Source organism: Lepus europaeus, chromosome 12, assembly GCF_033115175.1.
Source record: "Lepus europaeus isolate LE1 chromosome 12, mLepTim1.pri, whole genome shotgun sequence".
Classification (NCBI taxonomy): Eukaryota; Metazoa; Chordata; class Mammalia; order Lagomorpha; family Leporidae; genus Lepus; species Lepus europaeus.
In genome coordinates, this window is record NC_084838.1 from 47,150,775 (window position 1) to 47,215,220 (window position 64,446).

Consider the following 64,446-nt stretch of genomic DNA (forward strand, 5'->3'; position numbering starts at 1 on the left):
AATCCACCCAGTTTGTGGTATTCATTACAGCAGCCTAAGAAACTGAGAGAACTCCAATATATACCTTTAGCAACACTGGTTAACAAGAAGCGGGAAATTCCCTCCTGCTTGAAAAAATACTTGTACTTTGAACAATTCTAGACATTTATTTTTATTATGATTTATTATTTTCTCTGAGTTACTTGGTTATGCTGCTCACTGGGTGCCCCCCGTCCAGTTGGGCCTGGCTAAGACCTCAGCTTCCCCCAATTACAGTGTCACATTCTGACCCGGGTAACAATCTCTCATAGCTTATCGTATAATTTATACCCAGTTGCAGGATCCTCCAGCCTTTGGGCTCACTGCCTCTGGTGCCCCAACTGCTGTGCTGATGTAGCCTTAACAGGTGAGCTTCAGAGATTTGGGGAACTAACAGATGATTTTGAAAATATACAGTTTTTATTTTAGCCTTGCATAAAAACACCTTTATGCATAAGGAAATACATGAGCAATTCAATAATCAAAGAAAGAATCAAATAAAACAGTGAAACTGATACATAAAGCTGAGGATTTGGGTCCTTTTCATGTCAAGAAACTTGACAAGAAAATTCCAATAAATGACATTCTTTGAAGTTAGATTCTGAAAACCTGGCTTATGTGTAAGGAGAATTTTACATATAATTTCTTTTGTACTCCTTTCTACTTCCAGTGTAATAGAGGAAGCTATCTGGTCAATATTAACATTATTCTTCTTTCTATATTCACTCTCAGGTCAGTCAATGTGTGACTTAGATCACTCACTGCTGCTGATGGGGAAATTATTTTACTTTTGGATAGATTAGATCTTCAATTTTAAATAAGGTTCCACAGCCAAGTAATCTGAAACTAAAAATTGAATAAAAAGCCCACAAGAAATGTGACAAGCTTAAATGCTTTTGCTCTTACCTTTCTGTATAAAGGGAAATCATTTTGTGAGAGGCCGCATTGCCCTGTGAATGTGGGTATTTCTGGATTTACAATCTAATGGCATGAGTGCAGGAATGCAGTAGTACTGATAAGCCAAAGCAAGACCAATTGTGGTTTTGCATGTGTAATGGTTAATTTAGTCATTCAGCTTGACTGGCCCTGGGCGCCCAGATTAAACATTAGCTTTGGGTGTGTCTGTCAAGAGAATTCCCATGATCTTTGCATTGGAATTGCTGGTCTCAGTAGAACAGTGCTCTCCCAGTGTGGACAAATATTATCCAATATGTCAGGCACCTGAATAAAACAGAGAAAGGAGGAATTCACCCTCTTTTGCTGCCTGCCTGCCAGCTTGAGCTGGGACATCTCAGCAAAACTTCTCTGGCTCTTGGACTGGGTTTTACAAGATCATCTTCCCTGGTTGGAAGGCCCTTAATCTCAGACTGAATTGTATCACTGCTCTCCTGGGCCTCCAGTGTGCAGATGGCAGACTGGGGACATGGCAGGCCCCATAATCCTGTGGGCAAGTTCTCTACCTACCTACCTACCTACCAATTATTTTTCTCTGGAAAACCTTGATCAATACAGCTTGTGTCTAACAAATAATCATTTTTTCCATCAACCTTTATACTTTTCTAATGTAACTCATTGTCTTCTGGAAGTATAAAGGCTTGACTTAGTAATCCTCACACCTGGAATCAAACTTCTGCTCCAACTACTAATGAGCCCTATGCCAATCACTTCAATTTTCTGAGGCTCAGTTTGCTCATGGGTCTGATGAGGTTAGTAAAACCCACTTGTTGGGTAATTTGGTGGACCACTGTAACCCATGTGAAGCACCCAGCAGCGTCAGGCATATTAAAGATAGGACTGGGATTTAATTGAACTCTTTAAATCATTTCATGAAGATCAGAAAAATGTTAAGGATAAATTTGAAGGATCTGTTGGTTTGGGTTTTATGGGTGTTGTATTTATCTGTTGGACTGTTTTTGCTTTTTGCTGATTTTATCAGTCATTGCTCTGCACTAACCAATTTGATCTACTTCTGACTTGGGTATTGATGTGGTTACAGCAATTGACACTCAATCAATGTTTATATGTTAACATCGCGTGAGAAGAAAATAATGAAATTTGATCCCCACGTCATATCATGCATCAAGATTAAGTCCGAGTACATCAAAGATTTTAAATGAAACCTAAGATAACTACAAAATACATAGAATTTTTTATAACCTTAGAGTAAAGAAGGAATTTCCAATTATGACTAATAATTCAGATGTTATAAAACATAATCAAGGGGCTAGCACTATGGTGTAGTGGCTAAAGCTGCCATCTGCAGTGCTGGCATTCCATATGGGTGCCAGTCCGAGTCCCGGCTGCTCTACTTCTGGTCCAGCTCTCTGATGTAGCCTGGGAAAGCAGTGGAAGATGGCTCAAGTCCTTGGGCCCCTGCACCCACATGGAAGACTACAAGGAAGCTCCTGGCTCCTGGCTTTGGATCGACTCAGCTCCTGCCATTGTGGCCAATTGGGCAGTGAGCCAGCAGATGGAAGACCTCTCTCTCTCTCGCTCTCTCTCTCTCAGCCTCTACCTCTCTGTAACTCTGCCGTTAAATAAATCTTAAAAAATCAAGCAGTCCAACTACATAGAAATAATACTTTAAAAAAAAAAAACCCTATGCAATGAATAAAATCAAAACACAAAATACTGTGAAAATATTGACAATTCATTCTACCAAGGGCTAATCTAGGGGCCGGTGCTGTGGCATAGCAGATAAAGCCGCTGCCTGCAGTGCCAGCATCCCATATGGGTGCTGGTTCAAGTCCCGGCTGCTCCACTTCCTATCCAACTCTCTGCTATGGCCTTGGAAAATAGTAGAAGATGGCCCAGACACTTGGGCCCCTGTACCCACTTGAGAGACCCAGAAGAAGCTCCTGGTTCCTGGCTTCAGATCAGCATAGCTCCAGCCATTCATTGCGGCCATCTGGGAAGTGAACCAGCAGATGGAAAACCTCTCTTTCTCTCTCTCTGCCTCTCTGTAACTCTTTCAAATAAATAATATAAATTTTTTTAAGGAAAAAAAAAAAAGGGCTAGTGAGTTGCTGAACCATAGCACTGGAAAGATGGCAATGGAAGAGCAAAGAAAAAAGGTCCCACTATTTCAAGAAAATCTCCTGGAACAGAGCAAAGCTAATCAAGCCCTCAAAGCCAGACAAGGCAGGCAGTTTTGGCACAGAAGGAGCAATCCTGTATGAATCCTGTATGATTCCTGACAGTAGTGACAGGAGGGGCAGCTCAGATGACTAGGAGTAAAACCTCCAGCCTTCAAAGCACCGGATAAACACCTCTCGACTTTTTTTGTACACAAAAAAATTAATGGAGTGAATTTGCTAGTGCAGAGAACCACGGAAAGACTTAAGCTGAAGAAAATATTCACTTGTGTCTTTGTCAAAGTATCCCCAAAACCTAAAGGTGCTGCATAATGATAGAACCTCAAGTCACCTGGGTATTTCCAAACCGGAAGTCTGTGCGGGAACTCATCTTGAAAGGCGGACAGAGGTCAACAACATAACTTTCCCCCTGGCTGACACCACAGTGATTGAAGAGCACCTGGAGAGACTGGCATCATTTGCCTGGAAGACCTCATTCATGCAGTTTGCCTCCCTGGGGGAGTATTTCCAGACCTCATGACCTTTGTGCCTGTTCCATCTATCAGTGGCCTGTCATGCTACCAAGCATGAACTGGACTTGCTGAAGGAGATGGGATCCTCTGGCTATTAGGGGGAATGCATCAATCAGATCACCCACCAGCTACCCCAGACCCGGAATACCTGAAAGCACAGTGCATTAGAAGCATGTGATTTGTTTTTTAGAATTGTTATCAAATCTCTTCAGGGAAGATCGTTCATACTATGTCTTACCTTCAGAAACTGGGAGGCGAGGATCAGGGAAAAGTTAGTGATGCGGGCCAGCCGCACCTGTCGAACGGAACCTGAAGGAGGGAGTGGGAATGAAAAGAGGGACAAGGACGCAGAGAATGGAGCCAAGACAAAAGTCTGATCAAGGCTCGTTTATTCCAGCGTCTCAGTGATATTTTATACATAACCAGCTGCAGCTCAAGGCAACACAGAAGTGAACAACACAGGCAAGCAAGTTATCAGGCTTTCTACAACACAATCATAACATAGTTAATTTTGGCGGAGTGTTCTTGTTTGATCATTCTCCTGGAGCATGGGAATAGGTGACTTCTTTTCCTCCCAGGAATTCCACAAGCCAAGACTGACCTTGACTTGTCTATGACTTGTTTATGGGCTGCCTACATCTCCCCCTTTTTTATTTAATTGAGAATGGCCTCTGTCTTAGGTTGCCCTCAGTCATCTCTGTCCTTACCCGTCATCGGTAACTCTGGCAGCTTGGCCTAGAGCCCTGTCTTAGGTTGGTACAGGATGCTGAGTGTCTTACCCGTCTCTGAGTACCATTCCAGCCCAACATTAGGTGAGAGATGAAACATACAGCCAAATATCAATTATTTTTGATTACAAAGGAGGTTTAGTACGAAGTTTTAAATGATGAATGTCAGTCCATACAGACTATAGCGAAGTCAGCATAAAATGCAGAACACACAGAAAACATCCCATACAAAGTAGGAAAAGCAGTAATGGTCCAGTCAGCATTAATAACCAATGAATCCATTGAAACCCTCCAAATGTTAGGGGGTTAGTAATAAACATATGTTGCATTTCAGTCTTAAGTTTATCAATGACAGACTCTATATGGCACATTGTTAGTAATGTTAAAACAACATCCCTCAGGTACAGATTTACAACTTATATGATCTTTTAACAGCAAGTAATTGATAGCTGCGCAGTTTAAAAGCACTCCTGAATGAACTTGATCCAATTCTTCAGCTATATTGGACAGTGCAGTAGCAGTAAGATTAATTGTTTTGGTTACTAAACATGCAAGCCTTCGCAGTCCACGGTTATTTCCAAAGGCCAGTCCAGGAACACCGACTACTGATACAGTCATGGCAAGGGCAGTGTCCTGTCCTATTAGGATGACGTTGCCATTATAGTCTTCAGGTGAAGCATGCTGCCGACGCGCTCTATCCGCCGCTGTAAATACAGATGTTAGCATTGGGACCACACAGCCCAGGGAGCAATTGCAGAAGTTATCAGAGGCTAACGATGTGAAGGCATATTTTCTACATAAAAAAAATCCATCCCTTAGGAGCCCGCGTCCCATTCCAGTACCGGATCAGGTCCATTCCATTGATTGGTAATAGGATCCCTCCATTTCAAGTTAGCCCTGGCAGCGGTACAGGGGCTTGATATAATTTTCCTACCACTACCTATCGGTTTGACTCCAAAGGGCAGCATTTTCTTTTTCCCAATTTACATTTATCCTGTACTGCTTTTTTAATTGTTTGCACATGCATCAGTATGCAGATAACAAAATCCATCCTCACCTCCCCAAAGCCTGTAGTTTATTCCCCTTTGCTACTGGTACCGATTGCAAACCTCAATAACTTGTGGAGGCTGTGCATTCCGTAACTTGCTATTCCAATTCTCACTCAATCCTGAGCAGAGAGCCCATTCCTTTGCCAAAGAGGCCAACTGAGGGTCTTTCCAGCCAGGAACATCACAGGTTACACATGTAACTTCAGTTTTCTTTTTAAAGAAAGGCATTGCTTTGTATACTTGCAGATCCTGCCAACTTTGCCAATTTGTGACAGCAAATTATTTTTCAGCTGTCTGCTGTGCACAGGCTTAGTTACTTTTAGTTTAATCTGCAAGAATATACGCTGCAAGCCTTGTAGTGCACACTAAAATTATTTAGAGGAAAGATGGTAAAGGAGCATAGATTAACAAAATATTGCAATAAACATGGCTCCATTGCTTTAATGATACTATAGCAAGACGGTCCTCTGATCCCTGTAGGGAGGGCCCGAGGCTGGCCCCACTTCAGTTTCCTGAACTCTGTTTTTTAATGAATTACCTTCTTTATCAGTTTTGGAGTGACATTTTTGGCCCAATGCTTTCCCCTTTAGCACCAGGGGCAAATCCCAGGAGGAGCCTTATTTTGATTTTTGACTTTTGGACAATTTTTTGTACTGCCTACATTTATAGCACCCTTATTTCTTGGGCATAGCCCTCCTTGATTATTTTTATAATGACATACCATGTAGAGCAGCAGGTCCTGAATGTCCTGTTTTTAAGTGAATCCGTTTTGCTAATCCCTCATCAAAGGAACTGTCACAGAACACCCCAGTCACAGTAGCCAATTGATCCATGTCCATGTTGTACTTATGTTTTGTAGAATTTACAGTACTGTGGGCATCACTAGGCAATCTTCACACAGCACCGGAAAAGGATCCATACTGAGAATTAAACATCATCAGTAATCATCACGGGCACGTTTAACGTTCAGCTTGACTGCGTGTTCCCCCGGGATGAAACAGCAGCAGCAGAGGCTTGTTCTGGCTCCCTCTTAAAGCCCCCAAGGACAAGGGTGGCTCATTGCTGAGATTTTAGGCAAGCAGTGCGTCCGGTCCCGGATCTTGGCCAGAGAGCTGAGACATGAAGCATGCCCACCTGTTTATTAGAAACATTCCTTTATCCCCCTCCTCGGGAACTGGCCAGGCTCCCAAGGAGCAGGAGAAGGTCATCCGGCAGCAAAGTTACTTGTCTACCAGAGCCGAACCTAGATACAAGCCTCTCCATCCCAAAAATCTGTCCTTACATTTGGCCCTAGGGTTGCATTGAGAGGTAGACATAATTAGCACATCATAAGAATACAATAAAAATTTCTCATACAAGCATATATCCAGCAATCAAACACAATAATATTCAATGTATTTTAAGGATAAATTGAAACATATCTGAGGGAATTAGCCTCTTATTATCTGTAATTGTTGCATTTTTGCAGGTTTGTGTAATCTTAACTATTTGCGGCATATTTTGATTTATATTATTTTATAAAGCAAACCAAGCATAATCTGTCCAAGCATTCCTATCAATAATAGGGTAGAGTTAGTAATAATACAAAAACAGAATGGGTAGTCCGGACACTTTGTCACCACAATTCCTCATTTCACATAGTAGTATTAACTTTATAACAGATAACATTTACTTCAAATGAAATATTCAAATGCAGGGTGGGGGGTGTCCAGTGTACACTGATCTATATTTTTTACTTCCAGTGTTTCTTATCCACAACACCCTCTTCAACAAACCAAGGACTAATTTTTTCAACAGCACTGATAAATTGCTCTACGGTTTGTTTCTTTAACCCTATTCTCTACATCTGCAATAAAGTTTTTCCAGCCTTTCTCACGGCTTGCTTTGTTTCTTTAAATGCGCATTTAAATCTTTTCCGAGCAAATCCCAATGTTGCTCATCACGACTCCTTCTGCGAACCAAGGACTGACTATTCCTATAGCATTAATGAACTGTGCTATGGCTCGCCTTTTTTAACCCTATTCCCTGCGTCTGTAATGGAGTCTTTATAGCCTTTATCATGGCCTGCTTACCTTGTGCTTGTCCCATAATTGCCCCTTTCACACCTATCCGGAGGCAAGCGGTATTGGGTCCTTACCGTCTTCCTCTCATTATTGTGTTGTCGCTGCAGCCTTTCTGGCGGGGTTCCTCACTTCTGTCCCTCGTATTCAGGTCCCTGTTCGGGCGCCACCTGATGCGGGCCAGCCGCACCTGTCGAACGGAACCTGAAGGAGGGAGTGGGAATGAAAAGAGGGACAAGGGCGCAGAGAATGGAGCCAAGACAAAAGTCTGATCAAGGCTCGTTTATTCCAGCGTCTCAGTGATATTTTATACATAACCAGCTGCAGCTCAAGGCAACACAGAAGTGAACAACACAGGCAAGCAAGTTATCAGGCTTTCTACAACACAATCATAACATAGTTAATTTTGGCGGAGTGTTCTTGTTTGATCATTCTCCTGGAGCATGGGAATAGGTGACTTCTTTTCCTCCCAGGAATTCCACAAGCCAAGACTGACCTTGACTTGTCTATGACTTGTTTATGGGCTGCCTACAAGTTAGCAGGTTCTTATCTTGGCAGGCACCTCATTGTGGCCCAGTTCCAAGGAAAGCTTCCATTGTTTTCCATCTTGACCATCTCTGCCTCTGAAAACAGCTCATGCCATGGAGAAAGAAGTCCTTTGTCACATCTTGTACTCTAGGTTTAATGTTGGTGAGTGACAAACCCAAGCTTGTGTGCAAGGCTCCCAAGACTCCTGCAGTAGTGAACCAGGTGGGCATACCTGAACCTGGGGGCTCCCAGGGTCTTGTTTTGAACAGACTTGAAACGCAATTAAGATGAAGAGCAGAAAACAAAAGCTCAGTTGTTTCTGCTGGGAGTCCCCATTTCAGCTTTTTCATCCACAGCTTTGTGAGCTCACAGACTTGGCTGGCTTTCAGTCTATCTGGTGGCTTCTGTATTCCAGCCTGCAACGGCTTGTATCAAGCTCAAGATTTGAAAAAGGAAGGATCTCTTCACCAGGAAAACACCACATACTCAAAATTCTTTTGAATTTTAAATGTTACACAGAACCCTTCTCAGGGACCTATGTACCTTATGCAAGGGAGTCCTGCTCTTATCAGGATTGATCACCGAAGCCCTGATCCTGTTAGTCTCCTCTGGTTCCATGTTCCATGGTTTCCCTTCAAAGGCAATCAGACATTTCCTACTAAGGACACAGTAGCAGATCATGTTGCTCCATGAGCCTTCTACAACTTTGGGAATGCCCAGCATTTCCCCACCCCAACTTCTGGGTGGGATCCCTCAGTCTGCCTGATGTTCAGCCATCACCTTAAAATCCAGATCAGGAAGGAGTGAACCATTTTCTTCGTGTGGTATGGATGAAATTAGCACTGTTTGGTTTTTTAGGCTCTAGGCAAGCAGCTTAACCGGACCTTCTTATTCTGGACTCCAGAAGTATCATCCCTTGTCCAGCTGGTAATGATATAAACAACCAGCCCCAGGGCTTCTGTGGATGTGATCCTGAAAAAAGTGGGTCTGATGCTGCCGGTGCTTTTCATCCCTGTCCACCCCTAAACCTGCCTTCCCCCTGCTCCCTTTACTCAACTGCCTCAGCTGGCCATCCAAACAAGACAGACCAAGCCTAAGTTAACGTGAAAGCGTGAGAATCATTGTGTCCCTAGGTCCTTGCAGATCATCTCTGTGGCAATTTTGGCTCCTGGGGCTCTCAAATGTAGCCATGAAATTGAGTTATCGGTATAACAATCCCTGGAGCAATTAATTAGGCTGGTTGGCTTTGAGTTAACCTGCCAAGAATAGAGCTTATAGATGTTACCTTTATACTGTAAAGCACTGTAAAATCAGATTACTTTAAAATGGTGTATCACAAAATCGTGGGAAGATACTTCTGGGTATGGAAGCCCAGAGTCCACATCTCAGATCTACCCTGTGCTAAATATGGGAATAGTATTTCCATTCTCCCCTGTAAAATGGAGCTGATATCCTCTAGCCTGCCTGCCTCACATGGTTGTTAAAAGAATTAAGCAAAATAACAGTTCTTATAAATAAAAGATTATCATAAAAAAAATGGACAAAATTTCAACCAGGAGGGAAACAAAAAGGAAACACAAATGATCCTTAAGCATATGAAAATATTTCAATCACAGTCACAGAGAAGTACCAAAACAATACCATAGTAAGAATTTCTCACCTATCAAATTTGCAAACATCCAAAAGTTTAATAAAACATTTGGTTGACAAATCTGTGAGGAAATATGAACTCTTCCTGCACTACTGAGAGGGGTATAAATGATTCAACCCCTCCCCCAAGGGAACTTGCAGAATATCTTTGAAAACTCTGAATGCATTTACCCTAGCAATACTATTTCTTAGGTTTTACTTTGGGAATATGCTTTCAGATTTAGGAAATAATGGGTGTAAGAGGTTATTTCTTTCAGGGCTGTTTATATCTAAGCAACAATCAGAAGCAACTCATACAGGCATTTAAAAGGGAGTGGTTATATGACTGTGGTTCAGCCACTGAACAGAATATTCTGCAGTCCTTATAAAGAATGAGGAAACTGCACTGATAGGGAAGGAAGACAGATGACTGAATGAAAAAGCTACAGACCTTTTGTATAAGAAAGGAGGGTGATATCATAACATATTTATACTAGCATGCATTTGTATAGTTAACAGAGATGCACAAAAATGGAATACAAGAAAGAGATTTCTTACAAAGGGTAGGAGACATGAAATGGATGAGGATGGGCTTGGAGCTGGACATCTCAGTGTATTCATTGTAATAGCATTTTGATTTCAGTACTACAATAATACTTTGAAAATAGCTACTATTCGTATTTCTGAGCATCCGTGTGTTGGACGTTGGGGTCTGCAAAGGTCGTTGAGAGCAGAGGAGGAAGCGAACACCTGGCTCATAAGTCACATTGGGGTAGAAGCTCCACTTCTCACTTTGCACCCTCCTCCCTAGGGTTCCAGGAGGAACATGATCTTAAAGAAGACAGAACCTCTGGATAAAAAAGACAACCATCGGTGGAATAATAAAAAGCATCATAAATGCTGAAAGAAAAATGTTCTGGGTTAGAAGACAAAAAAGGACCCATCAGCTTAACTCGTCCAGAAAGGCGTCAAGGTAAGCAAAACTTTACATGGTTCTTGGATATCATATAAATTAGTCTTCTTTCACAAGGTCTGCAACAAGAGAACCGCCTCGGCTACACTGATTTTCTAAACGCAGAGGAGGGCGACGGAAAGGCCATGGCCCAGCGTTTCTACCCAGTGATCAGACAGGGAATGCCCGATTGGCGCTGGCAGGGCAGGCGAGCCCCGCTCATCAACCGGAGGTCGGGTGGCAGTTGCGGCCCAGTCCTCCGCAGTTCCCCCTGCGGGGCAGCGCGGATGCCAGGCCCTGAGTTCCAGGCTGTGCTGTGGCGCCCAAGTTCCGCACCTTGGCCTGGCCGGCCCCGCCACTGCAGCCAGGTGTTCAGAACCGGAAACATGAAATCCTTAGGAGATGGGGAGACCTTACAAGTTGTGCTTCCTTGGAGAAAGTCAGTTTCAGGCCTCGGTGCTCTCAGCCTCTCCTTCCGCAGGTGCCTCCTGGAGTAAGAAAGACCTCCCACTTGCGCTCTCCCATATGTTAGGGTAATAAGTGAACCACTTCTTAAAAGACTAGGAAGGTTGGCCAGCGCCGTGGCTTAACAGGCTAATCGTCCACCTTGCGGCGCCAGCACACCAGGTTCTAGTCCCTGTCAGGGCGCCGGATTCTATCCCGGTTGCCCCTCTTCCAGGCCAGCTCTCTGCTATGGCCTGGAAGGGCAGTGGAGGATGGCCCAAGTGCTTGGGCCCTGCACCCGCATGGGAGACCAGGAGAAGCACCTGGCTCCTGGCTTGGGATCAGCGCGATGCGCCGGCCGCAGCGGCCATTGGAGGGTGAACCAACGGCAAAAAGGAAGACCTTTCTCTCTGTCTCTCTCTCTCACTATCCACTCTGCCTGTCAAAAAAAGAAAAAAAAAAAAAGACTAGGAAGGTAAAGTTCGGGAGGACTGTGAGCAAATCCTCAATACTAAGCTACTAGGACAGCGTGACTCTTGTGAAGTTCACACGTAGTGGCACGTGATACGTCCTGAAGCTTTCTTGCCAGCTGGGTACCAGGTTTGACCTCAAAAGATGGCTGCTCTACACTTTTGGGGACTGGTTTAATATCGCCCCAGGTTTGCATCCCGAGAACACTTAGGCGTTTCTATGGGTCCATTTTCGACAACTCGAATGACCTAGAGTACCTTTCATTTTCTGCTCATCCAGTCAACAGTTCTGCCCTACTGTGAGATTTTTCCAAACAAAAATACCTGAAGCATCAGTTTGGCCAAGTATGCCTTCAGTGTCACTCAGCAAATGGAGCTTCCTCAAGTGCAGTGCTGTAAGAAATGTGAGAGTGAGTCTATGTACATTGTTAAGTTATTCTTTTTATGGTGTTTTTTTTAATCTTTAATTTTGGCTATGAATATGCGCAAGTATGGTTAAAAACATTTGCTTGTCTCCAGAAAGTCATTAATGTTTTGTGGCTGTTGAAGTTTTAACAGTGCGTTCTTTTTATTTCTTTATTTTCATTTTAAAATTGATTTGAAAGGTCGAGTGATAGGGAAGGACAGCAGGAGAGATCTTCTATTGCTGGTCACTCTCCAAATGGCTGCAGTGGCGGAGTCTGAGCCACACCAAAGCCATGAGCCAGAAGCTGCATCTAGATCTCCCTCACAAATGGCAGTGCCCAGGTACTTAGGCCATCTTCCACTGCCTTCCCAGGCTCATTAGCAGGGAGCTGGTTTGGAAATGGAGCAGAGGTTTAACCTGCTGCACCAGGATGCCAGCCCCCACTGGGTTGTTTCATGGGTAGGTATTATTGTTTAACACAGGGACTGTTTCCAGGCACAGAGAATGAGATGTACTTTAGGAGGGACATTAGGTGTGATTATGATGCTAGAGTTCAGATCTGCAGTCCTAGATCCACAAATGCATGGTGAGAAGTTAGAACAAACCGGATGTGAGCCATTGACACATGGACTGTATCTAGCCATGTTAAAAAAAAAGAAATTACTCTAACTCCAAACCTTCAAATAGCCACATGGAGTCACTTCATTCACACAAAGAGCTCCCAGGACATCACCCCTTTGAGCATGAGAGGAACCTCTGCACGTTTGTATCAGTTCTTTAAAAAAAAAATTATTTATTTGAAAGGTAGAATGATGGAAGGAGAGGAAGACATAGTGAGTGAGAGATCTTCAGTCTGCAGGTTCACTCCCCAACGGCCACTAACGGCCAGGGCTGGACCAAGCAAAAGCAGGGAGCCAGATACTCCATCCAGGTCTCCCGTGTGGGTGACAGGGACCCAAGTACTCCTTGTGCTGCTATCCCAGGCACATTAACAGAGAGGTCAGAAGTGGAGAAGCTGGGACTTCAACTAGTACTCCAATACAGGATGCTGGCATTGCAAGTCACAGTTTCACCTGCTGTGCCACAGTGCTGGCATCTGTATCAGTTCTTAGAAATGGAATTTGGTGGTTCTCCCAAGTTCTTAGGAAGTGTCCATGTTCAACTGCCCGACAACCACTGGCCCCAGGGTACTGACAGACTGCTCTTCACCTGTTGAGGAACTGAAAATGACCTCTGCTTTGAGGAGGTGGAAGTTAAGTGTACATTTATTTTTATAAAATGCCTTGTTCCCATTATTGTTTCTGGAATGGAAAGTTCTATCAAATTGTTTTAGCTTAACTATAGCATTTTTAAAAATGAGAGCTTACTTTAAAGATTCTGAGTTTAATTCAAATGTTTGACAGTACCTTCTAAAGGCAGGTAAATTTCAGAGACAGGTGTTCTGATCAGATGGCTTAGGGAAATTTCTGGGATATTCATATTCAGAGCTTCCTTACTAATGAATATGTTTGACATAAATCTAACCAAAAACTGCAACCCTATTCTTTATATATTTTCATTATATAGTATTAATAAGCTTAGCTTCAAACAACATATTTAAGCTAAAAGAGTGTATAACCCTGCAAAATTACATTTTCCTGTCCATCTTTAGTCCTTTCTTAAAAACAAAAGTAATATACAGAAGTAAGAGTTGGATTGACACTTCCATTTAAAAAGTCTCACTTCTTTATTTTATCCCATCCGATTTTAAATTTAATACTAGCTCTAGAAGCCTTTGCCTTTGACAGCTTTCACAGACATTTTCTCTGCATGGGCTGGCCAGGAGCAGAAGAGGAATTTAAGTTTCTCTTCCTCTCCTACACTTGCAAAGCAAGTGAACAAGCAAACAGCGTGAAAAAAGGGAACACACACTTTAGGGGTCATTACCTCATGACTCAGGATTGGAGCCTCCACTACCTAGGTGGCCTCTTTGGCACAGAAAGCCCACCCTTGAACAGCACCCTTGACAGGTACTCGCTACCACGGTCATCTTGATGCAGCTCTGCCAGAAGTGTTTATGTTGAGATGGAAAATTCCCTATCTTCAACACGCTGGCTCTACTGCCGCTTGGAACCCTGTGGACAAGATGCATTCAACTCACAGGAGTGAAACTGAGGCTCCCGAAGAATCAGAGGAGCAGATAATGGTTCTCTGTTGTTACTTGTTTCTAAATAAACTGCTGTCAATTTTGCATCTAAAAATTATTAATTAACCAACAATGTGTGGATTAATTGCAAAATAGGATTATTATAGTGTTTTATTTTAAATCTACAATTTAATAATCACATTGACCAAGTGTGCTTGAAAAAAATAACATTTTCAGAAGTGCATCTTTAACATGTAAAATGGGGAATAGTGTAATAATTGTCCACACTCTGAAATATTCAGCGACCCTCAATCTAGTAGGGGCAAGGTGCTCAAAGAAACAAAATTTAGTAGTGGTACGCGGAAACAAGCCTGCTTGTCTTCCACCGGAGTTATGGCCACATTGAAATAAGGTGTTTGAATGCTTTTCCTGAAGAATAAGAATGATCCTGAATAAAGTACTGTCACTTAAGTTAGCACAACCCCAAGGAAGTTTTATGGCTCTGTAAGGAAAGAATTAGCCTACCCATTTGGGGATTTAGTGGTGTTTGGAATGCAGACAGTGACAATGAGGCTGGAAATGCATTGGCTTTGGGGCTTGTTCTGCTTTATAAATAATAATGAACCTTTTCCAACATGAAGTAATGTATAATGAAAAAAAAAATCTGTCCCTAGAGTACAGAATTACCTCATAACCCAATTTGCATTTCTCCACTCCAAGCATATTTTCTGGGAGTTCTACTGATAGTGAAAGCTGCTGTATGATAATTAATTTTAACAAGCACTTGGCAAACAGAGCTGGCCATTGTACAAGCTGCCTAAAACCAAGTATGAGTTTATGATGCTTTTTTTTTTTTTTTGTAATGACATTATTTAGGCATTCAAAATTACCTGGACTGCAACTCTACTTTGTTCTTTTTTTTTTTTTCCTCTTCATTTGGACTTTTTAAAAACTTGTACTGGAATACACAGGCTGTATGCAAAAACTTAAGAATTGCAAGAGATAATTGGATCTTGCTGTAGCAAAACTAGAGAGCATTAGGTATTTGCTAGTCATCAAATGGCCCACTTGTTTTTCTTTTCTTTTCCCCTTGTGTTTGGATAACAAATGAGCACATCTCCTGACTTATAATGTATATTTCATTAGTGGAAAGAGTGCTTTGGAAGTGGATTCTTGTGTTATTTTCCATGAAATATCTTCATTGTTTTCTTAAAGTACTATTTGGTAAAAGCAAATGATAGTCTTGAAATATGATCAACAGTGTTCAAACACTATTTATGTTTTATATCCCTGCACATGGAATATGGGCAAACAATGAGTCATCTCCTAGTAAGAAAATAACATTTGAGAGAATTAATATTAAGATTTGAAAGCAATTATTGACCCTCCATCTATCCATTTAGGTTATTATCCTATACTAAATTATTTATGTCTGTCTCTATGTCTATAATTGATGCAAAATTTTGAATAATTTTAAATATCACAGAACATACATTCTATAATTTCCCAGGCAGGCTGTTTCAGATACATATCTCTTTACATGTTTTGAGGTGAGAAGCAATAACATGGCATTTCATACTTTCTTAAGATTTTAGAAACAGATTTACTACCTGAGACTCAGTTCCTTGCTGTCACAGAGTGACAATCATTTATGATAATAGCTTATCAAATTTCATTACTTTATTAAAGCAATACTTTATAATTATAATCTAATTTTTAAAAAAGATTTATTTATTGAAAGAGTTAACGGAGAGTGAGAGGCAGAAGCAGAGAAAGAGAGAGAGGTCTTCTATTCACTGGTTTGCTCCTCAAATGGCCACAATAGCCAGGGCTGGGCCAGGCCAAAGCCAGGAGCCAGGAGCTTCATCCAAGTCTTCCACATGGATGCGGAGGCCCAAGGATTGGGCCATTCTGTGCTGCATTCCCAGGTGCATTAGCAGGGAGTTGGATCAGACATGGAGCAGCCAGAACTCTAATGCATGTCCATACGAGATGCTGGTGCTGCAAGCAATAGTTTAACCCATTATGCCACAGTGCCAGTCCTGTAATCTAATTTTAAACTGATAATAAAAGCTAGGGGCTCAATTTTAGGTTAAAATATATTCCCAAATTTCTTATCTTTTTTGTTTAGCAGTATCTGAAATGTCTGCTGTATTCAAACTCTTATTAATTAATGACTTGTTGTTTTGATACCTGAAAAAGCAATAATGGTTCAATTAAGTTTTTCCTTATTAATGTCAGGTGATCATATGCCATATGTACAGCTTAGTAAAATTTTGCAAAGTAAAATCTAAAACTGATGAAAGAGATTTTGTTAATTTATCCTTGTTCCTGATGGGAGATTTCTTACATTGAACTGCATTTCAGTATTTGCTGAGAAACTAACAGGGACAATCACTACCGTTAGAGGGAAAGAGCAGACAAAAGTGAATCAAACAAGGCCCCTGCCCTCAGGAAACTTTCAATTTAGGGAGACGACAAATTTATATAAGCCTTATTCTGGTACGATATCGGAGAGCATATTTTAAATTTAGTATTTCGAGTTTGGAGGCATTCTAATCTGAGACATATACAAGACAGGCAACATGGTAAAAGTTCAGAATTTATTTGGGGACATGAGAGAAGTACACAGGAACATGGTGCTTTAACTTAAGGTAGGGGGATTCAGAAAGGTGAACCAGGAGTTCCATAGGCAGAGAGCAGATAAGGGGTCATGTACAGGAATTCACAGCCCAGAGCCGCACAGAGAAAACCGCAGGGCAGGAATGATCGCAAAATAGCATGGTGTGCAGGCAAACAGAGGCAGGCCCTGGGTGCTCCACACCTTTTATTTGCTTGCAAAAGGGGAGTGGTTACTTAATCTGATTAACATGTGGGCATATACAGGTGGGATCACATAGGGGGAGTGAGATCATACAGGGGGCAGGAGGGGGCGTGGCCTCCAGCTCATGAGCCCAAGTCTATCTCCCTGATTAATACCATATCACCTGTCCTCAGGAAGCTTTCAGTCTACCCTTATGCTGGTAAAGAGGTCTCACACAAAGATGTCAGTTACAGATCTACTGTGAACTAAAGGTGTGGCCTTGAGATTATCTGCTTGTCTCCTTAATCTGCTCATTGGTAGACTAGAAGCTAGGGATACACTTATTCAACAAACAGTTGAACATCTAGCTAACCTTACTGAGCAATTACCATGTAGCTTGTATCAGCATAGACACTTTAGGAGAATCATTTCATTTAATCCTTACTATGATCCCATTTTCAAGAGGAGAAAACCGAAGCTAGAAGGTGTTAAAGTAACTTCCCCAAGGTTTCAATGTGGTTGGGCCAGAATACAAGCTTAGATTGGCCTGACTCTAAAACTCATGCCTTTAAACCCTATATTATGTCGCTGTGACCATATTTAATAGCTTTTAGTCTAACAGTATTAGAAGACCCTTATTTGTCCTAACAATGTAAAGTATAAATACAAAGAGGTTGGTTTTTGTACTATTAGTGGAGGTTCTGCTATTAGTGGAGTGTGCAATGGAATGATTCATTAATTCTAACCAGGAAAATGGGGGAAGATTTCTTAAGTGGATGAGATAGTATATGGCTGTAGCTAATGACATTTCTTTACATAAAGGAAAAGGGTAAAGACATTGCAGGCTAAGTGAGTTCTATTAGTAACAGAGCAGTAGATACTCACGCATTCTACAGAAGCAAAGAGAAAGCATCGTGAGAATGAAGTCTTCTAAGTCAGCTGGACCCAGATTGTAGAAAGATTCTGGAGTTATGCTAAGGAGCCAGGACACTGGGAAAAATGGGAAGCTACTAAAAATTGAGAAGCGTGAGACTGAAATAATTAGTAATTTTTTGGTTTGGGGCTTATTTTGTTTCTTGGTTGTTTGAGTTTTTTTTAAAGATTTATTTAGTCCAGCTCTCTGCTGTGGCCCAGGAAGGCAGTGGAGGATGGCCCAAGTGCTTGGGCCCCTGCACCCACATGGGAGACCAGGAGGAAGCTCTTGGCTCCTGGCTTCCGATTGGTGCAGCTCTGGCCATAGCGGCCATTTGGGGGGCTGAACCAACAGAAGGAAGACCTTTCTCTCTGTCTCTCTCTTTCACTGTCTAACTCTGTCAAATAAAAAATAAATAAAAATAAAGATTTATTTATTTATTTGAAAGGCAGAGTTAGAGAGAGGAAGAGGCAGAGAGAGAGAGCCAGCTTCATCCAGTGACTCCCTACCCAAATGGCTGTAACCACCAGGGCTGTGCCAGGCTGAAGCCAGGAGCCAGGAACTTCCTCCTGGTCTCCCTCGTTGGGTGCAGGGGCCCAAGCACTTGTGCCATCCTTTGTTGCTTTTCCAGGTGCATTTCCAGGGAGCTGGATCATAAGTAGAGCAGCTGTGCGAAATTCAACCAAAATATGACAAGATAAAACTTGGAATTCTCTCTTCCTCCATAAGCAAGTTATCCTAAGACTGAGAATGATGGTGCTTGTCTTGGTACTTCTTTTATTTTAAGATTTATTTATTTATTCATTTGAAAGGCAGAGCAACAGGGAGGAGTTGGGAGAAATGGATCTTCCATCCTCTAGTTCAGTCCCCAAATGGCCACAACAGCCAGGGCTGGGCATGGGTGAACCAAGGAGCCTGGAATTGTATCTGGGCCTCTTTGGGGCCCATTTGGGCCATCTTCCACTTCAGCAGGAAGTTGGATTCGGAAGCAGAACATCTGGGAATCAAACCAGCACTGTCTTGCTGCTGCTAATTCTTTTCTCATGTGTTTTATGATGCTGTGATGAGCTAGGAACTTCTGCCCCCGGGGTCTCCTTATTCCAGATCGTAGAACACTTACAATTGTTGGTTGACAGAAGCACAGCATCAACATAGAAGTAACAGGGGTTAATACCCGGTCAAGGATTGATTCCTTTCATTGAAATGCTTGTTGGCTTATTTATAGAATCAAGAGTCCAGGAGGAGCTAAAAGGAAGTGTATATTGGATCCTAGTGACATTCTGTTTCAGTAGTGCACCACTGGAAGTGTAGACCTGCTGGAGCTTTCTAAAACGTTTACATCACACTGGCTCACAAAACTCACTTTATATATTCAGGAACCAAGATCCCACCAGTTCAGTGTTCATTTGTATTTGAACCAAAAGGTAATGTACCATCAGTGCATGTAGATAAGTCTGCGATGGTTAAGGCAACCTCATAAACTCTCATTACTTAAAAGAAATCAAATGCCCTGTAGTTTATATGGCAAAATTCCCCATCCATGTCCAGCATCAGACCATTCATATGCCAGTCACAGTTAAATCCAATTTGCTGTAATCTTGGTAAATGAGAGTTAATCAACAAGTCCTGAGCTCCAGCTCAGAAGCAGCACATTTTACATTTCTGAAAAATCTTAGTAGAGAGGCTGGAGAAAAGGCTTCCTGACAACAGCCTGGCATTTGCGACATAAGGATGGCTCTCTGAGTTCTGATAGAACATTTATTGGTATTAAAATATGTGCATAGCTGGAAAGGCTTATAAGTTATTTGTTATAGCTTCTGCTATCCCTGCATAGTTTTTTTGTTTGTTTGTTTTTTGTTTTTTGTTGTTTTTTTTTTTTTTGACAGGCAGAGTGGATAGTGAGAGAGAGAGACAGAGAGAAAGGTCTTCCTTTTGCCACTGGTTCACCCTCCAATGGCCGCCGTGGCCGGCGTGATGCGGGCGGTGCACCGCGCTGATCCGATGGCAGGAGCCAGCTGCTTCTCCTGGTCTCCCATGCGGGTGCAGGGCCCAAGCACTTGGGCCATCCTCCACTGCACTCCGGGGCCACGGCAGAGAGCTGGCCTGGAAGAGGGGCAACCAGACAGAATCCGACTCCCCAACCGGGACTAGAACCCTGTGTGCCGGTGCCGCAAGGTGGAGGATTAGCCTATTGAGCCGCGGTGCCGGCCTCCTGTATAGTTCTTAATATTGATACTAGAGCCACTACTTCTTGAATGTACTTTTCTAAAATTCTTAACTTGCTTGCTTGCACGTAAGCCTCATGGCAACCCTGTGAGAAATTATTTTGCAGACCATTTTGCAGCTGAAGAAACTGAGGCACACAGAAGCCGAACCCAATTTTTCATAGCTAATCAAAATCAGAGAAAATTCTTAGATGAGCTGTGATACCAGAGCCCAAGCTTTTAACTAAAAGTTTTACTGCTTCCCTCATTGCCGAGTTCTATATGGTTGCATATTAATTATATGTGAACAGTTCAAAAATTTCTGTTTAGGGTCTTTAAAATATTTATGTTCATTTATTTGAAAGGCAGAGATCTTCTATCTGCTGGTTCACTCCCCCAAATACTACAACAACTGCAGTCTGTCCCGACTGAAGCCCGGAACTCAATGCAGGTCTTCCAGGTGGGTGGCAGGGACCAAGTACTGAGCTACCACCTGCTGTCTCCCAGGCTGCACGTTTGCAGGAAGTGGTGATTGGAAGCAGACCAGGACTTGAGCTGAGGCCCTCCAATAGGGAATGCAGAGCTGTTTTAACAGCTGCCCAAAATGCCCACCCCACTATCTAGGAACGTCATTCTGGTTGCAAGTGAGGGACTAGGGTTCTTTCTTTCTTTTTAAGATTTATTTATTTGAAAGACAGAGTGACAGAAATGGAGGCAGGGACAGTGAGAGATCTTCCACCCGCTGGTTCACTCCCCAAATGCCTACAACAGCAAGGGGTGGGTTAGGTTGAATCCAGGAGCCAGGAATTTCATTAAGGTCTCCCATAAGGATAACAGGAACCCAAGTACTTGGGCTTACATCTGTTCCCTTCCAGGTGCCTTCAGAGGAATCTGGGTCATAAGTGGAGGCACTACTCTATCTCAGGCACTCCAATATGAGATGCAGGTGCCCCAAGCAGTGGCTTAACTTGCTGGGCCACAACACTTGCTTGAGGGTTTTTTTTTTTAATATTTATTAATTTTTATTTGAAAGGCAGAGTAACAGAGAGGTAGAGGCAGAGAGAGAGAGAGAGGTCTTCCATTTGCTGGCTCACTCCCCAGGTGGCCACAACAGCCAGAGCTGCACTGATCCAAAGCCAGGAGCCAGGAGCTTCTACCAATTTTCCCACACAGGTGCAGGGTCCCAAGGACTTGGGCCATCTTCTACTGCTTTCCCAGGCCACAGCAGAGTTGGATTGGAAGAGGAGAAACTGGGAGTGGAACCGGTGCCCTTATGGGATGCCAGCACTGCAGGCAGCGGCTTTATCTGCTACACCACAGTGCCGGCCAAGGGGTTCTTGCTTGAATATATATTTCAGTTGCAAAACCTATTTCCACTTAGATGATGCAGTTTTTTAGGGTGGTGTATTTCAGAAGGTTTAATAGAGTTTTCAGGGGATGGCAGTTGAAGCCCTCTGAAGGTATTCTTTGATGGTGCTAATATGGATCACATTCGTAGATACTTCAATATTTTCTCTTTGGTTTCCTGAAGAAGAGTTTTGTGCTAGAATACTTGTCATCCAATTCTATAGCTTCAGACAACCAAGATTTATGAAACAAGCTACCAAGTTATAATTACTGTTTTCCTCCTGATTTTTTTTTCTCCAGTCCAGTGCAAGATGTACAAGCACCTATAGTGCTACACAATGACTAAATAATTTAGTTAGATGAAGGGGATGGGTCACATTCATTGGCCACAAAACATCATGCATCCAAATCCACTTTTTTTTCTTTAAAGATTTATTTATTTGAAAGAGTTACAGAGAGAGAGAGAGAAGAAAAGAAATCTTCCACCTGCTTGTTCACGCTCTAAATGGCTGCAACAACTAGGGTTTGGTCAGGCTGAAGCCAGGAGCCAGGAGTTTCATCCAGGTCTCCCATATGGATATAGAGATCCAAGCACTTGGACCATCTTCTGTTGCAGTCCCAGGTCATTAGCGGTGAACCAGATCGGAAGTGGAGCAGCCAAGACTCAAAACAGCCCCCTTCTGGGATGCCAGCATTGCAGACAATGGCTTAACTCACTGTACCATAACACCAGCTCCCAGAACCACTTTTGTATTGTCTCTCATAGTATCTTATTTCTCACAGACTTGCTGAATTTATTCTTTGGTTTTTCAGTATGTGTGTTAGGAAATAGTTGTTCTAGGATTGATATTGCACAAAATCAGAAACGAGTTGAAGGGCAATTGTGTTGTCTCTAGGGGCATAGTAGGAAAATCTATTCTGGGACCCCTGTTCCTCTTCCAGGTATTTTATCTGAATCCCACTCTTACTCAGAAATGGGGGTGTTATCTGAGAAAGGTCGCATCAACTTGGTATCAATCTGGTGTCCTGAGAACTCTGCGGGTGCTGGAAATGCATAAAACTGAATCAGCTGGTTAGGTGCTCTTGAGTAAATAACTTAATCTCTCTGAAACTACCAGGAAACAAGGATGGCAACTCTATGTTAGGAGGATTTGGTGCAATTCCTTTTTACTGTATTCATTTAAAGTGTAAAACATGAAATATACCTATATATACATACACAATGATTATTACTGCAGTCAAGCAAATTAACGTATCCCTCATCTCAGTTACCATGTTTTTGTGTTAAGAGTACCCAAAATCTCTCTTAGCAAATTTCCAGTATATGACACAATGTGAACTGTGATCCTTATGTTGTGTGTTAGATCTCTAGACTCATTCATCCTACATAACAGCAACTTTGTAACCTTTGACCTACAGCTTCCCAGTTCCCTGAGCCCTCCCAACTGCAGCTTTACTGTTTTGTTTGGGCTTCTTGCTTTCTTGGATTCCATATATATGTAAAGTGTAGTTCTAATTTTTATTTTTTATTTATTGGGGGTGGGGAGAGAGAGCACTCTCTTCTGCTAGTTCACTCCTCAAATGCCCAGATTGGCCCAGACCGGGAGCTAAGACTGCATTTCAGGTCTCCCACATGGTGGAAGGAGCTTGGCTACTTGAGCCATCAGCACCGCCTCCCAGGTAGCATTAGCAGGAAGCTGGACTCAAGAGCCAGAGAGACAACTGAACCCAGAGCTTCTGATATGGGGTCCGTGGTTGTCTTAGCCACTGGGGCAAATGCCTGTTGCAAAAGTGTAATTCTTAGTTTAGACTGAGAAGGATAGTACCAAATATAGTGTTAAGAACTTCACAAATTGGTAACTGTTTGGCCAGGGGTACTTTAATAAGTTCGTGGAAAATGATGCAAACAATTTTGAAGTCTTTGCATGAGAACTGTCTTCAAACAATTCATGAAAATGCATTTTATGAAAAAACTATGCATGAATTAAAAGTTCTTTTGAGGCCGGCGCTGTGGCTTAACAGGCTAATCCTCTGCCTTGCGGCGCCTGCACACCGGGTTCTAGTCCCGGTCGGGGCGCCGGATTCTATCCCGGTTGCCCCTCTTCCAGGCCAGCTCTCTGCTATGGCCCGGGAAGGCAGTGGAGGATGGCCCAAGTCCTTGGGTCCCTGCACCCGCATGGGAGACCAGGAGAAGCACCTGGCTCCTGGCTTCGGATCAGCGAGATGCGCCGACCGCAGCGGCCATTGTGGGGTGAACCAACGGCAAAAAGGAAGACCTTTCTCTCTGTCTCTCTCTCACGATCCACTCTGCCTGTCAAAAAAAAAAAAAAAAAAAAAAAAAGTTCTTTTGAACCAAATTCTTTCTTTCTTTTTTTTTTTTTTTCTTTTTCTTGACAGGCAGAGTGGACAGTGAGAGAGAGAGACAGAAAGAAAGGTCTTCCTTTTGCCGTTGGTTCACCCTCCAATGGCCGCTATGGCCGGCGCACTGCGCTGATCTGAAGGCAGGAGCCAGGTGCTTCTCCTGGTCTCCCATGCGGGTGCAGGGCCCAAGCACTTGGGCCATCCTCCACTGCCTTCCCGGGCCATAGCAGAGAGCTGACCTGGAAGAGGGGCAACCGGGACAGAATCCGGCGGCCCGACTGGGACTAGAACCCGGTGTGCCGGCGCCGCAGGTGGAGGGTTAGCCTAGTGAGCCGCGGCGCTGGCCTGAATGGGTAATTTATAAAGAACAGAAATTGCTCACAGTTCTGGAGACTGGGAAGCGCACAGTCGAGGCACTAGCAGTTTCATTTTCTGATCATGTTCTCATTTCCGCATCCAAGACGGCCTCCCGGACACAGCACAAGGCAGGAAGCAGCTGAGCAGTTGGCCTGGAAGAGGGGCAACCGGGATAGAATCCGGCGCCCCGACCGGGACTAGAACCCTCTGTGCCAGCGCCGCAAGGCAGAGGATTAGCCTATTGAGCCACGGCGCCGGCCCCAAATTATCTTTCAATTCTATTCTTCCATGAACTTTGAAATTAGCTCATTTCTGCAGAGGGTGTAGACTTAAAGCCATCATTTTGTATATTTATTCCTTTCTTCTTTCCTTTGTGAATGATAAAAATGTGCCGCATGATTTTTTTTAAAGATTTATTTATTTGAAAGGCAGAGGTACAGAGAGGCAGAGGCAGAGAGAGAGAGAGAGGTCTTGCATCCACTGGTATCATTCCCCATATGGCCACAACGGCTGGAGCTGGACAGATCCAAAGCCAGGAACTTTTTCCGGGTCTCCCAAGCAGGTGCAGGGGCCCAAGGGTTTGGGCCATCTGCTGCTGCATTCCCAGGCCACAGCAGAGAGCTGGATCGGAAGTGGAGCAACCAGGACCCGAACAGGTGCCCATATGGGGTGCCTGCACTGCAGGCGGCGGCTTTACCCGCTACGCCAGCGTGGGCCCCTTGCCTCATGATTTTTAACCATGGAAAATGTTAAGTGCTATTCATCTGTGGTGAAGTCACTGGAATACACACACTGGCAGACCAGAAGGTTCAAGGGTAAAAAAACAAATCATAAAATACATAAAAGAAAATGGTAAAGTATACTTTTCAGATTAAAGTCATCCACATTGTGCAATTAGGAAAAACGTTTACAAGTATGAAAATCATGCTTGAGAAAATGCTTCGGATCGGCGCAGCGCCGGCCGGCCGTAGCGGCTATTAGGGGAGTGAACCAACAGAAGCAAGACCTCTCTGTCTAACTCTGCCTGTCAAAAAAAAAAATCAAATTAAATTAAATTAAATTAAAAATTACATGTAAAGAACAGAAAACTGTGGTGACTACTAATGGGGGTCGGGGGTGAATTACCTAACAATACTTGTGGTGGTTTAAGTATACTTAATCGTGTCATAAGGAAAAATAAATCCCTTTATTCATCAAAGGCTTGTTGAGCTTCCACTGCTTGCTACGCGCAAGCACAACCACTTACAGCCACAAGTTCTGATTTGGTTTCTCGTGGCCCAATAGAGTTCCCACCGAGGACCGCAGACTGCTAATTAATTAACAGACTACGTTAATCAACAGCCCACCGAAACCAACAGCCTTGCAGAGCGCGACTCCAGCAGAGTTGGGCAAATTTGCCACGCCCCCTTCCACGGGCCTGGTGCGTCAACGTCATCGCAACCTGCAAACGTCCGGATGTAACCTACGGTGTCCCGCTAGGAAATGGAGGTGAGGCGAAGCGCAACAGGTTCCGCCCACGTCAAAGATGGCGCCCGGCGAGTCAGCCATCCGTCCTGACCAGATCCTTTTCTGTGGAGGCACCAAGTGTGCGTTAGGTGATGGATATTTTCCTTTTTCCCGCCCTTTCTCCCCTTCACTTGAGAAAATTTGCTGAGAGTGTACAAGGGAAAGCCTGTGAAAGACCAGAAGGAAACAAGGCGAGAAAGGACTACAGCGTTTGAGGCGGACTGGGGAGCTCTTGGTACGTGTGCGGGGGCGTGGCCAGCGGGAGGGGCGTGGCCGGGGGCGGGGCTGCGGTTGCGGTCCCTGCACCCGCCGCGGTGGCAGAGGTGCGAGCGGTGGCGAGTGGGCGAGTGAGGTACCATTGGGTAAGCCGGTGGGGTCAGGTTGCCGGGACGCTGTGCGGGGTGGCAGCGGGGGGCTCTCCTTGAGGGTCAGCTCGTCCCATAGTTCCCCCTCTTTCCTCTGACCGAAACCGGGCACCGGGCTTTCTAGCCCGGCGACTGGTGGAGTTGCCTGCATCCGGGTCCCGGGCTTCCCGGCATCGGCGGCTCAAGAGTCCAGGGTCGCGGTTCCGGCCTCCTCCCCGCGCTTCGCCCGCAGTCCCTGAGACGGCTGCCTCCGGGGGACCTAGCCGGGACCCGCCAGCAGCGCTTCTGCTTCGAGCTCGGTTGAAAGGAGCTCCGGGCACCGGGAGGCCTTGCCCCGGGGAAAAGCCAGAGGGCAGGTAGCGCGGGGCTCCTCACGGAGTAGGGACCGGAGGCGGTCGGTGCCCGCGAGGAGCTGGGGCGATGTGGGCATACTGCCCGCCTACGGAATTGCAGCAGAAGTTTGTAAGGAGTGCAGATGTCTTTTAAGCGTGGGCAGCGGTGCTAGACAGGGTGTACTCGCCTTCTGTGGGAAGTGACCTGGTTGCCTCACAGCTCTGAGGTTGCAGACTCGCTGAAAGGAAGTGACCATCGTGACTCTCGGGGCACATCACTTGACTGATGGCAATCAGTTGCAGAAAGAAGTGCACTGATTACACGTCTGTCTGGCCGGCCGAAGCGAACTCCTGCAGGCTGGGTGATCAGGACAAGGAGGGAGGTCACGCACTTGCCCGTGTGAGGCATGGCCCTTTCCGGGGCAATGGAGATTGTTGGGCTCTGATAGAGGAGCGCGCTGGTGGTGGCAGGTGGAGAAATTCCCGTCCATCACCTGCTGCAAAGCAAGGGTTCACAGGCTGGTATTGCTTTTGGTTTGTGAAGAAGGTTCAAAAAATGACTGGAAAATACTACTAGATACGATCTCTCACTGACTTTGAAAAACTTTTAACCTCATCTGGAGACATCAAGAAGGAAGGCCATGGAATAAGGGATATTGATAATACACAGAATACTTGAAATACAGTGCGGCCCCTTTTACCTTGGGTGGGAGATACATTCCTAAATTCCCTTGTCTGTGGATGCCTGAAACCACGGCGAATACCAAACTCTGCTATATACTATATTTTTTTCTACAGGTACATACCTGTGATAAAGGTTAATTTATAAATTAGGTGTAGTAGAAGATTAATTCCTAGTAGAATGATTGTACTACAATGTAGTAAAATTACCAGCATCACTATTCTTGTACTTTGGGACCATTATTAAATAAGGGTTACTTGATGCTTGGGCCCCTGTACTCGCATGGGAGACCAGGAGGAAGCACCTGGCTCCTGTCTTCGGATCGGGCTGTAGCGGCCATTTGGGAAGTGAACCAACGGAAGGAAGACCTTTCTCTCTGTCTCTCTCTCTCTCACTGTTATAACTCTACCTGTCAAATTAAAAATAAATAAATAAATAAATAAATAAGGGTTACTTGAAGACCAGCACTTAGATCTGGTGGTCAGTCTGACAACCGAGACCTGATAGTGTAGATGGCTACTGAGTGACCAGCCAGCAGGCAACATGGAAACGCTGGATAATGGGATGAGCCACAGTTGGGTACGATGGAGCAGGGTGGCTCTAGATTTCATCATACTACACAGAGAGGCTCAGTTTAAAACTTACAAGTGTTTATTTCTAGAATCTTCCATTTAATATTTTTGGACCAAGGTTAACTGTGGGGAACTGGAACTGTGGAAAATGAAACAATAGATAAGGAGGGTACCATTGTATGACCGTGTTATATGATATCGGCACTGTAACCGGCAACTCTGACAAACCTTAACTACTTCAGGAAAACAAAGTGAATCAGCTGGGAACTACTCCAGGATGACTGTACTCGTTATACATTTGATACAAAAGTGAGAGAAATTACAGACCACACTGTAATTGTGCACTAAGCCAGTGTTTAGGTGCTCCAGTAAACAGTTACATGTGATTTAAAAGTTCTTAATAATTTGCTTATTTCTGTTGGCACTCCAAAAATTTTTTCATAGAAGTTAAAAAAGACGACTCAAGGAGACCCCTATCAGTCAAGCCTGCCCTGGGGTTCTGTGTTAAGTAGTTCTAAGAAATGATAGGTTAGCCTGCCTATTAGCTGAGAAACTTGGGTCTCTAAGAGATGGCCAGCTGGTAATATCATGAGCTTTGTCTCTGTCTTGCTTGATGTTGAAAACTTAAAGTGTTGCAAGCAGTCTGGTGTTACGAGCAGTCCACTGTCCTTAAGATGTCCTGGTCAGCTTCTATTTTGGAAGTTGGGCTGGTTTAGGACTCTAGACTCTACTTAGGACTGGGAAAAAATAAACAGAAAGCATAGTTTACAAGAAGTAAAGGTCGTACAGTGGTTGGATTCTGATGGACACTGGTGGTGAACCAGCCAGCATTCTGGATCCCAATCAGAAAAGGGTTGGTTTTTAGCAAAGAAAAAAAGAAAGAAAAGAAAAGAAAAGAAATCTCAAGCCTGCCGCCCTGCTAACCATTTTAACGTGCTAATTAATATAACTATGTCTTCCTGTGTGGGAGTATATTTAGAAAGCGTATTGGGTAAACCCTCATGAACCCTGTGCTTTGTTTATAGGAGTGGGAAGCTGCCATCCCACCCAATTTGGATCCTGGCTTCCCTCAAAAGACTGGCTAATGTTTCATAACCCTATGGAGTAGGGAGTCCTATATGTACTTAAGATAGGTATATAAAAGACTGCTGGTTTGAACTGATTTTTTTTTTCAACCACATGTATGTATGGGTTTTTCTGACTGAATATGTTGACTTCAAGTGGCAGTGATATTTTCACAATTCTCCTAGATAGACTGCTTCGTGACGTTTCATTTCTCAGATGATAGTAATCCTTCACATCCATGGTTTCTCTTTCTGAGGTTTCAGTTAACCCGTGATCAGCAACTCATAAGTGTTAAGTTATGTACTATTCTGAGTAGGATGATGAAATTGCGAGCCATCTCACGTTGTCCCACAGGGACATGAATCATCACTTTGTCCAGTGTCTCCATGCTGTATACACTACCTGCCCATTTGTTGTTGAAAGCCATCTTGGTGATCAGATCAGCTGTCATCTATTGCAGGGTTTGTGTTCAAGTAACCCTTATTTTACTTAACAATGTCACAAGAAAAGTAATATTGACAATTTTGGACATCCCCAAGGAAAGTTGTAAAGTGTATACTTTGAGTAGGTGAAGGTTTTCAATTTAAGGAAAGGAAAAAAATCTTATACTGAGGTTACTGAGAGAGCTACAGTAAGAATGAACCTTCTGTCCTTGAAATCGTGCAGAAGGAAAAAGAAATTTGTGTTAGTTTTGCTGTTGTACCTCAGACTGCAAAAGTTATCACCAGAGTGTGTGGTAAGTTCTTAGTTAAAATGGAAAAAGCATTAAAGTTGTAGGTAGAAGACCTGAACAGAAAACACTAACTGATGGCAGCATATTGTGCCAGAAAACCTTCAGTCGGTACAAAGACTTACGTGGGGGATCCCCTGAAACAAATGACACCAGGCCACTTCCTGGGAGGAAATAAGGGATGGATTCAGGAATAAATTCAGACTGAAAAATATGAAAATTACTGGAGAGACTACCAGATAAGCTGGTGGGGGAAGATTTGCTAACATGTTTGATGAAGAAGTGGAAGAACATATAAAGGCCATGGAGAAGTGTTCCCGAATGAGGAACTTCGAGAGGAAGAGGGAGATGAAGCAGAACCAGCAATGTAGACATTAATTACTCAGATTCACTGAAGTGTTACTAGCTGCACAGTCACAGAAAGATAGAATTATGGAATATCCTCAGGTAGTGCGCAACATTAAAGTCACCGCTATGTTTCCTGAAGGGTTACAACCTCTGCAACAATATTTTTGTGAATTAAAAAGAGACAACAGTTGCCAATTATGTTGTTCTAGAAGTTTTAGCAAAAGACTTTCAGCTATTTTAGACTCCTCTACCATCAGCACTGTCTGCTGCTGACATCCAGCCATCCATGTCAGTACAGCTGGCTGATCCAGGATCACCTGAAGCAAAAGATCCCCCTCCTGACTCACCAAAAGATCAGGAGTAACCTAACACTGAGTCACAAGCTGCAGGGAGCTGCATGGGAAGCAGAGGAGCCGGGACTCAAACCAGCACTTTGATATGGGATGCAGTGGCCGAACCTGTTGGACCACAACACTAATCACTGGGCTGGATTTAAAGCAAAACAATTCAACATTATCCCTGTCCTTCCATTTTCTTTCTAATTATGCTAAGGGTGAGACTGAATATAATTACTGGTCTATGATAGTTTAATTTTCATAGGTAAAAAGATTTCCCATAATTCAGTCAGATTTTATTCTAAGGCTCAATTTTGTTTTAGAAATCGCTCTTATTTACATTAGAATGATGAAATGTTTGAATTGTGATATGCTCCAAAAATGAAAAAAAAATATGTTCAGAATATGATTTTATGGTTGTGTATTTACTTACTGCATTACAGTGACCTCCCATTTGCTGTTTAATGATGACAGCAATAGTGTCATTACAGGTTCCATTCATGTTACAGTCCTGTATTCCATCATTGTAAACTGACTGTTTAAATTGTACCCAAAACAGTGAATATTTTAAATAAGCTATAAAGCTTTATCCAGTGAAGTCTTCTAAGATTATCAAATTGATATGTGAGAAAGTCAATTTTACCTAAATCAGTTTCTGAAATTAAAAATATACATGTAAAAATTGTCTTTGTGTTAAAACTATTTCTGCACATAACTTACAGTTACATGATTTGTATCCCTGTTTATCTTATAATAAAAGTTCTCATCTTGTGCCCAGAAAATAGAATTCACTGCATTTTATGAGATGTTGACTTCTCTTGACAAGATGTACATAAAATTCTTTAAGTAAAATGGTTTACCTTGCCATAATTTTCAATCATTACCTTCCAAAGAACTCATACAGGTAAAGATAGTGGGTCATAGCCTGCCTGTTAGCTGCTGTCCATTACTATTGTGATAACCAAATTCCACAACTTTAGACACTTAAATGAAATTGCCACTTTTTTTCATTTTTTTAGTCTTTGACTGCAAGTCTTCAGTTATAGTATTTGCAGAAATGATTAGTATTACACTAATATCACATATAATGTACCCTTTTGGAGTAATGTATTTGTGTGGATTAAGACGTGCAACTTGAAGGTACAGGGGAAGAAGAACCCTAGGTTCTAGATTGACTGAGCTTCTTGACTCATGTGTCTATGTCTGTTTTCTCAGTATATTAAAAGGTTTGAACAGAGCCTGCCCTACCCTTTTATTCACTCCCTTTTGTTCACTACCTGTTCTAAATAGCTGAAGCTTATTTATTTTAGCCATTTAGTATAGAAGGCTCTTTACAATGATAAAATTCTATGCTGGTTTCTTGACTAACCTATTAAATGTATTTGTCTTTGTCTTGATGTTTCAGTGTCATTTTAAACAGTAGTACTCTAGTACTCAGAGAGCTCATTAAGTATAAAAACTCTTAGCTTACTTTTTATTGTGTGTCTAGACTGGTATTTTTGTGATTTTTATGTCTTTTTTTTTTTTAACTTTTTTATCCTTTTAGTAACTTTCAGATATTTCTGCTGTCAGGTATTGTGTTGCTTCTCCAGGATTTCTGTAACAAAGTACCACAAACTGAGGGTTTAAAACAATAGCTCTTACACCTCTAGCAGCTGGAAGTTAAAAATCAAGGTGTTGGTAGGAGCATAGTCTTCGGAAGGCTGCAGTGCTTCTTCTAGCTTCCGGTGGTTACCAGCAATCCTGGACATTCCTTGGCTTGTAGTTGCATCATTCCAATTACTGCTTTCTGTCTTCACATCAATGTCTTCTCATTGTGTCTGCATGTCTCTAAATCTCTCTCTGTCTCTCTCCCTCCTTCCCTCCTTATAAGCACACCGATCATGGATTAGGACCTACCCAAATCTAGCATGACTCCATCTTAACTTGATTACACCTATTTCCAAATAAGTTTACATATACCAGGGCTTAGAATTTAAACATATGTTTTTGGGAAACAATTCAACCCACAAGAAGTGTCATGGTCTCTAATTCAGCCTACTGCTTCCTGTTTTGCTCCTCTTTATTTGTGGTTTATTGGGGACCAAATACCTAATCATACGAATTACACAGACTGGATATTTGGGAAGAATAAGGGTCTGGGCTGTGAACTTTAGTACATAACATTTGGGTCAGTCATTTGGGGTTTTGCTTTTTGGGTATCTTTAAAATTGCTGAACCTAATGGTTGGTTTGTATGTGATTGTTTAGATGTCTCTGGAGCATTTGGATAATGTGACAGTTGGGATGCAGTAATGTCGACTCTCTGCCCACCACCATCTCCAGCTGTTGCCAAGACAGAAATTGCTTTAAGTGGTGAATCGCCTTTGTTAGCAGCTACTTTTGCTTACTGGGACAATATTCTTGGTCCTAGAGTAAGGCACATTTGGGCTCCAAAGACAGAACAGGTCCTACTCAGCGATGGAGAAATAACTTTTCTTGCTAACCACACCCTAAATGGAGAAATCCTTCGAAATGCAGAGAGTGGGGCTATAGATGTAAAGTTTTTTGTCTTATCTGAAAAAGGAGTAATTATTGTTTCATTGATCTTCGATGGAAACTGGAATGGCGATCGGAGTACTTACGGACTATCAATTATACTTCCACAGACGGAACTTAGTTTCTACCTCCCACTTCACAGAGTATGTGTTGATAGATTAACACATATTATCCGGAAAGGAAGGATATGGATGCATAAGGTGAGTGGTTTTTGAACTTATTAATTATGCTAACCTAGCTATAGAAAGTTTATTATCTCATATATTTATATGTAAGTTTTAGAAATTGTGCACAATTAGTGTCAAATGATAGCTTACTTATTTCTCATCTGTCCTGTTAGATACAGATAAGATTTGGTATGTATGCTGCTCGTTGTAACTGTGGGAGGTAGGAGATGGTAGTGCCATGTTACAGATGGACCTGCCATGTTACAGATGAAAAGCTAAACCTTGGGGAAATTAAGCTTCTAGATTCAGGATTTGTCTTTGGAGTCTTTGACTCTTAAAACTTTTTTTCCTAAAACTGCTTTTTTTCCTTTTGTTGCATGATCCTGTGTTTCACTTACTACTGTGTGTAAGTATAGTGGTTCAAAATAATTGTTTCATATGCTCTTGGCCATGTAGTCTTTGGTCTATTTAACTTTTTTGCCAAGTCCCCAAATTTGTAAAACCAGGAAATCAACCAAATAAATGATTTCCAAGAGATACTGTTTTTAATTTTGCACATTAAACTAGAGGAAATTATGGTTTTCCCCTAAATCCTATAACTTAATATATAGTGATATTTACATTTCAGTATATTTTTGTCATATCTAAAGAACAGGTTTTTTTGACAGGCAGAGTTAGACAGTGAGAGAGAGAGAGACAGAGAGAAAGGTCTTCCTTCTGTTATTTCACCCCCCAAATGGTTGCTACGGCCGGCACGCTGCGCCGATCCGAAGCCAGGAGCCAGGTGCTTCCTCCTGGTCTCCCATGCAGGTACAGGGCCCAAGCACTTGGGCCATCCTCCACTGCCTTCCCACAGCAAAGAGCTGGACTGGAAGAGGAGCAACCGAGACAGAATCCGGTGCCACAACCGGGACTAGAACCCGGGGTACCTGCACAGCAGGTGGAGGATTAGCCAAGTGAGCCACGGCGTCGGCCCTAAAGAACAAATTTAATTCTCCTTCCTACTCTTCCAGTTTGGTACTAACCTGGGAGTGTATTGCAGCATTATTAATTTTATAGGGTTTTTACCCAATTGTAAAGAAAATTAATATCTTTTAAAAGAATAGGTTTTTTTTTGTTTGTTTTTATAGATTTATTATTTTGAAAGAGTTACAAAGAAGGAGGGAAGGAGGGAAAGAGAGGGAGAGGGAGGAGGAGGAGAGAGAGAGAGTTCTTCCATCTTCTGGTTCACTCCCCAGATGGCCACAACAGCCAGCACTGGGCCAGGACAAAGCCAGGAGCTGGTCTCATATGGATGGGAGGGGCACAAGTACTTGAGCCATTTTCCACTGCTTTTCCCAGGCTGTTAGCAGAGTGCTGGATTGGAAGTGGAGCAGCCAAGACACAAACCAGCACCCTTATGGGATGCCATTGTCACATGCAGTAGTTTTTCCCACTATGCTACAATGCCAGCCCCTACAAAATAGTTTTTTGCTATATTTACAGCTTTCCCTCCTTATTTCTCATGTATATGAAAAGCATTTACAATCAGGAAGCTCTATATTCCTCCAATTCAACTTGATCTTATCTAATTTGAAAATTCAAGTTATTATATTTTCCTTTTTGAGACTCCAAATATAACATTGGCTGGTTTCTGCTAATTTATCCTTATTTTTTCACTGCAGAACAAATAATGCTTTAGTTTTATGTTGTCTGTGAGAGGATGGTTTGCTGGGTTAATTTCCTTCCTCCTTACCCTAAAGTAGAAAATATTTTTCATGTTAATTAAATTATACAAGAATATATGCACATTGAAAAATATGCAAGAATCAAAATATTGTGGCATGTTTTTAAAATATATTTTCCTTTGCTCAGGAAAGACAAGAAAATGTCCAGAAGATTGTTCTAGAAGGCACAGAGAGAATGGAAGATCAGGTAAAGTGCAGATTGTGTACTATCAAAGACCATTATTCCCACTGACATATTCTGTGTAAGGCTGATAACGACTTTTGTGACAGCCTTGAAGACAAACTATCTTGACAGACTGAACCTGAAAATCAGCAGAGACTTTGTGGACATACATAGAATAAGTTGGCTGAAACTTTCCAGGTATTTCATCTGAGGAGTTACAAAAATAAATAAAAGAATATAATAATTACATCTATAAATGAATATTTTGCTCCTTTTTTTGTTAATAGTAAAAAAAATTGTATGTACAGTTTTCATTAAGGTATTGCTCCTAAAACATTTCCATAGAAGCAGCTGTAGAGTACCCCTAAGATGTCTGTCACAAGGTACAGGCACAGCTCTAAACATAATATTTCTTTAAGTTGTGGGGCCAGCATTTTGGTACATGTTAAGTTGTTGCTTGTGACGTGGGTATCCCATATTGGAACACTTATTTGAGTTCCAGCTGCTCTGCTTCTAGTCCAGCTTCCTGCCAGTGGGCCTGGTAAAGCAGCAGAAGATGGCCCAAGTACTTGGGCACCTGCTATGTGCGGAGACCCATATAGTGTTCTGCGCTCCTGGCTTCAGCCTGAACCAACCCTGGCTGTTGCAGCCATTTAGGGAGTGAACCAACTGATGAAAGATCTCTTTCTGTCTTCTTTTCTCCTCTGTCACTCTGCCTTTCAAATAAATAATCCTTTAAAAATAAATAAAATTAAATAAAATGCTATGTTATATCTTTAAAACTTAGTCAATTTCCTTTTTGTTCCATGATATATCTGCTTTAGTATTAAAACTTGTTAGTGATGTCCTTAGCTTCTTACTGTTCAGGCTTCCAGTAACATCAGTTCTAAGAAAACATGCCAGTTTTATCCTGTGGCTGTGAAAGATAGAGAAAGAGGGTCTCCGAAGGAGACTCTCCAGTGGATAAATAGTTTTTTACTTCTATCCCCTTGTCACTGGCATGCCACCTTTGTTGCTCCTTTTTTTTTTTTTTTAAAGGTTTATTTATTAATTATTTGAAAGGCAGAGTTACAGAGAGACAGAGGCAGAGAGAAACAGAGGTCTCCCATCACTGGCTCACTCCCCAGATGGCCACAATGGCCAGAGCTGGGCTGATCCAAAGCCAGGAGCCAGGAGCTTCTTCCAGGTCTCCCACCGTCTTCTACTGCATTCCCAGGCCCTAATAGAGAGCTGGATTGGAAGTGGAACAGCCAGGACTCAAACCGGCACCCATATGGGATGCTGACACTGCAGCGGCAACTTTACCCACTACACCACACGCCAGCCTCTGTTGCTCCTTGTAAAACTCCAGTCTTGTGCACATGGCTGAGTTGCCTTGGCTCTAGCTTGCCTGAATATGGCTGAGACAAAATGATAATCTTGAAAACTAGTTTCTGGGGCCAGCGCTGTGGAAGTGGGTAAACCTGCTGCCTGCAGTGCTAGCATCCCATATGGGTGCCGGTTCACATCCCAGCTGCTGCATTTCTGATCCAGCTCTCTGCTATGGCCTGGGAAAGCAGCAGAAGATGGCACAAGTCCTCCTTTGCACTTTCGTGGGAGACCTGAAAGAAACTCCTGGCTCCTGGCTTCAGATTAGCCCAGCTCCGGCCATTGTAGTCATTTGGGGAGTGAACCAGCTGATGAAAGGCTTTCTCTCTAGCTCTTGTTCTCTCTCTCTGCCTCTGCATCTGCCTCTTTACAACTTTTACTTTTAAGTAAATAACTAAATCTTAAAAAAAAAGAAAACTAGTTTTAGGGCCTGCAATACCAGTACCCCATACTAGCGCTGGTTCAAGTTCCAGCTACTCCACTTTCAATCCAGCCCCCTGATAATGTGCCTTGGAAAGCAGAGGAAGATGGCCCAAGTGCTTGAGTTCCTACTGCCACATGGGAGACCTGAAAGAAGCTCCTGGCCCCAGCTGTTGCGGCCATTTAGGGAGTGAACACGTGGATGGAAGATCTCTCTCTCTCTCTCTCTCTCTCTCTCTCTCTCTCCCTCTCCCTCTCCCTCCCTCCCTCCCTCCCTTCCTCCCTCTCTCCCTCCCCCCTCCCTCCCTCTCCCCCTCCCCTTTCTGTCTCCCCTACTCTCTCTAATTCTTTCAGTAAATAAATAAATCTTTTTTTAAAAAAAAAAAAGCTAGTTTCCTTAAGAGCTTGTGAAAGTATAGACACACAAACAAGGAAAATACAAAACCTTATAAAATGATCTGTTTGACACAGTTAGTTTATATTTTTGTAAAGAGCTCTCCAGGATAGATGAGTTTTCCCTTTAGCACAGGAAAGCCATTACTGGCTTGCTGATCAATTCACAGGTGACTGTCACCAACTTCTAACGTGCTAGCTATGGAATAATTTAACAGTTAAAATAAGGACTTGGCGGGGGGGGGGGGGGGGAGTGCTGGTGCCGTAGCACAGTGGGTTAATCCTCTGCCTGTGGTGCCGGCATCCCATATGGGCGCCGGTTCTAGTCCTGGCTACTCCTCTTCCGATCCAGCTCTCTGCTGTGGCCTGCCTGGGAAAATAGTAGAAGATGGTCCAAGTGCTTGGGCCCCTGCACCTGCATGGGAGACCAGGAAGAAGCTCCTGGCTCCTGGCTTCAGATCAGCGCAGCTCCGGCTAATGCGGCCATTTGGGGAGTGAACCAATGGAAGGAAGACCTTTCTCTTTGTCTCTCCCTCTCACTGTCTGTAACTCTACCTCTCAAATAAATAAATAAAATCTTTAAAAAAAAAAATTAAGGACTTTTAGGGCCAAATAGAATTTTCCTTTTACTGGGATCTTGTTTTATCAAACCAGAAACTTGTGCTTACTAAATTAACCACTAAGGTAAACTTTTGTTTTTTAGGAGGTCTTGGAAATATTGTCTTACTCTGTATATGTTAGGAAGAAAACATAATTTGGGACAAACTGGAGTTTTTAAAGGGGAAGCATTATCTTCCTGAGACATTTGAGTTGGAGAAGTACAAAGAAGAAAAGGAACTTAAAGGGGTTTCTTCTAGACTATCTTTTGTGCTCAGTCTTGTAGGATGTTTTTAAAAAGTTTTAAAGAGTTATTTATTGATTGATTTACTTGAAGGGCAGAGCCACAGAGAGAGACACACACACACAGATTTCTTCCATTTGCTGTTTCACTGCCCAAATGGCTGCAACAGCCAGGTCTAGGCAAGGCTGAAACCAGGAGCCAGGAACTCCATCCTGGTCTCCCAAATGTGGGGCCTGGGACCACCATCTTCCACTGTGTACCTGCCCCAGGATATTTTTCATGAACTGTAATGAAGATATCCATTAGCCACCAGTGATGAAAATGTCCAAGGTACCATCCATGAAATTCCATTTGTGCCTAAACCTAGAGGGAGGTGTTTTCCCAAAATTATCCCTTCTGAAAAGGAGTTGCGGCCAGCACCGTGGCTCAATAGGCTAATCCTCCGTCTTACGGTGCCAGCACACCGGGTTCTAGTCCCGGTCGGGGCGCCGGATTCTGTCCCGGTTGCCCCTCTTCCAGGCCAGCTCTCTGCTGTGGCCCCGGAGTGCAGTGGAGGATGGCCCAAGTGCTTGGGCCCTGCACCCCATGGGAGACCAGGAGAAGCACCTGGCTCTTGGCTTCAGATCAGCGCGATGCACCGGCTGCAGTGCGCCAGCTGCAGCAGCCATTAAAGGGTGAACCAACGACAAAAGGAAGACCTTTCTCTCTGTCTCTCTCTCTCACTGTCCACTCTGCCTGTCAAAAAAAAAAAAAAAAAAAAAGGAGTTGCATTATAATTGAATCCTTGGAAATTTCACATTCCATGCTTTTATTAACTTTATTTTGAACAAGTATACTACTTCAGGATAACACATTAGTATGAAACACCTTCAGTCTGTGCTGATTTTCGATGCTGATGACTGTTATTTGCTATTATCACTTTACAAGGAAGCAAATTTGACACAGATTCAATTGTTGCCTTTGTTGGATGACATGTACTAATTATAAGCAGCATTCTAAAGATTAAGAAAAAACAATGACTGATTAGTTGTGGAGATTACTACAGGATATTTTAAATTAATAGCATTGTCCATATTATACAAATAGGCTTATGGCTTAGAATAAGATTTCCAGAGATAATATCACATTTAAATTGTCAAGTCACTTATATAAGGGGCTCTGAAAAGCTGGATTAGGTCAATTAAAAATGGGTCCAGCCATGACAGAGGTTCTTATATGAAGATTAATGGGAAGAAGTTGCCGAAATAGCTCAGTTGGGAGAGCGTTAGACTGAAGATTAATGGGAAGAGCTGAAAATCACTAAATGGGAGGTGAGCATTTGGTGCAGTGGTTACAGTGACCCTTGGGAGCCTGCATTCCATTTCAGAATGCCTCCTTTGAGTCCCACTTTCACTTCCCATCCAGCTTCTTGCTAATGCACACCCCAGGAGGCAGCAGGTGATGTTCCTAGTACTTGGGTACCTGCCTTCCACATGGGAACCCTGGATTGAGTTACAGCTCTGACGCATCTGCTGCTGTTGTGGGCATTTGGAGAGTGAACCAGATGGAAAGATATCTGGCTCTGTCTCTCTGCCTTTCAAATAAGTAAACAAAAAAGTTTTTAAAGATCATTTTATGAAATACTAGTGTGGGGGCCAGCGCCATGGCTCACTTGGTTAATCCTCCGCCTGCAGTGCCGGCATCCCATATGAGTGCTAGTCCCGGTTGCTCCTCTTCTAGTCCAGCTCACCGCTGTGGCCCGGGAGGGCAGTGGAGGATGGCCCAAGTGTTGGGCCCCTGCACCCTCATGGGAGACCAGGAAGAAGCACCTGGCTCCTGGCTTCAGATTGGCACAGTGCCGGCTGTGGCGGCCATTTGGGGGGTGAACCAACGGAAGGAAGACCTTTCTCTTTGTCTCTCCCTCTCACTGTCTGTAACTCTACCTGTAAAATAAATTAATATTTTAAAAAAAGAAAAATTAGTGTGGAAAAACCCTTTATTAAATGTATTGTAAATAACACGTGATTTTTAAAATGTAGCTGAAAATTGATAAGCATTAGACAATTTCATGTACATCTCTAATGGTTTACATATTCAGGCTGCTCATAAACTGTTGGAGATTTGGGTCTTAGTGAATAAATGAGGGATCACCGTATTTGAGACATTTTACATTTGTGGTGTAAATTTGATTCTAAAAAATACAAATTTCAAAATTAAATATTTAAGATGTAATAAATAGTGATATTATCCTGAAAGAATTTTAAACAAAACTTTCTGTATTTTATTGAATCTTAATATATGTAATGATTTTGATTTGTATAAATTGTAACTTATTGTAACTGTTGTACCTGGAGGTTAAGTATTGATTCAGACCTTACTACTGAGTTATTTGGTAAGGATTTCAAAGTCTTTATGCTTGGATTTTCTTATCCTTAAATATGGAATCTAGATGACCTTTAATTAACAAAAATTTTTATAGCTCAGATAAATTTCAAAGCAGATGCCTTCTAAATTTGGCTTGGTGATTTAATTATTCCATGTAGCAGTAAATGATAAACTGATGATTCCATGCTAACTAAAGAAAATTATTTCTAGAAAAATGGAAACTACCTTTAAATAGCATATAAGCCCATATTTTGGAGTAGTAGACCTGTTTGGGCCTGTGCTTGAACAAGTTACCAAGTAGTCCCATCAAAAAGTGTTATTGTTTGCTTTCATGTTAAATTATTTATTACCTCCTTCCTCTCATACTGTGTGATTTTCTTTACATCATTTTACTTTTATTCTTCAGGGTCAGAGTATTATTCCAATGCTTACTGGAGAAGTGATTCCTGTAATGGAACTGCTTTCATCTATGAAGTCACACAGTGTTCCTGAAGAAATAGATGTAAGTTCTTACAGAACAATTTTACCCTTTACTAATGGAGTTATAGTACTATTTTTGTATTCTCACGTTAGTGATACTCTAGCTTTAATAGTATGCGTTTTATCCTATTACTGTTCATTTGAAACATTATTCCCAATACAAGCACAGGCTGTTTTGATAATTACAACAAAATTAAATATTGTTTATGTCACCACTTTTATATTTCCTTGAAATGGAACAGTTCCCCATGTAATAGAAATAATGAATATTAAATGCAATACTTTTGAAACAAAGTGGTGTACAGATGAGTGGCTATTCATGGAAGTTTCTTAAGTTCTCTAATTTAAGTCCTCAGTCATTCAAAGTCATTCAGTCAGGACACTTTGAATCACACAGTACACATGAATACCTTTAGAAAACTACTCGTGTTGTTTTCATTAAAATTGATATTCTGATTCTAATAGCTAAGAAGAGGACATTATTGTAAAAATTGTTGCTTAACCTGCCTGATCAGCTTTCACATTTATTCTGAAAGTTTGTTCTGAAAGTTTATGGTAGTGCATAGGGGTTGTCTTAAAGTATTCTTGATGCTCAGAAATGAGGGCAATATGTTATATTGAATGTAGACTTCAGAAAATTTGTAAATTAAAAGTTTTATTTCAATGCTATGTTATAACTAACCCTTTTTTTTGGGGGGGGTGCATTTTAGATAGCTGACACAGTACTCAATGATGATGATATTGGTGACAGTTGTCATGAAGGCTTTCTTCTCAAGTAAGGATTTTGTTTCTTTCCCTAAAAGCTGCATAAGGCAGATAGAAATCTTATGCTTACCTATGACAAGATTTGGAAGAAAGAAATACTGGAATACTTAGATTATTCTAGGGACAACATTGCATATTTGAACTGTTGATTAATGTATGTTATTTTTTCAGTCATTACATGTCTATGGTAGATCTGATGTTACTCTTTTGCTATTTAAAGAAATTGAGTTCCTAGTATGCTCAGATGAGAAATCTTGGTCCCGTTTGCTTCTGGTTTCTTGTTTTACTTCTCATTGAAGTTGAAACTAAAACCCTTTCAAATTGAGTTGCATTGAGTGGGGCTTTGCATTAAATGGTCTTCTTATTTAGGCCCACAAAGAAACTGATTTCGCACTTGTACTGATATTTTCTATCTAGCCATAGAGTTTAGTACTTACAAGGGTGGGCTCTAAAACCAGACTGCCTGGGTTACTACTATATAACCCTAGGCAAGCTTCCTGAATTCTCTGTACCTTCTTTTCCAACTGTAAAATGGGAATAATGCTTGGAGCATGTAATCATTTAATAATAGCTAATAACTAACATTTTATATTTATATTTTCTGCTAAGGAAAATGGTAATAATAGCTAATATTTGTGGATTGCCTGTTAGTCCCTGTACAAAGTTTTATCTCATCTTCTATTTAAGTGTTTCTCTTTTAGAATAGCAAATTTTCATGAACTTTCACTTTATAAGATGAGAAGTGAAAGGAAGTATTTGTTTTTATGTCCTTAGTCTTTCCCTTTTGGGTCATGATGGAATATCAGAGGCTTGAGTGTGTTAATGGCTTGAATCTGAAACACTTTAGTCTTGAATGTGATCATTTGTATGTTGTTTTTAATACCATTTGATTGCAAATAAATCACTTAACCTTTCTACACGTGAGTTTCTTCAACTATAACATCATATATTCTACTAACTGGCTGTTTTAAAGCTCAAATAGGAGAATCCCTGTGAAAAACCCCTGGAAAATGTAAAATCACGTACAAATAAAAGATGGCATTATACTGATTATGTTTATCATATAAAGCTATTCTGAGTTATTTGGAGCTCACTTTTTTTTTGGTTTCTGATATTGTTTTACAGTCAATGTTTTAAATTTCTTTCTTTAATTTAATTTACAGTGCCATAAGCTCACACTTGCAAACCTGTGGCTGTTCTGTCGTTGTAGGTAGCAGTGCAGAAAAAGTAAATAAGGTACTTTATTTTATAATCTTGCAAATGATCTGACTTTTAATATTGTTACTATATCATAGATTATCATTTAAATGTTAGGTATTAGTTAAAACGGTCTAATAGGGACAAGTATTTGATGTAGCAGTTAAGACACTACTTGAGATGGCCATATCCCATATTTGAATGCTCAAGTTCCAGTCCCAGCTCCACTCCAGATTCCGGATTCCTACTAATGTGTACTGGGGAGGCATCATGTGATGGCTCAATAAGTGGTGTCCTATCCCCCACGTGGGAGATTTGGACAGAATTCTAGGCTCCTGGCTTTGATCTGGCCCAGCCCTGGCTGTTGTTGGCATTTGGAGTAAACCAACAGGTGGGAGATATCTCTCTCTCTCTCTCTCGCTGTGTATTTAAAGTAAATTTTTTTTTAAATTTAAAAAAGCATTACAGTAGTAAAATCTTTTTTTTTTTTTTTTTTTTTTTTGACAGGCAGAGTTAGACAGTGAGAGAGAGAGAAACAGAGAGAAAGGTCTTCCTTTCCGTTGGTTCACCCCCCAAATGGCTGTCACAGCCGGCACCGTGCCGATCTGAAGCCAGGAGCCAGGTGCTTCTCCTGGTCTCCCATGTGGTTGCAGTGCCCAGGCAACTGGGCCATCCTCCACTGCCCTCCTGGGCCACAGCAGAGAACTGGACTGGAAGAGGAGCAGCCAGGACAGAATCTGGCGCCCCAACCAGGACTAGAACCTGGGGTGCCAACACCACAGGTGGGGGATTAGCCAAGTGAGCCACGGCGCTGGCCATGTAGTAAAATCTTAACAAATTGCTGGGGCTGTGGCAAAAATGAGTTTAAATAAACTGCTTAAATATGAAGTCATTTATAATTTCCATTATGATAATTCATAAATACCAGTACTAGTTGTATGTAATTGATTTTGAGAATATTTTACAGATATTTAAAAATATTTTTTATTTGCAAGTGTTACCTTTAATAAATATGAAAATAGCCTTATACTTTTTGTACTACTATTAAAGAAATGTCATTTGATTATTCATGCTGTTAGGTGGTCAACGGAGGTTATACTTTATTCAGTAATGTTTTTGACTACTTCCTTCAATACTAAATTAGGTAAAAAAAAATGAATTTTAGTCAGATTTCCAGATATTAGGCAATTCACTCAGAGATTTTGTACTTTTCTTATGCGACCATTCATTACAATGAACCTAGAGTTAAGTACAAGGTATTACAATCAAATTAAATATTAACAATTTTTTAAACTTAAAGTTTTATATAGGATATATTTTGAGAATGATTATTTGCTTTACAAAGGTATTCATAATTTCTTAACTGTAATAAGCTACCCTGTGTACATATATGAGCCTTAATTTTCCAAAATTATATTTCTCATATAACCACTTATGAGAGATTGATATACCTATATCATCATATTGCATTTATAGACTAGTGATCTTATTTATTATTGTTATTACCCTAGGAATATAGCTTCCCATCCATAACCCCAAAAACTTTAGGATCCCACAGGGGACTGTCAGTCTGCTTTATGGAGAAACAGGGTTCTGAAATCGGACATGACCCCCTAAAATTTACACAAAAATGTGGCCCCTTAAAGTTCCCCAGAAGTGCTGTCTGGAGTGCCACATATGCTACCGGAATTTGGGGTGCCATACGACTTCACCATGGGCTTATTACTAAACCCCCTAATATTAATAAGCCCGAGAGGGTTCTTACCTAATATTTAGAGAAGAATTCTAACTACCGGCACAGATAAACGAGGCAGCATGGTACATTTTAAGCTTTTATTTAGTGCAAGAGGTATCTAGGAAAGTGAGGGTTTTAGTTCAGGTTAGAGAGAGGGGAAAGTCTAGAAACTAGGGTAGCATCCATACCACTCAGAGAACAGGCCGAAGCCATGTGCAGCAAGCACCTGGAGCTGCTATCCACCGCTTATCACTGACAGCAAAGCAGAGGTGGATAGCTTTATTTAAGAGAGAGAGGTAAATAGGGGTTCATACCGAGTACCAGGAACCAGCCACATGGAGGAGCAGCATCTAGGCTGGGAAGCCTAGGGCACACGCCCTGGAGACGCAGGACTACAGCAAGCCCCCTCCTGGCAAGAGGCCAGGCAAAAGAGCAGGGCTAGGCCACATCATGTCCTGGCTTTTAACCCACTTCCAAAGGGGAGTGGTTAATTAACCTGATTGGCTGGTGGGCACCCAGGTGTGGCCAGGTAGGGGGATGAGGCCACACAGGGGCGTGGTGAAGGCGTGGTCTCCCAGCTCACAAATCTAATCAATTTTAGCCTGTATGCCTGCCTACTTCAGTTCCATGTTGGGACTGTGTTTTTTTAAGTATTTTTCTCGTCCTCCATCCTCTTTGGGAAGAATGACTTCCCTTTTATCTTTTTAATTTGAGGGAAAACTGCTGCTGTTATAGTTTTGTGCTTCAACAGAATAATTCTGGGTATGATCTGAATCTAAATGTAATTACAGGGCATTTATTTCTCCTAATGGGGCAGTAGATCAGATCCTTTTAGAATTAGAGATGTTTAAACCTCCTCTTATGGTCTGCTTGGTTTTTCTTAAGTATTTAGTTATTTTCATCTACTTGAAAGAGCAACAGAAACGGAGACCTTCCATCTTCCGATTAATTTTCCAGATACCCTCAACAGCCAGGGATAAGCCAAGCTGAAATCAGGAACCCAAAACTCCATCCAGGTTTTTTAAGTGGTGGCAGGGGCCACACCCCTGAGCCATCATCTGCTGCTTTTTAGGATGCATTAGTAGGATGCTGGATCAGAAGTAGGGTAGCTGGAACTTAAACGAGCACTGCAATATAGGATGTGGATCTCCCAAGGGGCAGCATTAATCCAATGCATGGCAATGTCCACCTGCTTATTTTCAGTCAAATTTGATAGCATAATTCTCTATTAAGGCATTTGGACACTCCTTGATACTCATTATAGTAAGTTTTACAGGTAGAATGATAAAACAGAAGCTGCAATCCTGCCTAATTTACATGCAGTTAGTTTTCTTGTCCAAAATTGTTGCTACTAAATGGAGATGGTGATTATATTAGGTCATTATTTCCTATTAAAATAAGGGCTCCATGGTTAAATAAATTTAAGAAAGTCTGCATATTATTTACCTAAGGAGTCACGACATGTATCCAAATATTAAAGATTTTGAGTTACTATACAGTTAATTTACCCAACATTTAAAAAAACTTATTTGACTACAGAATCTTTTGTTTTAATTATATCTCATGTGTATTATTCTGCGCTCCTGAGGAATACTTAGTATTCAGGATGTGTTTTTTTACAACAATGGAAATTTCTATTCAAATTTCTTTCATAGGCAAACCAGTGGTCTTTTTAACTTCATATTTTAATGCTTCAGTATTTTCTTTTTAGGTTTACTTCCATTTTAATGCTAAAATCTTTTCTTTTGTAGATAGTGAGAACTTTATGCCTTTTTCTGACTCCAGCAGAAAGGAAATGCTCCAGACTATGTGAAGCAGAGTCATCGTTTAAATATGAATCAGGGCTCTTTGTACAAGGTCTGCTCAAGGTATAGTTTCCAGCTATCATAAGTGAAACCAATTTTTAAGAATCTCTAATTTTTGAGACTCTATAAATATATTTTTAAATACTAGTCTTAAGTGCATCTCATGCTTTTATGCCCAGGTTAAAGCTCATTCACACAGTTTAGAGACAGAATATGTGTCTTAGGATTTGTAATTAATATCATCAGTAAAACACTATGGATAGCGTTTGATTCCAAGTGGTTCACTGTAGCTACATCTAGTCTCAGGATTGTTTCTTTTATAAATGCATGCTTTAATCAGGTCACATATCTAACGTTGGAATACTTTTTTGCTGAACAGGTTTTAGTTTTTTCTTTTTTAATGATTTTATTTATTTATTTGTAAAGCAGAGTTATAGAGAGAAGGAAAGAGATTTACTATCTGCTGGTTCACTCCTCAAATAACCACAAAATCCAGGGCTGGGCCAGGCAAAAGCCAGGAGCCAGGAGCTTCATCTGGGACTCCCACATGGGTGGGAGGGGCCCAAGCACTTTGGGCCATATTCTGTTGCTTCCCCAGGAGCAATAATAGGGAGCTGGATTGGAGGCGGAGCAACCAGGACTTCAACAGATATCAGAGATGACTCCCTAAAATCTATACAGAAATGTGGCCCCTTAAAGTTCCCAGAATCGCCATCTGGGATGCTCCATATGCTAACGGAATTTGGGGTGCTATATGATATCACCATATGCTTATTACTAAATCCCCAATATTAATAAGCCCGAGAGGGTTCTTGCCCAATATTTAGAGAAGAATTCTAACTACCGGCACAGATAAACAAGGCAGCACGATACATTTTAGGCTTTTATTTAGTGCGAAAGGTGGATAGGAGAGTGAGAGCTTTATTTAAGAGAGAGGGGGGTAAATCTGGGTTCATACTGAGCACCAGGAACCAGCCACATGGAGGAGCATCCAGGCCAGGAAGCCTAGGGTAGGTGGCCCAAAGGCCATGCGCCCTGGAGGCCCAGGGCTACAGCAAGTTTCCTCCTGGCAAGAGGCCAGGGAAAAGAGAAGGGGGAACACACCATGTCCCAGGCTTTTAACCCACTTCCAGAGGGGAGTGGTTAATTAACCTGATTGGCTGGTGGGCACCCAGGTATGGCCAGGTAGGAGCATGAGGTCATACAGGGGCGTGGTGAAGGTATGAGGTAGGGTTTGAGGTCACACAGGGTGTGGTGAAGGCGTGGTCTTCCAGCTCACAAACCTAATCGATTTTGACCTGTATGCCTGCCTATTTCAAAACCAATGCCTGTATGGGATTTTGGCATCCCAGACAGCAGCTTAACCACCACGCCACAATACCAACCCACCAGATTTCGAGTTTTGTGTTATTGATACTGTCTTTTGTTTGTGTACCATGTTCATTTATTGAAAAAAAAAAATAAGTACTGCAGGGTCTTAGTCCACCTGGATGAGGATGGACTGGGTCCGAAGAAAGGTAAGTGTGCCGCTCGCCCGTTCCCCAGCCTCCCGATCCTGGAGACAGTCAGACACAGCGGGGAGTCAAGTCAAGCAAGCAAGAACTCGGTTTATTACGTGCGTAGCAAAGCCTTTTAAAGCACAAGACCGCAGGATTATTGGGGTAGGGCATAAGGATCAACCAATTACTTAAAAGGTCATTTTACGGGGCAGCTTTTTACAGGAGCAGCCACTTGTCTGTACACTCATCATCAGTTGTCGTCACCTCCCCTGATGCTGCGCAGGCAATCAGCTTTGGTGGTAGACAGCTTTGGATACCACCCACCTTACTTCCTTTGGACGCCATCTTTGAATTGCCACGAGTGCCTAATTTCCCTGCAGGCGCCATCTTTGAATTGCCTCCTGTGCCTAATTTCCCCACAGAGTACATAGGATTTTGAGGATATATAAGAATAATGCAGGGCTGGCGCCGCGGCTCAATAGGCTAATCCTCCACCTTGCAGTGCTGGCACCCCTGGTTCTAGTCCTGGTCGGGGCACCGGATTCTGTCCCGGTTGCTCCTCTTCCAGTCCAGCTCTCTGCTGTGGCCCAGGAGTGCAGTGGAGGATGGCCCAAGTCCTTGGGCCCTGCACCCGCATGGGAGACCAGGAGAAGCACCTGGCTCCTGCCTTCAGATCAGCGTGGCACGACGGCCGCAGCAGCCATTGGAGGGTGAACCAACGGTAAAGGAAGACCTTTCTCTCTGTCTCTCTCTCTCTCACTGTCCACTCTGCCTGTCAAAAAAAAAAAGAAAAGAAAAGAAAAAGAATAATACACACACTATGTAAGAAATTTGTTTTGTTTTTCTTCCATTTAATTGAGTCTGCTTTTCAAGGAACAATACAGGTAAAGGTAAATTAGCAATTATTTTCAATAATTAAAGACAAGATAGTTGTTCACTTTTATTGAATCTATTACTGGTGTTCCAATTTTAATCAAAGGTGAGAAGAAGTAGCTTTCCTAGAAAAATTCATATTCAGCTTTCACATTTTCAATAATTTGCCTGCTATGAGCTCAGAGTTTTCTAATTTAGAGACTAGTGAAAGGAAACACTTTTCTCATTTGAATTTTTACAAATCTGATAATTAGAACCTTTTTCTGTTAAAAATGTAACAGAGTGCTTAATACTTTTACTTCCTCAACACCCTCTCAATTATGTTATTATACCCCTAAAATACCATGTGGGTGCAGGGGCCCAAGGACTTGAGCCATATTCTGCCGCTTTCTCAGGCCATAGCAGAGAGCTGGATTGGAATTGGAGTATCCGGGTCTTGAACCAGCGCCCATATGGGATGCCGACACTTCAGGCCAGGGCTTTAACTTGCTGCGCCACAGCACCAGCCCCTAAGTTGTATATATTTATAGAAAATACCCAACATTATCCAAAGATGCTTATCACAGCATTAGAAGAGTTGAAAAAGGAAATAGCTTCTGTTGTCTATTTATAGCACAGTACCTACACTTTAGGCCCTTGTTGCTAGCTAACCAACTGGCTATACCTAAAAAGAAGTACATTCTTTACTTGTAAAAGTATGTATTCACTGTGATTTTTTTAAGAACCATAGAGTAATCAAGAAAGGAAGAATCACTTGTAATTTTACAATCCAGTGGATAACTACTATTAATATTTGGCATAATTCTTTCTAGTCTGTCTACCCTACATTTCTTTTTTTTTAAGATTTATTTATTTATGGCCAGCGCCACGACTCACTTGGCTAATCCTCCATCTGCAGCGCCGGCACCCCTGGTTCTAGTCCCGGTTGGGGCACTGGATTCTGTCCTGGTTGCTCCTCTTCCAGTCCAGCTCTCTGCTATGGCCTGGGAAGGCAGTGGAGGATGGCCCAAGTGCCTGGGCCCTGCACCCACATGGAAGACCAGAAGGAAGCACCTGGCTCCTGGCTTCGGATCGGCGCAGCGCGCCGGCCGTAGCAGCCATTTGGAGGGTGAACCAATGGAAAAAGGAAGACCTTTCTCTCCGTCTCGCTCTCTCTCACTGTCTAACTCTGCCTGTCAAAAAAAAAAAAAAAAAAAGATTTATTTATTTATTTGAAAGTCAGTTACACAGAGAAAGAGAGAGAGGTCCTTCATCTGCTGGTTCACTCCCTAATTGGCTGTGATGGCTGGAGCTGTGCTGATCCGAAGCCAGGAGCCAGGAATTCCCTCCGGGTCTCCCATGTGGGTGCAGGGGCCCAAGGACTTGGTCCATCTTCTACTGCTTTCCCAGGCTACATCAGAGAGCTGGATTGGAAGTGGAGCAGCCAGGACTTGAACCAATGCCCATGTGGAATGCCGGTACTGCAGGTGGCGGCCTTACCCACCTTACGCGCTACGCCCTAGATTTTTTTCAAACCACCTCGCAATCCTTTGGATTATACTCTTCCTGTTTTAACCTGCTTTTTTCACAATACATTATAAACCCCAATATCAGTACAAACTTTGGCAACTTTATCTTTAGCAGCTAAATAATTAACATTTTTATTTACTTAAGTGCTTCAAATTTTGGGTGCCTAGTTGGTTTTTGATGTTTTCACTATGAAAATTAGTGCAATAGTGAGCACTCTTGTTGCTAAAACTGTACTCAATTGTGATTAATATCTTAGAATAAATTTCTTTTTTAAAATTATTTTATTTATTTGAAAGAATTACAGAGAGAGGGAGAGCCAGAGAGAAAGAGGTCTTCCATTCTGCTGGTTCACTCCCCATATGACCACAATGTCCAGAGCTAAGCTGATCTGAACCCAAGATCTAGGAGCTTCTTTCGGGTCTCCCATGTGGGTGCAGGGGCCCAAGGGCTTGGGCCATCCTTCACTGCTTTCCCAGACCATAGCAGAGAGCTGGATCAGAAGTAGAACAGCAGGTGCCCATATGGGATGCTGGCACTGCCAGCTGGGACTTTAACCCACTGCGCCACAGTGCTGGCCCCTGAAGTAAATTTTTATAGATGGGGGTGGGCATTGTAGCACAGCTGGTTAAGCTGCCACTTGGGACACTGGCATCCCATAGTGGATTGCGTGGGATCAAGTCTTGCCTCTCCTTCTGATCTAGGTTCCTCCTAATGCACACCCTGGGAGGTAATAGATGAATGCCCAAGTGCTTGAGTCCCTGACCTGGGTCCCATAAATCAACTTTTGAAAAACACTTGTAGAGATGAATTTGCTAAATCAGAGCCAGTTTTTTTTTTTTCTTTAAGATTTATTTATCCCCACCACCACCGCCACCAAAATAAAAATAATAAAAAAAAAACTAATAAAAAGAAAAATCGAAAAAAAAATAAAAAACAAAACCAAAAAAAAGATTTTTTTATTTATTATTTATTTATTTGAAATTCACAGTTACATAGAGACAGAGAGGCAGAGAGAGAGAGGTCTTAGGTCTGCTGGTTCACTCCCCAATTGGCCACAATGGCTTGAGCTGTGCTGATCTGAAGCCAGGAGCCAGGATCTTTTTCCGGGTCTCCCACGAGGGTGCAGGGACTCAAGGACTTGGGCCATTTTCCACTGTTTTCCACGCCATAGCAGAGAGCTGGATGGGAAGTGGAGCAGCTGGTACTCAAACCAGCACTTATATGGGATGCCGGCAAATCAGGTGGCAGCTTTAACCACTATGCCACAGCATCGGCTCCCCCTTTTTTTTTAATTAAAATATTTCTTCATATCATCTGGCATATAAGACAGTAAATGTTCTTTTCATTTTGGCAGGATTCAACTGGAAGCTTTGTACTACCGTTCCGGCAAGTCATGTATGCCCCATATCCCACCACACACATAGATGTGGATGTCAATACTGTCAAGCAGATGCCCCCCTGTCACGAACATATTTATAATCAACGTAGATACATGAGGTCAGAGCTGACAGCATTTTGGAGAGCTACTTCAGAAGAAGACATGGCTCAGGATACGATCATCTACACAGATGAAAGCTTCACTCCTGATTTGTATGTAATGCTCATCATTTTTTTTTTCTTTTAACATTTTATTTTAATAATAGAGTGTACATACCATAATATAGTATACATATCAAGAAATGCACATACTTGTACAGATGAAGTATTTTGGCACCTGATCACACTCATCTAACCCCCAAGTTAAGAATAAAGCATGACTAGTGTCCCAAGAGCCCTCACTGTTCTCCCCTCTCCATTTCTTATTTTTTAATATGTGAACTAAGAATATATTGTCATTTACATGGTGTAATTTGATGAAGCAGTATTATAACTATATCAAATGACATGTCATCCACACAACTTTTATAGTCTATATATTAACTACCACAAATAAGAGGAAACATGTATTTATCTTTTTGGGTCTGGCTTATTTCACTAAGCGTAATGATCTCCAGTTGCATCCGTTTTATTGCACAGTTCAGAATTTCATTCATAATTATTACTGAGTAATATTCTATGTGTGTGTATATATATATATATATGTATGTATATATGTATGTGTGTGTGTATATATACACACACCACATTTTCTTTATCTAGTCACCAGTTGATAGACATCTTGGTTGATTCCATGTCTTTGCTATTGTGAATTGATGCTCACTCTTTTGATATTGTTGTCATGGAACAACATGAAACTCTCTTTCATGAATAAAAACAATCAGACAAATTGTGTTTAAAAGGAAATAAATATTACTGGCAGAATTATGCTTGAAGAAGCATTTAATCAATGATATATTTTGTTAAATGTTCATTCTTAATATAATTTTGTTTCCCATAAAATAGGTTAAATTAGGCCTTAGATACTTAAATATTTGTTGAATAAATAAGTATTGAGCTCCTAGAAACTATATTAGGTGCTGGGAGTAATAGGGTCCAGCCAGAGAGCCCCAGTATGTAACCCTCATTGAACAGGCTAAGTAAGCCAAAGAAGCAATTCTAGGGTTTTCTTTCATTGGTATATGAATATAAAATACAAGAGAATTGTTGAAATATATTAATAGAGCATTCTTTTACTTTGCATTTTATATTGTGTTAATTCATTTATCAGGAAGTCTGATCAGTAAATTAAAAAGTGGCAGTAATCAGTTGCTGAGTATAGACCCATCTAGAAACAACAAAGTTATGCTGATAAATCTATAATCCAAAAACCCCAAGAAAACGCTTAAGTGATGTTTTGAAGTCAGAAAAAAAATTGTAATGTGCTATTATGGTTCTCTAATCAATTAAAAGTGCTTGGAAAAGTACATGACACAGAATGTACTCAATAAATGTTAACTATACTAATCCAGGTTTAAATGTTTAAGGCACCCATAAATCTGGAGCAGTCAACACTGTTGTGTGTTTCTAAGGAAAGTTTGAGCTAAGGTAACGGACATGGGATTCATCAATAGCCACACACTAAGTGTTGACCAGAAACATAGAATAGGAACATTGCATCTGGGGGAAACTGAGCCTCATGATTCAGAAGATAACATAAGACCCATTTTCCCCCACATCTATTGATTTTCCCACATCTATTGATTGCCCATTCTCCAGTGTTCTTGGTTCCTTAGAAATGGGAATGGGTTTATTTTTATTTTTATTTATTTATTTATTTATTTTTGCCAGGCAGAGTTAGTGAGAGATAGAGACAGAGTTACAGACAGTGAGAGAAAGACAGAGAGAAAGGTCTTGCTTCCGCTGGTTCACTCCCCTAATGGCCACTATGGCCAGCACTGTGCCAATCTGAAGCCAGGAGCTGGGTACTTCCTCCCAGTCTCCCATGTGGGTACAGGGACCCAAGCACTTGGGCCATCCTCCGTTGCCCTCCCGGGCCACAGCAGAGAGCTGGACTGGAAGAGGAGCAACTGGGACTAGTACCCAGCGCCCCAACCGGAACTAGAACCCGGGGTGCTGGCGCCACAGATGGAGGATTAGCCAAGTGAGCCACGGCGCCGGTCCAGAATGAGTTTAGAAAATGAACTGGAGGACAAGCATTTGGTCTAGCAGGTAAGACACTGATTAAGTTACCTGCATCTCACAATAGAGTGCCTGGATTTGTTTCCTGGCTCTCACTCTTTATTCTAGTTTCCTGCTAATGCAAACCTTAGAAGCCAGCTGGTGATGGCTCAAGTGGTTGGATCCCTGCCACTGACATGGGAAAGCTAGATTACGTTCCTAGCTGCCAGCTTTGGTTTGGCCCACTCTCAGCTATTGCATGCATTTGGGGAGTTCTTACTGTCTTTCTGTCTCTCAAATACATTTTTAAAAATAAAATGAACTGGTCAAATTGGAATTCCATGCCATTAAGATTTCATATATTAGTAATTTTGGTAAACACATAGGAGTTCTTGAAATTTATGTGTGCCTTCAAGCATTTCCTTCATTTCTAATTAATTATTCGCTCTGTGTTTTGAAGCTTTTTTTTTTTTTTTTTTTTTTTGAGAATCAGAGAGAGAGAGAGAGCGCTCCCATCTGCTGTTTCACTCCCCAAATGTCCACAATGGCCAGGACTAGCCATATAGTCAGGACCAAAATCCAGATCTCCCATGTAGGTGGTAGGAATCCTATTACTTGAGCCATCACTGCTTGCCTCCCAGGATCTGCATTAGATGGAAGCTGGACTGCAAAGCTGGAGGTATATATACAACTCAGTTATGCTGATGTGAGATGGGAGTATATTAACCCATAGGTTAAATTAAATACCCCTTGAAAATCTGTTTGAGGGAAGTTAGTAAACTTTGTAATGGATTTGCAACCATTTACATTTTTGCTTTGTTGTTTGTGTGTGTGTGTGTGTGTATGTCTTTAACATTTCTTCCTGACTTTTTTTTAAAAATTGATTAATTGATGTATTGATTTGTTGATTTGAAAGGCAGTGATAGAGACTGAGGGAGAGACACTTTCCATCCTCTGATTCACTCCCTTCTGGCCACAAGGGCTAGGACTGGGCCAAGCAAAATCCAGGAGCCAGAAACTCCATCCTGTCCTCGAACACAGGTGGCAGGAACCAAAGTACTTGGGCTGTCTTTCACTGCCTTCCCAGGTGCATTAGCAATGATCAGAAGTGGAGCAGCCAGGACTAGAACTGGCATCCCAGTATGGGCTGCTAGCCTCAGAAGTGTCACCTTAACTTGCTGCACCACACTGCCATCCCCTTCTTACTTATTTTTAGCCAGCTCTGTTTTGCTAATTTGACAAACTATGATCAGCCAGCTATTCTTATTGTGTTGATCATGAAAAAAGTCATGAATTTTTAAATTTTATTTCCAGCTTTAAACAGATTTTCTAAGAAAATATTGTCCATAAATAGTATTTTCAACCACTAGATTGTGTGTTAACTTTTACATCATAGATTTATTTTACTCTTTAGTGTATTTCAAACTGTTTTTTATTTGTAGGTTATTTTAAAATTTAACTTAAAAGTAATTTCAGTTTTTTGCTAATGCAGTTAAAATCAGCCACTGGAAGCATTTTTAAATACTTTATCCATTTCTTTTTTTATTTTTTATTTTATTTTTAAGATCTATTTATTTATTTGAAAGAGATACACAGAGAGGGAAGGGGGGTCTTCCATCCACTTGTTCACTCCCCAATTGGCTGCAATGGCCAGAGCTGCACTGATCTGAAGCCAGGAGCCAGGAGCTTCCTCTGGGTCTAATGCAGGGGCCCAAGGACTTGGACTGTCCTCCACTGCTTTCCCAGGCCACAGCAGAGAGCTGGACCAGAAGTGGAACAGCTGAGTCTCGAACCAGTGCCCATATGGGATGCTGGCACTACAGGCGGCAGCTTTACATGCTACACCACAGCACCAGCCCCTATCCAGTTCACTTATGGTCACAATATTCATTCAATGAAACAGATATAATTAGAACACTAGACTTAAATAGTCTTAATCTCTCTTAGAGCCCAAGAAGGGGTACTGTCTGTTCCTGTTAGTAATGGGGAAATGCTGACTTTTTCCTCACTTCTGTTTCCTTCTCCTGTAGTTTGGTACGTCTGTCTCCTCAGACTGGGAAACTTGAGATACTTCCTGTTTAGTTCTATACACACCTTCCTCTTTCTCTGCCACTCCTGTCAGTTATATGATGGCCCCTACTGTTTTATCACTTACCTTATCAAGTGTTATAAACTCTGCTCTGTGTATCAGCTAGAAAAAAATGGAAGAGAGCTGGGGTCCAGGAAAAGAACATTCTTTTTGTTTGAGCATATTCTCTGCCCTGACAATATTGTCAGACAGGTGTTATCTTAAGTGGGTGTTATGTCTTGACTTCATAATCTGGTGATTGCACAGATAGGTAATACTTCGTTAGGTAGCTGGTTCATGTTCCTTACAGATAGTGGGCCTCTTAGTACAAATTCATTGATCATGATATTGTAGATTAGTGCCTGGGTATGTTCCTTCATCTCACTCAAATGTTTCTTAGCATTTGTTCTTGGTTTGGGGGTTGGATGTTATTGTGGGTGAGGGAGGATGGCTAGAATTGGTAGTTAATAAATTAGTTGCCTAATGCACTCAGCTTTTTGGTAAGATGTAAGTACTATAATAGATTTATAGATACTTATTTATCTTTTGGGGACTGCTTATACTCTCTAGAGAAAACACCAATACTACACAAATATATCTTTAAGCTAAAATGAATACATGTTTTATATCTCCAATTACATACATCTGTATTCCTACAAATATATTTATATACAATGTGCCATGAATTTGTTGGCTGAAGTGAGGGTTTATATAGAGTAGCATTGTGTAGCCATTTCAACATTTGGACTTTTTTCTTTTCCTTACAGGAATATTTTTCAAGATGTCTTACACAGAGACACTCTAGTAAAAGGCTTCCTGGATCAGGTAAACATTAAACCTGTGCTTGTCAGGACAATTAATATGACATATTTTCTTTTTTAATGTGTTATACAATGCCAGTACAATAATATAAAACATAGAATTAATTCCCTTTTCTTAATTTATTTTTTTTAAAGATTTATTTTATTTATTTGAAAGGCAGAGCTACATAGAGAGGTAGAGGCAGAGAGAGAGGTCTTCCATCTGCTGGTTCACTCCCTAGATGGCTGCAGTGGCCAAAGCTGCGCCGATCTGAAGTCAGGAGCTAGGAGCTTCTTTCAGGTCTCCCACACGGGTGCAGGGGCCCAAGGACTTGGGCCATCTTCCACTGCTTTCCCAGGCCATGGTAGAGAGCTGGATTGGAAGAGGAGCAGCCGGGACTAGAACCAGTGCCCATATGGGTAGCCGGTGCTTCAGGCCAGGGCTTTAACCCGTTGTGCCACAGCACTGCCCCCCCCCCTTTTTTTTTTAATTTCAAGCACTGCTCTGTAACACAAAGAGTGGGTTTTTGTTTTTTGAGGGGACAGAGATTATTTGCCTTAATTAAGCAAAAACTATTTTTAAAACCTAGTCTTCTTCTATTTAAATGATTGTGTCTTTATTGTCTTATTTTTAAATTATTTTTATTTACTTTATTTAATGAAAATGCAGAGAAAGTCAGAGATCACCCATCCAATGAACCTATTTGTTTCATTCTCCAAATGCCTCTAACAGCTGTGGGAATGGGCCAGCCCAAAGTTAGGAGCTGATAACTCACTCTTAGACCCACCGACTTGAGTCATCACCTGCTGCCTCCCAAGGGACACATTAGCAGGAACCTAAAACCAGTAGTGTAGCCAGGACTGAAACACAGACACTCCATAAGAAATGGAAGCATCCCAGGCAGGATTTTAGCTGCTCCACCAAACACCCACTTGTCTCTTTAAAAAAAAAAAAAAAAAAAAAATCTACTTAACTTACACATCTGAAGATTATAGACTTTTTTTTTTTGACAGGCAGAGTTAGACAGTGAGAGAGAGAGAGGCAGAGAGTTATAGACAGTGAGAGAGAGAGAGAGAAAGGTCTTCCTTCCGTTGGTCCACTCCCCTAATGGCCGCCACGGCCAGCGCTGTGCCAATCCAAAGCCAGGAGCCAGGTACTTCCTCCCAGTCTCCCATGCCAGTGCAGGGACCCAAGCACTTGGGCCATCCTCCACTGCCCTCCCGGACCACAGCAGAGAGCTGGACTGGAAGAGGAGCAACTGGGACTAGTACCCGGTGCCCCAACCGGAACTAGAACCCGGGGTGCCGGCGCTGCAGATGGAGGATTAGCCAAGTGAGCTATGGCACCGGCCTGATTATAGACTTTTATAGATGATATGGGACTTATCTTTTAATATAATGGAGCTGTATTGTAGTATCATTCTGCGGATCAGGCTAGGGAATTGTGTCATGGATGTAGCTTTGAAATAAGGAGATCCCATGGGGCCAGCATTGGGGCATAGCAGGAAAAGCACTGCCTGCCATGACAACATCCCATGTAATTGCCAGTTTGAATCTTTGTGGCTCCACTTCCAACCCAGCTTCCTGCTAATGACCTGGGAAAAGCAGGGGAGGTGGCCCAAATGCTTGGGCCCCTGTAAGCCATGTGGGAGATCCGGAGGAAGCTCCTGGCTCCTGGCTCCTGGCTCCTGGCTCCTGGCTCCTTGCTTTGGCCTGGCCCAGCCTCCACCCCTACCCCTAGTCTAGGAAGTAAACCAGCAGATGGAAAATCTCTCTGTCTCTCCCTCTGTGACTTTCAAATAAATAAGTAAACCTTTAAAAAATAATAATAATAATGAGATCCTTATGTTATGTGTTAGCTAGAAACTTTGGAGCAATGTCTTTGTGGCCTGTGACATAATGTAAAGTTAAAGAGTATTTTGTAGTCATGTAATTTCATGCTTTTCAAGTGAAATAAAACACCTTCCATTCTCTACCCTGACAGAAACTAATAGTTCCCAACCCTCAAGAGTGTGAATATATGAGCATCTCAAAAACATAGTCTAAACATGGCTCAGCTCCTGGAAACTTCAATTTTATTTGAAGGTTGGGCAGAAAAAGTTAAACAATAGCAACAAGAAATAACTTTCATAATTTTTAATAAAAATATATTCTGATATAGAATACAAAATTTGAGTGTTTTAAAAGTTAAAATAGAAAAATTTGTAAAGAGCTGTCAGATTGCTTCCAGACTCTGTACTGCCACCACAGCCCTGTCTGTTAGAGGACACCCGTGGAAATGCTTGAGAGATGCTCTAATGTGTATTGTCTGCTAGTTGTTATCAACACTGTCATAGAAACACGCTGTCTGGGTCGAATGGGAGCAAATTCTGTATTAAAATGGTTCATTTCCCTGCAGGTCTTTCATTTGAAACCAGGTTTATCTCTCAGGAGTACTTTCCTTGCACAGTTTCTACTAGTCCTTCACAGAAAAGCCTTGACACTAATAAAATATATAGAAGATGATACGTAAGTAAAATTGTCTACAAGAAAAACCTTTGCACATTTTATTTTGTCTTTTCCTTTTGACACTTTCTATATTATAATTTGGATTTTTGTTGTGGTTTTTTTTTTTTTCCTTTTAATTTTTCTTATTATTTGTAGGCAGAAGGGGAAAAAGGCCTTTAAATCTCTTCGGAACCTGAAGATAGACCTTGACTTAACAGCAGAGGGCGATCTTAACATAATAATGGCTCTAGCTGAGAAAATTAAACCAGGCCTACACTCTTTTATCTTTGGAAGATCTTTCTACACTAGCGTACAAGAACGAGATGTTCTGATGACTTTTTAAAGGTGTAACTGGTTAAGTATATTTCATTGCAATCATGACCGCTACTCAAATAGCTCAGTGGTGTGGGAAGCATCATTTTCCCCAGATTATGCCTCCAGAGCCCTACTCAGCCATTGCAGTTAAAGTTAGTTACACTACAGCTGTCACAGGAAGTCTGTAAAGGAATGTCAGGTACATCCTTAAATTGGATATCCCTTTTCTTCAATATGCTTTCTTGGGATGTAGACTTATGTTTACAGTTATAATAACTATTCTTGGTGTATTTTAAAGATATAATAACCGGATATAAACTTGACCACAACTACTGTTTTTTGAAACTTATGATTTATGGTTTACATGTATCAAAGTCAAGTCTGAGTTGGCTTTTTCAGATAGAATACCAGTTGACTTTCCATCTTTTGGTGTTCCTAAGTATGTGCGATTACTATAATACTTTTGCAGTCAGCTAAAAATTAGAGCTTTTTTTAAATCATTTCAGAAAGGAAGATAGCTTAAACAGACTAAGCTTTAGAGAGAAACTATTGATCAAGCAGATTTTCAATCTGAATGAATTATTAGATCCTGTTTTGTAGACTTAGTCCTTAGGATTTGGACTATGTAGAAATGTCAAGCAGTTATTTATAGTCCCTGATTATGATGAACCACAGTCAGCGTATTTTTCTGTTTTTTTATCGTTGTCAGTATCCTATATAGTTGAACTTTGTCCAAGAAAATATAGGAAATTTGATTTTTATGTTTTAATAGTTGTTGACAATTTTAAAGTTAATTTTCATTATTTTAAGCCAAATTGAAATGTGTACCTTCTGTGCCTTTTTTTCCTTGGAAAATATAACTATTCGGAAGAAGTTCAGATTTCACTGGTCAGTCATTTCCATCTGGTTTTCACTCAAAATCTTACCATGTACCTGATTTGGCAATCATTGTAACTTTAAGATTATAAAATGTGTTAAAGAATATGCTGACTTCCACGTTCCCTTTTTAGGAACAGAGAGCAGTTTCTTGTCTTCTTTGTTCTTATATTTCTGCCCATATTTTTTAAATTGTTGTCATGTTTCCTGCATTGGAGAAAGAATGGCAGGAGAAACTTTACTAAAGTGCTATTTTTCTAGGTGCTACTTTGGCAGAACTAAGTGATCTGTTTCTTTTGTCTCATTAATGTGTTTGGACCATTTTGCTAGCTGTAAATTAACTGATGATTATAATTTGTGCTTAGAGCAGGGTTAACATAATGGTATATACACGAGCACAAGTAAGTATTTTTATTTAAAACTGAGGAAGTAACACAAAAGGGAAAATGTATTTATTTATAAGAAAAAGATAAAAGTGATAGAGTCCTTCTGCTCTTACTCACCAAATTTAACAAAAAAGAAGCATCCTATTCTGAAAAGTCATAATAGCTTTCATATCATGATATATGTAGACATCTTGATTTTTTTTTTAGATACACATTGAGCAAGATGACTAATGTATTATAGTTTAGTCGTGGAAAAATGTGTAGATGCCACCTTGTAATGTCCCATCCTTGATGCTTTTTACACAGTGAATTCCTATTTAAGTGCTGACTGTTTTTTTTGCTGGTTTATTGTACTGTTGTATAGAGTGTAAGTTGTACAGTGAAATAAGTTATTAAAGCATGTGTAAACATTATTGTATATCTTTCTCCTAGATGGAGAATTTTGAATAAAATATCTTTGAAATTTGTTTCTTTTCAGTTATTTGTTCAGGAAAAGCACCACTATGATTATTGGAAGACTAATCGACATCCTCTTCAGTTGACAGTTATGTTGGGTATAAACTATGTTTTTAAATTAAATTGCCGGCGCCATGGCTTAACAGGCTAATCCTCCACCTTGCGGCGCCGGCACACCGGGTTCTAGTCCCGGTCTGGGCGCCGGATTCTATCCCGGTTGCCCCTCTTCCAGGCCAGCTCTCTGCTATGGCCCAGGAAGGCAGGGGAGGATGGCCCAAGTCCTTGGGCCCTGCACCCCATGGGAGACCAGGAAAAAGCACCTGGCTCCTGGCTTCGGATCAGCACGATGTGCCGGCCGCAGCGGCCATTGGAGGGTGAACCAGTGGCAAAAAGGAAGACCTTTCTCTCTGTCTCTCTCACTCACTATCCACTCTGCCTGTCAAAAAATTTAAAAAAAAAAAAAAAAGGAAAAAATAAATAAATTAATTAATTAATTTCATCTTTTCAAAGAATATATACTTAAAGGTTCTGTATGATGCTAGAATCTTTTTTAAATGTTTATATATATTTTTTCATCTATTTGAAAGAGCAACAGAGAGAATCTTCCATCGCTTGTTCATACTTTAAATGTCCACAATAGCCAGGGCTGGAATGGGCCAAAGTCAGCAGCCAGGAACTCCATCTGGGTCTCCCACATGCGTGACAGGAGCCCAAGCACTTGAGCCATCATGTGCTGCTTCCTAGGATTCACTAGCAGGAAGCTGGAATGGAGGTATAGTAGCCAAAACTTGAGCTAGGCGGTCCAATTTGGGATGTAGGCCCTCTGAGTGGCAGCTTAACTTACTGTACTACAATGCTTACCCTCTAATACTAGAATCTTAGGTTTAAAAAAAAAATCTAGGGTTGGACGTTGTGATACAGCAGATGAAGCCACCGTTAGGGCCTTCTGCATCTCGTATCAGAGTGGCTGTTTGGAGTCCTGGCTGCTCTATGCTTCCCATTCAGCTTCCTGCTAATGTGGCTGGGAGACAGCAGATGATGACTCTAGTGCTTGGGTTCCTACCACCTGTGTGGGATACCCAGACGGATATCCTGGCCCCTAGGAGTTAGTGGATGATGGCTGAAGTACTTGGGCTCCTGTACTCACATATTAGACCACAATAGAATTCTGGGCTCCTGGATTTTGCTGTGGCCATTCCTGCCATTTAGGAACAAACCAGTGGATAGAAGAAATCTTTCCTTCTCATTCATTCATTCTCTCTCTCTCTCTCTCTTATTCTGCCTTTCAAATAAATAAAGAAGTAGGGTAGTCAGTCCACTTTACTTCCAATCCAGCTTCCTGACATTGCATCCTGTCAGGTAGCAGATAATGGCTCAAGAGCTTGGGCTCCTTCCACCCCTGTCTTTGGTCTGCTACAGCACTGGTTGTTGTGGATATTTGGGAAGGGAACCAACAGATGAAAGATCTCTCTGCCTCTATATTTTGTTCTTTCAAGTAGATGAAAATAAATAAACTTAAAAGAAATGGTATTCTTTAAATTAAAAAACAATTATAAATAGATAAAGTACAGGGCCAAGTATTTGGTCTAGTAGTTAAGACACAATATTTAGGATACCTGTGTCCCATAACAGAGTGCCTAGGTTCAATGCCACTTTCAAGTTCTCATTCCAACTTCCTACCACTGCAGATCCTGGGAGACATGTGATTGGGACCCTGTCACCCACATAAGCAACCTGGGTTGAATTTCCCCAATCCTGGGTTTGGCCTGTCCCTGCCCCAGCCACCATGGATATTTGGGGAAGGAACAAATGGATGGAAGCTCGTTCATTCATTCTCTGCACCTCTCAGAGGGAAAACGTTGAAAACAATCAAAACAACAACAACAAAAAAGGTCAGACAGCAGGAAGGTAAAAGATATAGCATATTAATACTAATCAAAAGAAAGATTGAGTTGTGATATTAATATCAAGGATAAGGCCAGCACTGTGGCACAGCGGGTTAATGCCCTCACCTGTAGTGCTGGCATCCCTATGGGCACCGGTTCAAGACCCAGCTGCTCCATTTCCAATCTGGCTTTCTGCTATAGCCTGGGAAAGCAGTAGAAGATGGCCCAAGTCCTTGGGCCCCTGCACCTACATGGGAGACCTGAAAGAAAATTCTGGTTCCTGGTTTCGGACCGGTGCAGCACCAGCCATCGCGGCCAGTTGGGGAGTGAACCATCAAATGGAAATTCTCTCTCTCTCTCTCTCTCTCTCTCTCTCTCTCTCTCTCTCTCTCTCTTTCCCTGCCTATCCTCTCTCTGTGTAACTCTTTCAAATAAATAAATATATCTTTTTAAAAAAAAAAGGGGGAATGATTTCAAGGGCTGATGCTGTAGCATAGCAGATTAAGCCACCCCTCCTGCAGTGCTGGCAGCCCGTACCATATGGACACTTGTTCAAGATCAGGCTGCTCCACTTCCGATCCAGCTCTCTGCTATGGCCTGGAAAAGCAGTAGAAGGTGGCCCAAGTCCTTGGGCCCCTGCACCCACGTGGGAGACCCAGAAGAAGCTCCTGGCTCCTGACTTCAGATCGGCACAGCTCAAGCCATTGCGGCCAATTGGGGAGTGAACCAGCGGATGGAAGACCTCTCTCTCTGTCTCTGTATCTGTCTCTGTCTCTCCTTCTCTCTCTGTGTAACTCTGAATTTCAAATAAATAAACCTTAAAAAAAAAAAAAAGATTATTTCAGAGCAAAGAAAGTTCCCAGGAATAAAAGATTTCAAAATGATGAAAAGGTCAGTTCAGCAAGAGGACATAACAATCCTAAATGTTTATTGATTTATTAACTGCTTTAATACCCCTGTCAATGTTCAGTAGAATAAGAATGCACCAAACCAGTACCAATAGAATATACTAAGTTACCAGGGCTGGTGTTGTGGCATAGCAGGTAAAGTTGCTGCCTGTGATGCCAGCATCCCATAGGAGCACTGGTTTGTGTCCTGGCTACTCTGCTTCCAATCCAGCTCCCTGCTAATGCCCTGGGGAAAGCAGCAGCAGAAGACCCAAGTACTTGGACCTCTACCACCTGCATGGTAGACCTGGATCAAGCCCCTGGTTTCTGCCTGGCCCAGCCCCAGTTGTAGCCATTTGAAGAGTAAACCAATGGATGGAAGGTTTCTCTCCCTCTCCGTCTCTGTGCTCTCTGTCTGTAACTCTGACTTTAAAATAAATCTTTTAAAAAAAGTTATCAACCAAGCTAATACAAATGAACACAGTAGAACCCAGCAACAGTTGAATACATGTATTTTTCAGGAGCGTGTGTCTATGTTACATAGTCCATGTTTTGAGCCATAAAATAATCCTCAATAAATTTAAAAGAATTCAAGTCATAAGACTGTTCTCTGATCACCATGGAATTAAAATATAAGCCAGTCACAGATACCTGGGAAAACCTCAAAAACTTGGAAACAAAGCAGCACTTTTCAAAGGTTAGATAATTTCTCAATTGTGTGTGGTTGGGTGCAATGGCAAATGAATTGAAGAGCAGAAAGGGAGGTGTTGGAGTGTTGTGGAGTGACTTTTATAAAGTGGAATTCAGTCTGCCTTTGATGTTTCCTCACTGTTACCCATTTTTTGACACTGATCCTTCTAAAATTAAATCTGATGAGCACTTCTGCTTACTGGGTCTCCATCACTTAACCAAATTAAGTCCAAATTCTAGCAACACAATTTCTGTTGATCTTTCTAAACTTACTGCTTC

At 41.7% G+C, this 64,446-nt stretch overlaps 1 protein-coding gene across 5 annotated transcripts; it reads left to right on the forward strand.

Moving 5' to 3' along the window:
• The first annotated feature begins 25,602 nt into the window (after positions 1-25,602).
• On the forward strand, positions 25,603-60,686 carry C9orf72 (C9orf72-SMCR8 complex subunit). Of its 5 annotated transcripts, none has more exons than XM_062208114.1 (11): positions 25,603-25,742; positions 32,584-32,673; positions 34,495-34,554; positions 40,323-40,418; positions 41,107-41,171; positions 42,325-42,397; positions 45,845-45,961; positions 51,134-51,369; positions 56,152-56,209; positions 58,583-58,692; positions 58,828-60,686. In XM_062208114.1, the coding sequence occupies exons 2-11, from the start codon at positions 32,665-32,667 to the stop codon at positions 59,012-59,014; spliced, it is 1,011 nt and encodes a 336-aa protein (XP_062064098.1). In that variant the 5' UTR covers positions 25,603-25,742; positions 32,584-32,664; the 3' UTR covers positions 59,015-60,686. The 5 variants fall into 5 exon arrangements, with proteins under 5 accessions (XP_062064098.1, XP_062064093.1, XP_062064094.1 ...); XM_062208109.1 differs by having other exon boundaries at positions 32,186-32,673; positions 58,828-60,684; XM_062208110.1 differs by lacking the exon at positions 25,603-25,742 and adding an exon at positions 25,788-25,869 and having other exon boundaries at positions 32,186-32,673; positions 58,828-60,684.
• The last annotated feature ends 3,760 nt before the right edge of the window (positions 60,687-64,446 follow it).

Excerpts from the sequence above, each read along its gene's own strand:
- C9orf72 (XM_062208109.1), top strand. The coding sequence starts at position 32,230 with ATGTCGACTCTCTGCCCACCACCATCTCCAGCTGTTGCCAAGACAGAA. Across the intron at positions 32,674-34,494 it reads GAAGGATATGGATGCATAAG|GAAAGACAAGAAAATGTCCA; the intron begins GTGAGTGGTTTT and ends TCCTTTGCTCAG. Across the intron at positions 56,210-58,582 it reads TAAAAGGCTTCCTGGATCAG|GTCTTTCATTTGAAACCAGG; the intron begins GTAAACATTAAA and ends ATTTCCCTGCAG.